A 58,626-nucleotide genomic window follows, 5' to 3' on the forward strand; every position below is an offset into this window, starting at 1 on the left:
GAATCACCAAATTGTACACGTGGAACTAATATTGCACTGTATGTTAATGAAAGGGAATTTAAATTAAAACTTTAAAAAGAAAGTACACTTATCCTAATGAGTACTAAGAAATGTATAGAATGGTTGAATCATTATATTGTACCACTGAAACTAATAAAACACTGTATGTTAATTACACTTTGGTTAAAAAATTTTTTAGGGAAAAGAGATTTTTTAAAAAGACAAAAAGATAGAAAAGTTAACTGATTGTCCAGGTGGGACTAAGGTAACCATAACGGTCCTCCAAATGTTGTGGAGGGAGACAAAAAGTTGGTGTCACAGAGACTTTGAAAATGCTACCCTGCTGGCTTTGAAGGTGGAGGAAGAGGTGGCCAGCAACGGAGACTGCAATAGATTCTCCTCTGAACCTCCAGAAGGATCTCAACACTGCAGACATCTTGCTTTTAGCCCGATGAGACTCCCTCCAAGCCCTGACTCCAAAACTGTAAGAGTGTGTATGTGTTCGTCTTAAGCAGCTAGCGTGGGGATGGTTTACAGCAGCAGTAGAAATCTCATAGGGACATAGTCAATAAAATTCTTTGCAGGAACTGAGTTTAAGACTCAATTCTCTCATCAGAGTCCGTTGGATAAGGGCAATTGATATCAAAAACACAGTAGGTAGAAAGGAAAAATTAAATCGAGTTGGAGATATTCTGTCCCATTAGCTGGTAGAGTGAATTCCTCAGGGCATAAATGTGAGTGTGGTCTATGAGGCCTTTGAGCCAGTGAGACAGGAAGGAAGTCATGATCAAACTTAAAGTCATTCTTTGTCATTTCAATCTTTGTCTGTATTTCTGCATCCTTTCATTTCATGTTGATGCAACCATTTCATGTGGATTCTTTTCAGTGCCATCTTCCCCAGTTCTCTCTCAGGTTTCCTTCCAACATAAAAGATGAAATCATAAATGCATCTGTGTGTGTGCATATGCGACGACTGAACTTACTTGCAAGAAAAATGTATGCAACCACATACATACCCAAGACACAACCATTACCCTAAAATGTTATCTTTGAGGTCAAAAAAGAAGTTCCACATATTTTATCATTCCCAGCAATGTCCATATGCAGGTATGTTTCAAATCCCACATTACCATCAAAAATAGGGAATATGATGCCCGGGATGCTTAAATTTTTAGTAATTACCTAACAAAGCAGTTAAAGCCTATGTAACAGTCTTAAGTTATACACAAATAGAAACTTGCACTGAATACTCTTCATTTTTGTGTAGTTCCTTTAATTCACCAAAGTGTACACTTTACATATGCAGGTTACTGTGTACAATTATACTCCAAAGATTTAATTCAGTGGGAAAAAATCTAATGGTGCATAGCTAAGGGTAGAATCTGGAGACCAGGTAGCTGATTCTCACTTAAGAGGGGTGGGAGATAGCGCTTCTAATGAGGAAGAAAGCCAAGTGTTAATATGAGTCTATGAACTATGGAATTACATTAAGTAATTCCCACAATAAACAATTTTTTTCTGTAAGTAGAAGATTAACCTCCATGTACAAATGTAGTCACAAGAGCCCGTAAATTGACTGAAGACAGAAGAGCACTACAGCCAAACACAATACCACACATGAGCCTTAGAAACACAATGTAGAGATTCGCACTTGACCCCAGACCCACGAGGAGCCCAGGAGAGATCAGAAACGCTCCCCAGCATATGATTCCATTTGATTGTAAAGGTATAATGATATCTCATTTGACAAGGACCGCCTGTTATACAGCAGTAGCTGATTGACACAATAACCCAAGCGAACAGACCTGAGGCAATTAGAAGATGTGATGCTTTTTTTAAGTTTATTTATTTATTTTGAGAGACGGAGAGTGGGGGAGAGTGATGGAGTCACAGAGAGAGAGGGAAAGAGAATCCCAAGCAAGCTCCATGCTGTCAGCAGCGGAGCCCAATGCAGGGCTCAATCTCATCAACTGTGAGATCATGACCTGAGCTGAAACCAAGTGTCGGGTGCTTAACCAACTAAGCCACCCAGTGGCCCCAGAAAATGCTGCTTTTTATTTGTGGCACATGATCTGACAATTGAGGAGCGCAGTCATGATCATTCTGTTATTCTGGTTTATTTCCAATGACTTTATGAACAAGCAGTGATGGTGGCATTCTAGACACCTAGGTGAATGCTTCTACTCACCAGAGAACTACTCAGAACACACCCAGTCTGAAGCACCTCTTCAGAAAGCCGTGGGTAACCTACATACTGACACATGAGTGACCCTGATTTTCCCTTTCTGTGACAGAATTTCTGTTTTAAATTTGTCAACAAAGAGGGATCCTGCGAACCCCTAGACACTCTGACCAGAGACCCCAATAAAGGCAGGGCCTGCCATTGTGGCCTTTCTCTCTCTCCTTCTGAATTTCTGTACAGTCCCTCCAGACCTTTCTGCCTAGTCCTTGCAGAGACTATAAGTAAGAAACCTTGTTTTTTTAGAGTTCTCTGATAGGTGTTGTGGAGGTGTGCCTTGCAATCACAGTAAGTACCCCAAGGGCCAGTGCAGTCACAGCATAGGCTCTGGTCAGGGAAATGTCTGTGGGAATGTTCATGGGCATAAGTGAGTGTCTGGGCTTTCCTAACTTAGACATCGATGTCAATAGCCTGACATTTAGCCTGTTCATTTTAAGGAACACTGTTAGAGTCCACATTCTCAGGAAGAGTAGTTAAGGTAATGATATAAAAAGATTGACAGACTCAAGGTGAACACTGTGGTTTTGTATTCTCCTGGACAATAGAATTATGTAAAGAGCTTAGTGGCCAAGTGTAGTTTTCTTCCATGTGAGGAATGATTATTTTTTTGGGAAATCTTGGGGAAATCTACTTGGCATGATAGAAGTCATTTGAAATGAAAATATTTTTAAGAAATCCAACTTCTGGGGCGCCTGGGTGGCGTAGTCAGTTAAGCGTCCGACTTCAGCCAGGTCACGATCTCACGGTCCGGGAGTTCAAGCCCCGCGTCAGCATCTGGGCTGATGGCTCAGAGCCTGGAGCCTGTTTCCGATTCTGTGTCTCCCTCTCTCTCTGCCCCTCCCCCGTTCATGCTCTGTCTCTCTCTGTCCCAAAAATAAATAAAAACGTTGAAAAAAAAATTTTAAAAGAAATCCAACTTCTGAAAAATAAAATAGAAACGAGAGGGAGGCAAACCATAAGAGACTCTTAATGATAGGGAAGAAAGTGAGGGTTGCTGGAGGGTGGTGAGTGGGGGGATGGGTTAAATGTGTGATGGGCATGAAGGAGGGCACTTGTAATGAGTGGTAGGTGTTGCATGTAAATGATGAATCACTAAGTTCTACTCCTGAAACCAATACTACACTATATGTTAACTAACATGAATTTAAATAAAATCTTGAAAAGAAAAAGAAAAAGAAAAACAAATCCAACTTTCCCATTGTAAGATACAGAAATTTCTAGGCCTTTGTGACCCAAGGATGGGGAAAACATTGGGAACATATGAAAATGGACAAAGGATAAACTGTACATCAGACAGAGCAGAAGCTTAATAAAATGATTTACTTAAATGTATAGAGAAGTTGAAATCAAACAAATGGAAATTCCAGGAAAGAAAAAGAAAGATCAGATTCTACTTCCACAGTCTGATAAAGGGATAGCAGTTCCTGTCTCTGAGGCTCTGAGCCCTGCAATCATGGGCGCATCTTCAGCCCCAGGACAATTGGCCCTTACGTCCCTGGAACCCCAACGATTCTTTTCAGAGCCCTCTTTATGTCTCTGTTCCTCAGGCTGTAGATGAAGGGGTTCAGCATGGGCGTGACCACTGTGTACATCACCGAGGCTGTGGCACTTGACCGTGAGCTCTGGGTAGCAGCAGAGCCGAGGTACACTCCTAGGACTGTACAGTAAAATAAGGAGACAACTGACAGGTGAGATGCACAGGTGGAAAATGCTTTATACTTGCCCTGAGCTGATGAGATCCCACGTATGGAGGAAACTATCTTAGAATAAGAGTAAAGGATCCCTGCTAGGGAAGCACCACCCAACAATCCAGCTGCAAAATGCATCACCATGTCATTAAGAAAGATGTCAGAACAGGCAAGTTGGGCCACTTGATTGATTTCACAAAAAAAGTGGGGGATTTCTACTTGTGTACAGAAGGACAGCCACAACATCATTAAGGTTTGTAATAATGAATTCAGGGTGCTCACCGTCCAGGACACCAGAACAAGCAGTCCACAGAAGATGGGTTTCATGATGATCGTGTAGTGCAAAGGGTGACAGATGGCCACAAATCGGTCATAAGCCATCACAGACAGTAGAAAGTTGTCCAATCCAGCAAAGAGTAGGAAAAAGTACATCTGTGTGATGCAGCCTGCATAGGTTATGACCTTGCTCTGGGTCTGGATGTTCAGAAGCATCTTTGGGACAGTGGTGGACGTGAAGCAGATGTCTACAAAGGACAGGTTGGCCAGGAAGAAGTACATGGGTGTGTGGAGGTGGGAGTCAGAGCTGACGGCCAGGATGATGAGCAGGTTCCCAAACACAGTGATCAGGTACATGGAGAGGAAAAGCCCAAATATGAGGGGCTGCAGTTCTAGACCCTCTGAAAATCCCAGAAGAAAAAATTCTGAAATATGTGTATCATTTCCTGGTTTCATGTGCTGGAGGTGACTACCAGGGAATAAAAAAATAACATGACTAATTTTCTCAATAATGAACATTGCAAATATCATTGAAATGCTACAATTCTTATTTTGCATCAAAAGTGAATATCCATCATTTTTGTACGGAACTTATCCCCTCTCAGCATCTCCATGCCAGCTCTGAATAGGTATTCACTTCCCACACTTAACATTTTCCCCAAGTGCTCATGTTTTCTTTACTTTTAATGAGAAATTCTGTCATGTGTTTGAGGAATAACCTTGAGCACTGACTAACCTTCACGCAAAGTGTATAAGTGTCTAGAAACAAAAGCCTGGAGGGTTCAGTGATGGAGAAAGGGGATAAGCAAATGAGACCAGATAAAATATCAGGAGGTGACAGGTGCCGTGAAGAAAAACAAAGCCTGTGTAAAGGGAAGCGTGGATGGAGGGATGGCTCTTCCTGGTTGTTCGGGCACACCGGCACACATGTAAACAGAGCCCTCGAAGAGACAGGAGACACAAGGTCCTCTGGGGAAGAGCGTGCCCATCGGAGGGAACTATGAGTGCGACGGCTCTGAGGAAAGACGTGGGTTTTTCTAAATTAATTTTTTAAAGCATGATGGTGGTCGACACACCAGGTTACGTTAGTTCGGGGGGCATCACACAGTGATTCAACAAGTGTCAACGTCACGCCCTGCTCACCAGGCATGGAGTTGCCATCTGTCACTACACAGCCTGTGACAGCATCACTGACAGTATTCCCTCCGCTGGGCCTTTACCTCCTCTGAGTCTCCCCTTCCTGAACATGGAAGGAATTCCTCAACCGGAAGCCAGTGTCTCCCACTCCCCTTCACCATCCTGCCTTTTGTTGTTTGCATATTGTGTTAAAGACCCAGGCTCAAAAGAAAGCCAGTGTGTCCGGGGGAAGGAGCGAGAGGAAGACTGATGAGAGGTGGTGGCAGGGAATGTTGAGGAATGAGGTGGCCTCTCTGACACTGATGACACTTCCTGGCACAAGGAACCCCTCCTTCACATGGTGTTCCTTGCACTTTATTAATTTCGTTTCCAAGGAATCTTTGAATAGAAATAGGCACCCTTCTTATATTCATTGTCAGTAGTAATCTGGCACCTGTATTTTAAGGGTCACGTATTAGAGCTATGGGTTTCAGGACTTCTCCTTGAGAACCACTATGTCGCATGTGAACACACACACACACACACACTCACACACATACACACACATACACACACACGCTATAGCCTCCTATAGCTATTCTCACCTATGGCCACAATATTATACAAACAATGATACAAGGCAGGCTGTCAACATCCGATTGTCTTTCCTCTAAAGATGTAAAAATGTGTCCAAATTCCATGAGCATGTAAACATGGGTCTCCATTTTAATAAGATCATTTCATGTCCAGTGTTTAAAGAAAACTAAAAAATCAAATTCAAAAACTGAAAGCAAGAAAAGTGGGGAGAAAGATCTGATGAGCTCAGGTGGCCCCTAGCGATGGTGATGAGAAAGGTGTCCCTGGTTCTGGTGACACCCCAACCCAGGCACATCTCCTTGATGCCTAGAATAATAAAACAGCAAAAACAATTTATCCAAAAGAAAAATTATGAATGTCTTCATGTTATCAAGACATCCCACCAGAATAACGAGCAAGGAAAGACACCAACAATTCACAAAAGGAAATGCACAGAGTACAAAAAAATGGGAGATTTTCAAGGATTATTTGCTTAAAAAAACTTTTTCTAAAAAATATATAATTCCAAACTTGTATAATCAGAAACTTGGGTTTCAAATTTGGAATCTACACATATTTGCTCTTTGAACTTGGAATAGCAACAAATCTTTTCTCATATGGCCCAGGAACAAATGAAGCTGGCCCTTTCCTCACATTCCTTTGTAATTCCTGGGCTTTGGGTTTTAATCTCTTTTTTGGCAAAGTCATCGGGCAACTCTCCTCCTGTTTCTGATTTTTGTCCAACGTGTGTAGGCATCCCTACAGTCTACCCTATAAAATCCTGTACGTGCCTCAAAAACCTATTTCCTTTCTTCATCTGTATATCCCTGAGTACATTATGTCACACACACATTTATGTCACCCACTCTACTTTCTTCATTTAATGTAAGATCCAAATGAGCAGGACCTCACCACCTTTGTTCATTTTTGCCATTTGATAAAGGTGTGCATTGAGATAGAAACACACTCCTAGAAAATGGAATTTATTTTTTGAGGAATCTCCACACTGTTTTCCAGAGTGGCTGCACCAGTTTGCGTTCCCACCAACAGTGCAAAAGTGTTCCCATTTTGCCACATCCTCGAACCAGCAATAGCACTACTAGGAATTTATCCAAGGGATACAGGAGTCCTGGCTCATACAGGCACATGTACCCCAATGTTTACACTATCGACAGCACTATCGACAGCAGCCAAATTATGGAAAGAGCCCAAATGTCCATCAACTGATGAATGGATAAAGAAGATACATACAATGGAATCCTACTTGGCAATGAGAAAGAATGAAATCCTGCCATTTGCAGCAACGTGAATGGAACTGGAGGGTATTATGCTAAGTGAAATAAGTCAGTCAGAGAAAGACAGGTATCATATGTTTTCACTCGTATGTGGAACTTGAGAAACTTAACAGAAGACCTTGGGGGAAGGGAAGGGGAAAAATAGTTACAAACTGAGAGGGAGGGAAGCCAAACCATAAGAGACTCTTAAATACAGAGAACAAACTGAGGTTGATGGGGAGGTAGGAGGGCAGGGTAGAGGGGAAAATGGGTGATGGGCATTGAGGAAGGCACTTGTTGGGAGGAGCACTAGGTGTTGTACGTAAGCGATGAATCATGGGAATCTACCCCCAAAATCAAGAGCACATTGTACACACTGTATGTTAACCAACTTGACAATTAAATTAAATTAATTTAATTTAATTTAATTTAAAAAAAAGAAAGTGGAGTTTATAAAATAAAAAGAACAGCAGGAACAAGAAAACCAGGATAAACATAGTGGATTCAAAACAACCTTGTTAATTGAAATTGAATTTTAAAAGACTGTCTTCTGCAAGAAAAGATTAAAAATAACAATAATTTCATCGCATTAACACAGGTCTCTATATCAAAATAGAATGGGCAACAACCAAAGCAGATACGAAAATATAATTTATAACCATCATTCATTTAAAAGTAGTGCAGGGAGCATTATCTAAAATTATAATTTCATCCTATATAAACATAAGTGGAGTCACACATTCTTGTGAGAAAGATATAAGTTGAATGCAAGAGGAATTCATGTTTCCACAGGATGGTAGAAGGATGATTGCTAGCTCTGAGAACGGATCTAATCACAAGAAACAAAAGATAGTGAGGAATCACAGCTGTGAGGGAAGGTGGCGATACATACAAAAGGCAGTTTATTACTACAAGGCACATAAAAAGCAATGGGTGGGAGACAAAATATGACTGATAGACTTGACCACTCAAAGTTTATAAACTCTCACACCACCCAGAAAATATATCTGTACATACATACAAGAATTAAACAGCAAATAGCAAACTTGGCTTAAAATTTTGCAATTATTTCTTTTGTTTGCTTCATGTTTTTATTTACATTCTAGTTGGTTAGCATATAGTTTAATATCGGTTGTAGGAGGAGAATTATTCATTGAAAGAATGCAATCAAAGAGCAAAAGGAAAATGATTCAGCAAGAACAACAAACAAACAAACAAAAGCAGGAATAAGAATGGTCAGACCCCAGGATACAAGGCAAAGAACTTTCCCAAATAAGTTACGACAGAGAAAGTAAATGGCTAACGAACCCAAAAATATTTTCCGGCTCCAGGTAATGAAATAAGTGGAAAATAAAGCCCTCTAGCATATGCCTGTTTGTCTTTGAAATAAAAATTTTAAATGAATACCTAATGTGAGAGAAGATTCTGTGAAATGTATGTCTTCAGAACTGCAGATGCAAGATCGTGGCTCCCTCCGTTGGTCTGGATCTTTCTAATGGATACAGAATATGCTCCAATATACCCCATCTTAAAAATATTTTTTAAATTCCCTCACTGCACTTCAATGCTCTCCATACCTAATAGTGTTTTTTCATATTCCCTTTAACTGCAAAACTCCTTGGAAGTGTTCACATTTTCCTGGGAGTCAGTATCCCCATTCCTTCTTTAGTCTCGTCCAACTGGACTTTTATTCCCACCACCTAATTGTGGACAATAGTCCTTGCATCTCCAAGTTCACCAGACATTTCTTTTTTAAACATATTAAATAAATTGATTATAAATGAATGGATTCACCACACCAGTTTGTCTCCAGACTAGGCTGGTTAGGCTCTCAGGTGACCTCAGGTAAAAGCTTTCAGCTTCCATTCTCTCTGAACCTTTCCTGAAGTACCTGCTGAGATCTGAGACCCACCTGGATGGGGTCTCTGAGAGGAAGGTTTCCATGTGGAAGTCCAAATTCCTCCCCATTGGTTGATGATGGAAACCAAAGCTCTGTTCCCAGACCGCAGGAAGGAGTGAAGCATTGGTCCCCAAGCCAGACTTAGGAATCCAAATGCAAAAACCATGTGTCCTCCAGCTTAAGGTTGGAGCAGGAGGTCAGGGGCTGCAACTGAGGAGATATTTACAGCTCCTTATGTTTGCTGTATCTGCTCCCTATACCTGCTCATTAGACACATTTCCCATTATTACTCCAACCCCTGAGCACATCTCCCTAGGGGAATTTATATGGACAGAATGGAATTTTTTCCTGTAGATTCTCTGTTCCCAAGAGATCAGATTAGAATCACGCATATCCAATTTTTATTACCCTTCCTTGAACTTTCCTGGCTTCCAGAGCTCTAACATTGAAAGTTTTCACAGCCCTAAGTGAAAGGTTTTTTTCCAAATCTAAAACTCAGGAACTTGTCTTGACTATGTCCCTTGGTTCTCCAAAACAATGACTTGTGGTGGGAACACAGCTCCTGATAGCTCTAGAAAAATCCCTATTCCTTCTTCAACAAGCAAAGGTGTGTTCCTTTCCTATACAGTCATGGATACAACAATCCTTGGCTTCATAATTATTTTGACAAATCAGTTAAGAGTTTGTATCTTTAATACAGGTTAAAAGTTGACATTTATGAAACACTTGGTAATTCAAGCGATATTTTAAAGCATAGTCATCAGGATAGTAATGTACTGGCACAAAAACAGACACATAGATTAATGGAACAGAATAGAAATCCCAGAAATGGACCCACAACTATATGATTAACTAATCTTCGACAGAGTAGGAAAGAATATCCAATAGAAAAAAGACAGTCTCTTCAACAATGGTGTTGAAAAATTGGACAGCAACATGCAGAATGAAACTGGACCACTTTCTTACACCAAACACAAAAATAAATTCCAAATGTGTGAAAGACCTCAATGTGAGACCATCAAAATCCTAGTGGAGAACACAGGCAGCAATCTCTCTGCCCTCAGCTGCAGCAACTTCTTTTTTTTTTTAATGTTTATTTATTTTTGAGAGAGAGAGAGAGAGCACAAGCAGAGGAGGGGCAGAGAGAGAGGGAGACACAGAATCTGAAGCAGACTCCAGGCTCTGAGCTGTCAGCACAGAGCCCAATGAGGGGCTCGAACTCACAAGCTGTGAGATCATGACCTGAGCCGAGGTCAGATGCTTAACTGACTGAGCCACCCAGCCTCCCCTGCAGCAACTTCTTATTAGACATGATGCCTGGAGGCAAGGGAAACAACAGCAAATATGAACTATTGGGACCTCTTCAAGATAAAAAGCTTCTGCACAGCAAAGGAAACAATCAACAAAACTAAAAGGCTGCCTACAGAATGGGAGAAGATATTTACAAATGACATATCTGATATAAGGTTAGTGTCCAAAATCTATAAAGAACTTCTCAAACTCCACACTGAAAAATTAATAATCCAGTGAAGATTTGGGCAGAAGACATGAACAGACACTTTTCCAAAGACATGCAGATGGCTGACAGACACACGAAAAGATGCTCAATGTCACTCATCGTTAGGGAAATACAAATCAAAACCACAGTGAGATATCACCTCACACCTGTCAGGATGGCTAAATTTAACAATGCAGGAAAAAACAGGTGTTGGCCAGCATGTGCATAAAGGGGAACCCTCTTACACTGTAAGTGGGAATGCAAACTGGTGCAGCCACTCTGGAAAACAGTATGGGAGTTCCTCAAAAAATTAAAAATAGGACTATCCTACAATCCAGCAAATGTACTACTAGATATTTACCCAAAGGATAGAAAAGTAATGATTCAAAAGGGCACATGCACTACAATGTTTATAGCAGCATTATCTACAAGAGCCAAATAATGGAGAGAGCCCAAATGCCAATTGAGTGATGAATGGATAAAGAAGATGTGGTTTACGTATACAACGGACTATTACTCAGGCATAAAAAAGACTGAAATCTTTCCATTTGCAATGAGTGCATTGTGCTAAGCAAAATAAGCCAGAGAAAGACAAATACCATATGATTTCATTCACACGTGGAATTTAAGAAATGAAACAGATGAACATAGGGGAAGGAAGAAAAGAGAGAGAGGGAGGTAAACCATAAGAGACTCTTAGCTATAGAGAACAAACTAGGGGTTGCTGGGGAGGAGGTGGGCAGGGGAGGGGTTAAATGGGTGATGGGGATTAAGGAGCACACTTGTTGTGATGAGCACTGGGTGTTGTAGGTAAGTGATGAGTCATTAAATTCTACTCCTAAAACAAATATTACACTGCATGTTAACTAACAAGAATTTAAATAAAAACTTGAGGGGTGCCTGGGTGGCTCAGTCAGTTGAGCATTTGACTTCAGCTCGGGTCATGAGCTCACCGTTTCTGAGTTCAAGCCCCATGTTGGGCTCTGTGCTGACAGCTCAGAGCCTGGAGCCTGCTTCAGATTCTGGGTCTTCCTCTCTTCCCCTTCCCTACTTGTGCTCTGTCTCTCTCTCTCTCTCTCTCTCAAAAATAAATAAACATTTTTTTAAAAAAAGCTTGAAACATTTAAAAAAAGATCTTTTCAGGCATCATGGGCTGAGCTTGAAATTGTATATGTATTGTCTCATTTATTTTTTTCAAAAGCCATTCTATGAGGGCCATAATGTTAGGAGCCTCATTCCACATTTGCAGAGATGTGACTTGGAAGGGTTGAGTGGTTACCCCAGAATTATGGACTGGACCATTATGAACTGATGTGCTTCTATTGGAATGCTGAGTTCTCTTGCTCTAGACCAGTGGATCTCAGCCAGGGATGATTTTGCCTCCAAAGGACCCTTGAAAATACCTGGAGAAGGTTTTGTTTGTCATAGCTTAGGAAGTGCTCCTGCTAATTTGACATGCCCAGGGTGGCCCAGAAATTCTGCCTTGTAACTAGCTCCCTGTTGTTACTTTGACGATCTTGGTCTGTAGACAACCTTTGCATATTAAGACTGTGGTCCAGTGGTAGAATCAAGTGTGAGTATTTTGGGGTTTTCTTCTATAAGAACCCCCCTACCTACCTCAGGTCTGACCTTAGGCAGTCAAATGTGGGACTCAGTGGTTCAGCTTCTTTATACACAAGTTTGCAGGTGTCTCTTTTTCCTCATGACAGGAAATGAACCTTCCAAGCCTTTGTTCCTTTATCTGTAAACTAGAGAAATTCCATCTAAGCATTTGGTGTGAGAATCCTTTTGGTTAGTAATATCTTTTTTAAAAAGTTAATGTTTATTTTTGAGAGAGAGAGAGAGCATGAGTAGAGGAGGGCAGAGGGAGACACAGAATCCAAAGCAGGCTCTAGGCTCTGAGCTGTCACCACAGAGCTTGATGCAGGGCTTTAACCCACAAACCATGAGATCATAACCTGAGCCAAAGTCGGACACTTAACCAACTGAGCCATGCAGGCACCCTGAGAAGTTAGTAATTTTTTAGATCTCACAGGGAATTACCTGGCACAGAGAAGGTGCTCAGTCCACAGGGGCTACTGTGACCTTCTATGTTCCACATTGACTAAGTTGATGATGACATGCCCCTCCATAAAAGTCTCTTGGGACAGGAAGTGAGTCCAGGATTATTCTGCTTCAGGGGCAGTTTTTTGGGTGGGTTGGGAATGCAGTGGGTGTAGATGGCAGCATCCGACACAACTGGGGGCCCAGGCACTCACTGGCACACTCTTACATTCATCCCTGGGTGAAGTCCCTGGCTGAGGTCTCCTGGGGCACTAAGCGTGCTGCCTTGGGATACAGCTTATGTGGGTAAAGTATAATTGTTCCTCTTACTCTCCTCAATGCGTTCAATATTGAGTGTTTTTTTGCTCCAACTTTGGGCTTGAGTTTCTTCATCAGGCCCCTGGACTTCCATGAAGATACTCTCAGCAATGAGTTACTGTCTTTTCTTAGGGAAAAGATGTGAGAAAACTCCAATTTCACCGTTTTGACGATCTGTTTTTTTAATTGGGAAAATACATGTTTTCTAGAAGCTCCACTAACAGATTTCAGCTCACATATGTTTGGGCACACTTGTGTCACATGGTATGGTCAGCAGATAGATGGCTTTCCAAAAATGTCTGCTTCCCAATCCTCAGAAGCTGTGAAAATGTTAGGTTACAAGGGAAAAGGGATTAAAGTTATAGAAGGAATTAAGTTTGCTCATCACTTGATCTTAAGATAGAGGTTATCTGGGGCTAACTGGATGAAGCCCTTGTAACCCCAAGGGTCCATGAAGAGAAAAAGGAGGCAGCTTAAGGGTCCAGGAAATGAGAGAAGGGAAAGACTCAGTCAGCCACTGCTGGCATTGAAGACACAGGATGGAGCCATAGGACAAGGGAGGAGGATGTTCCCTAGAAGCTAGAGAAGGCAAGAAAGGGGGTTATCCTCCTGGAATCTCTAGAAAGGAATGCAGCTGTGAAGACATCTTGATTTCTATCCCAGGGAGACCCATTTTGGACTTCTGATCTCCAGAACTGTAAGCTAATACCTTTGTGTTCTTTTTAAGCCACCAAGTCTGCCATCGCTGGTTACAACAGCAACAGTAAGCCAAAGCACATGATGACCCCTTTATTAATGTTTTGAGTATATTGCCACCCCCATCAATATCCTGCTACTAGGAAAAAGGGGAGAATCAATATTGGAAAGGCAACATAGCCTCTGTTCTTGATTAGAACCTGTAATAAACTTCCATTTCACCAAACCGTGAAATTGACGGGAGAATAAGAAAACACAAATCCTCTAAAATAAAATATGTCATATTATAATTTTTTAATGTTTATTTATTTTTGAGAGAGAGACAGAGTGTGAGCTGGGGAAGGGGAAGAGAGGGGGGAGACACAGAATCTGAAGGAGGCTCCAGGCTCTGAGCTGTCAGCACAGAGCCCAACGTGGGGCTCGAACCCATGAACCGCAAGATCATGACCTGAGCCAAAGCCGGATGCTTAGCCTACTGAGCCACCCAGGCGACCCATAAAATCTGGCATATTATAAAAGTGGAATAAAAAAAAACAATGAGGGAAGCAAGGCTTTTGAAATAAGAGGTGTTTGGACAATTTGTTATTAGTTAGAAGCAAAATAACATTAAATTTCTATCTTAATGACAACCGTTTGTTGGCATAAAGAGAGTGAACATGTAGAAAAGCAAAATGAATAAAGTGAACTTGTAGAAAAAACATAGCAGTGGACATCTAGAAGAAAGATTAGGTTAATCCTCTGAGCATAAACCAGATGGAAGAAAAAGCAAAGAACTGAGAACATAATCAATGGATTCCAGTGCCTTGAAATCTGTAGGTCCAACAATAAAGAAAATTTACAAACAAGTGTAAAACTAGGGAAAATATTTAGAACATGTTGGATATTACAAAGCATAAAGTGTAGACATATAAAAAATTATTTTAACCCAATTAGAATAAAAATACCTGAGAAATGGTCTAAAGATGCAAACCAAAAATATAGGAAGAAAACATGCAAATAAATATACAAACTTGAAAATGTGCTAAACTTTGTAACAATCAAATGAAGTGAAATTATAATATTAAGGAAAACTTAATAAACCTCAGTGTAGGGTTTGGATTTAAAACTCCGTCATTAGAGCTATACCAGGCACTGTAAAGATAGGTAAGAGACAGTTCTGAAACTCAAGAAATCTGTAAAGTGGACAAGTTGAGAAATTTAATAACGTTGATGGGACCGGAAGGAAAGTAGATCAGGAAAAAAACGTGGAGGGGATCAAATTTTGGGTTCATTTTATTCATGTGACCTGAGAAAACATCTCTGTAAATGAGTTTTCAGGACATTTCCAAAATAGGCACACATCCCATCCCTCTGAGGATAGATATTAAATACATGAGATTTGATTCATTTTTTTTAAAGAAATCCAAACCATTACCAAATATAACTGAGAAAATATCAGGTTCTGTTCACACCAAGTTAAAATGACTGGTTATAAAGTGAAAAAGAGAACTCAAGATATAGCCTGAAGAAAAATCGAGAGGGCAGGGAAGACCCCAGGAAAGTACTGCTTTAAAACAGGTACAACTGGGGAAAAAATAAAGATATTTGATGAAACAAGCCAGATTTCTGGGCCTCCATATTGTGCACCCAGTTACCATAAGACTCCTCCGGAGACCCCACTGCTGAGAGGCACCACCCTGCTGAGGAATCTCCTTAGAGCCCCCTTCATGTCCCTATTCCTCAGACTGTAGATGAAGGGGTTCAGCATGGGCGTGACAATCGTGTACATCACTGAGGCCACCAGACTTGTCCTAGAGGATGAAGTCGCTGCAGAACTGAGGTAGACCCCAAGACCTGTTCCATAGAACAAGGAGACCACTGAGAGGTGAGACCCACACGTGGAAAAGGCTTTGTACTTGCCAGTAGCTGAGGAAATGTTGAGTATGGAGGAAACAATTTGATAGTAGGACAAAAGTATTCCGTTGAAAGGAATCACGGCCAGAATGCCAGTTGCAGAATACACCACCACGGTATTGACGAAGGTGTCAGAACAGGCAAGCTTCAGGACTTCGGGAAGATCACAAAAGAAGTGTGGGATTTCCACGTTCGTGCAGAAGGACAGCCTCAAAAGGGTCAAGGTCTCGAGCAGGGAGCCCATGATACTGAGGCACCAGGATCCCAATGCCAACAGCCCACAGAACTGGCCGTTCATGATGATTGAGTAGTGCAGGGGGTGACAGATGGCCACAAAACGGTCATAGGCCATCGCGGTCAGGAGTAAGTTGTCCAGGCATCCAAACACAATGAAAAAAATATCTGGCTGAGGCAGCCTTCATATGTTATGATTGTGCTCTGAGTCTGGATGTTCCAGAGCATCTTCGGGACAGTAGTGGAGGTAAAACAGATGTCAGCCAAGGACAGGTTGGAAAGGAAGAAGTACATGGGGGTGTGGAGAAGGGAGTCAGAGCAGATGGCCAGGATGATGAGCAGGTTCCCAGTGACCGTGACCAAGTACATGGACAAGAACAGCCCAAAGAGCACAAATTGAATATCTGACTTTGCTGAAAATCCCAAGAGGAGAAATTCCGAAGCACGTGTTTGATTTCCTGATTCCATGTGGATGAAACCACTACCAGGAAAGAGAGGGGAAAAAAAAATCAACGTTCAATTACCATCACTTTGATGGCACAGAAATGTGGTTGCCTTCGATTTCAGGTGAATGGATTAATAAAGTACTGCCCCTTATATCATTGCCTCAGTTGGGGAGTTTTAAATGCTTTCATCCTTCCTTTGTACCGCTACTCGCTGGAAATGTAATCCTCATTCCAAAGCAGCTGTCCCCCTTCGTCGCCTGGCTACTCAAAGTGTGGCCCATGGATCAGCAGGATCAACATTGCCCAAGAGCGTATGTGAATGCCGAGTCCCAGGCCACATTCACTCTTACCGAATCAGAAGCTACACTGCAACAAGGTCGCAGAGTCTCACCTGTTCATTCATGACTGCGTAGTGTTGGTCTAGAACCTCTGTGGCATCAGGTCCTTCAACTTTTATCTCCCCACTTTTATTTTCTTCTACATCTTGGGTCAAGCCTCCTTACTTAATATGTAGGCAAAAACTGGAGCCCAATTAATAGAGCTTTTTCCTGCCATCCGTGTGGAGTCCATAGTTTCATTCATTGGCCTTAACTATTCCAAACACTGCTTATGAAGCCTGAATTTAGTTTTTCAATGCAAATATCTATAAAAGGTATACAAGCACCGCATATTAGGCTGATGTTACATTTAGGTATTTTTTGTTTTTAAGGTTAAGATTCAGAGCGTTTATACACATACATATGTTTGTTGTAGACTGTGGGTCTAAAGTTCTTGTCTTGCAAGAAAGCGGGATGCAGGATTAAAATGGGAGAGATGGCTAATGTCCGGGAGGAGACAAGAGCCCTGATTAAGGGTCCTTGCTCTGTTTTTACTAGGATCAGAAGGCTTACAGACATGGTGATGGACGTGCACAAAGAGACAACGAAACTGTGAACATTAACTCATGGACAGGAGGGAAAGGGGGTTTTGAAGATATGTGGGGTTAGGGGCTTGGGTTAATACAAAACAAAACCCTGGCCCCGGGAGGCTGGGTGGAAGGTTGTTTACAACAGACATGAGGCACCACCTCTGTTTACCAAACTTGGCCTAGAGGACAAGAAAGACAGAACAAGCTACCTCAGGGTCAACAAGGCACCTTTCTTTTGTTAATTAGCTCTGCTCTGGGCAACTTCACCCTGCAGAGGTCTATAGACCTACTTACCTGTTTACCTAATTTGGTCCTTCCTTCCTGGGAAAGCAGCTTTCTGCTATTGTACTAAGTTGGGGGGAGGGGCGGCGCTTCCTCCCTGAATACCTAATCTTGTTTACCTCATATACCTTTGTTCTGTACTGGGGACTTTGTCCCGCCCTCTCTATACTGGGGTCTCTGCCCAGCCCTCTCTATACCTATGTACCTAATCTTGTTTACCCAAACTTGGTTGTGAGCATCCTGTGGCTTTCTAATTCTTGATGCCTTGTTAACCCATCCGTGCAAGCCCAGGGAATTCCTAAGCTTATTCCCCGCATACATATATACACATGCACTTTAAGGAGAACCTACAAAATTCTCTCTCCAGATAAATAAGCAAACAAATTAATTAATTAAAATATTTGAAACAATGGGGTGCTTGGGTGGCTCAGTCAGTTAAGCATCTGACTCTTTTTTAAATTTTTTTAATGTTTATTTTTGAGACAGAGAGCGTGAACAGGGGAGGGGCAGAGAGAGAGGGAGACGCAGAATCTGAAACAGGCTCCAGGCTCTGAGCTGTCAGCACAGAGCCCGATGTGGGGCCCGAGCCCACGGAGCTCGAGATCATGACCTATGCCGAAGTCGGACGCTCAACCGACTGAGCCACCCAGGTGCCCCTCTTTTTAAAATTGTTTTAATGTTTATTTATTCTTGAGAGAGAGAGAGAGAGAGAGAGAGACAGAACATGAACACATAAACAGGGGAGGGGCAGAGAGAGAAAGGGAGACACAGAATCCGAGGCAGGCTCCAGGCTCCGAGCTGTCAGCACAGAGCCCAACGTGGGGCTCGAACCCACAAGCCATGAGATAATGACCTGAGCTGAAGTCGGATGCTTAACTGACTGAGCCACCCAGGAGCCCCAAGCATCTAACTCTCTTGATTCCGGCTTAGGTATGATCTCACAGTTCCTGATTTCGAGCCCCATATTGGGTTCTACCCTGGGTGCTGAGCCTGCTTAGGATTCTGTCTCTCTCCCCCTGCCCCTTCCCCAATCACAGTCTCTCTAAATAAATAAATACATGCATACATACATAAATAGATAAATAAATAAAATCTTTAAAAAGAGCTTACAAAATAATTGATGTCAGAGAAAATGATGGAGCAGAGAACTCCATAGGCCCAACACTTCATAAAAGCACTGAAAATACTGAGGAATATTGTCAGCATCAACTTTACCAGGAATTTTAAAAAGTAGTTGATGGTTTAGTTGGTTACTCATTAAATTCCCTCACTACTTAGGTGAATCCATAAGCACAGGGGTTCTTTATCTTAGAAGGAGCACTTCTTTCCTCAGCTTTGGCCTCCACTCTGAAAGATGGCCAAAGAAATCATCCCAGAGTCCCTGAGTTGGAGATTCTCCACACTCAGAAGGAATGAGATATCTATTGTTTTGAGGCCCATTGAAATTCTGCTACCTTCCTTCAGCGATATGGGGATATCCCCCTGACTGTGCCCTACATCACCTAAGACAACCCCAAGAGCATCGCCATGTCTCTTCTGTTGATCCACTGAGGGAGGACCCAAAAACTGGAAATCATTTCAAGTGTGAGGGACGAAATACTTGAGCCATGATAACAATGTTCCTGCCTCACCTATCCTACAGTGTGGCTATTACCATGTGTGATGCTTCTAGCCTATATTCAGAAACATTTCAAGAACCTGAATTGGCTGGAGACATTGCTCTTTCCATCACACAGTGTGACTTTCATGAGAATTGGGGAGATCACTGTCTTTTTACCTTAGTATCAAGAAGGGTCAGGTTCTATCAACAATTTTATTTTAATGTTATGGATAATATGAATCTTGTAATTAATCATTGTGCCAGAGATTGCCTATGTAACACATCTATTCTCTTCTTTCCTGTTGTTGGAACCTGACTCTATTTGGAGGCAGTCATACGCTCAGCTAAGATGCTATATTTCCCACCTTCTCATTCAATCATGGATAGTTGGTGGAAAGTATGAGAAGTTATTGAGTGGGAATATTGGAGTGCTCTTTAGAAGACTTTCTCTTTTCTATCTCTTCCTTGCCTAGAATTCACACATGACCCCACAGCTGACATATCTTGGAAAACCACACACCACAGATGTGGAAGCAGAGATGGAATGAACCCTTGTTCCTCATGTTAGCATAAAGTCGTCGTGCCACTTCTTGAAGAGGGGAGGCAAATACCCCTAATTGAATATGAACACTTTTTCTTCTTAGTCTTTCCATTTATACAGCCAAATTTAATCCTAACAGCACAAAAAGAGTCGTTTGTCTTCAGTGGAATTCTCAGTCATATCAGGGGCCAAATTTTGGCACCCATGGTAACATTTCATGGTAGATATTTCACTTACTCATGTAATTATTCCTCTGGGTTTGGGTCTCCTTTCCTTCAGCCACGTTATTTCTCTTGTCATATACACTTAAGGCATTTTGTCCTAAGTATTGTGTAATTTCCCCAAAATTCTTTTGGAATGTGTCATGCGAATGAGTAAGTGAATAAAGAAATGGTGTTTTTCAGATGGCACCATGTCCTGGACACTTGATCCATCATTATCAGTCCTCCCATAAGCATACTGTGACACCTCCTTCTACTCTCTCTTGTGCTGATGAAAAAAGATACACAGAATAGAAGAAACATTTCCAAGGTCTATCAGGCACTGGATGGAAAGGGGAAATTCCAACTCACATCTGCCTGACTCCAACTCAAGGCCCTTCTCACTCTGCGGGGCTGCCTCACGCATTCAGTGCTTCACAAACAAGAGGAAAGGCTAACTTGGGAATAAAGCAGAACCCGAGACAGGTGAACAGACATAAGGGAGGGACAGTTCCTGCTGCAGAAAGAGAGAGGCCCTGGAATGATGCTCGGAGAAGAGAAGTGAGAAGAATGGATCTGAGAAGGTATGAAGAGTCTTCTTCAGACTGAAATGAGAAGGATTTGGAATCAGTGGTTAAGAAAGGCATGGTTAAGAAAAGCCTTCCTGCCTTCCACACCACTTTTCTGGAGTACTTACTGGACTACTCTGGCTTTCCCAGATGCATCACTCAATGGATTTGGCTCTACTGGTCCTTCCTTCCAGGGACAATTGATGTAGAAAGGGCAAGAAATGGATGGTCAGGAGCTGCTTCTTTGGATTAGTTGGACATCTAGGAGGGTCATGGTGAGGATGCTTTCAGCCTATGGCTGTTGAGCGGCAGGTGAGCTCTGCAGAGGCTGAATTCTCAGAGCCCCATATTGCCTGTATTCCCTTAGTGGGGCTCAATTCTCTAAGCAATTTAGCTTATCAGAAGCCAAGGGACCATAAATAAAGGAAATTTTTCTGCCATTTCAGTCCCCATGTGTCCACCTTGGGAGTCAGGTGCATATTCCCTTTCCACCAATGGATCCATCTCCCCTGGAGTGGACATCTCTCCCATGCATGTAACCTCTTATGTGGGCACATCAAATACACCATCCCGTGAGCCTCTGAGCTGCTGTGAGTGACTGGATCTCCCTTGTCCAATTCAGAGATATGGCTATGTTGCCTGACCACATCCATCCCAAATAAGATCCTCCCTGAAACTTCATCCTAACTTCTATTTTTTTATTATTATTAGTTAAATTCAAGTTAGTTAGCATACAGTATAGTCTTGGCTTCAGGAGTAGAACTCAGTGATTCATTGCTTACATGACACCCAGTGCTCATCCCAAAAAGCACCTTCCTTAATGCTCATCATCCACTTAACTCATTCTCCCACCCACCTCCCCTTAAGCAACCCTCAGCTTCTTCTCTGCATTTAAGAATCTCTTCTGGTTTGCCTCCCTCTCTGTTTTTATCTTATTTTTCTTTCCTTCCCCTATGTTCATCTGTTGTGTTTCTCAAATTCCACACAGCAGTGAAATCATATGATACCTGTCTTTCTCTGGCTGACTTATTTCACTTAGCATAATACCCTCTAGTTCCATCCACATCGCTGAAAATGGCAAGATTTCATTCTTTATCATCACTGAGTAATATTCCATTCTGTATGTATACCACATCTTTAACTATTAATCAGTTGACGAACATTTGGGCTTTTTCCATAATTTGGCTATTGTTGATAGTGCTGCTATAAATATTGGAGTGCATGTGCTCCTTTGAATCGGCATTTTTGTATCATTTGGATAAATACATAGTAATGCAATTGCTGTGTCATAAGGTAGTTCTATTTTTTGAGGAAACTCCATCCTGTTTTCCAGAATGGCTGCACAAGTTCATATTCCCACCAACAGTGCCTAAGGGTGCCTTTTCTCCACATTCTCACCAAATGTTGTTTCTTGTGTTTTTTTTATTTTAGCCATTCCGACAGGTGTGAGGTGATATCTCATTGTGGTTTTGATTTGTGTTTCCCTGATGATGAGTGATGCTGAGCATCTTTTCATGTGTCTGTTGGCTATCTGAATGTCTTCTTTAGAGAAATGTCTATTCATATCCTCTGCCCATTTTTTAATTGGAGTGTTTGGGTTTTTTGGTGTTGAGTTGTAGGAGTTCTTTATGTATTTTAGATATTAACCCCTTATCACTCCCATTCACTAGGTTGCCTTTTTTTGTTTTATTGTTTCCTTTGCTATGTAAAAGCTTCTAATTTTGATTTAGTCCTAACAGTTTATTTTTACTTTTGTTTCCCTAGTCTTAGGAGACTTACCTGGAAAATGTTGCTATAGCTGATGTCAGAGAAATTAATGCCTGTGTTCTTTTCTAGGATTTTTATAGTTTCAGGTCTCACATTTAGGCCTTTAATCCATTTTTAGCTTCTTTTTGTGTATGGTGTAAGAAAGTGGTCCCATTTCATTGTTTTACACATAGCTGTCCAGTTTTCCCAGCACCATTTATTGAAAAACCTTGTCTTTTCCCCATATTCTCACCTCTTTTGTCATAGATTAATTGACCATATAATCGTGGGTTTATTTCTGGAGTCTCTATTCTGTTCCATTGACCTATGTGTCTATTTTTGCACCAATACCATACTGCATTGATAACTATAGCTTTGGAGTATATCTTGAAATCTACTATTGTGATACCTCCAGCTCTGTTCTTCATTCTCAGGATTACTTTGGATACTCAGGGCCTTCCATAATTCCATACAAATTTAAGATCATTTGTTCTAGTTTTGTGAAAACTACTGTTGTATTTTGATAGAGATTGCACTGAGTCTGTAGGTTGCTTTGGGTAATATGGACATTTTCACAATATTAATTCTTTCAACCATGAGCATGGAGTATCTTACCATTTCTTTATGCTATCTTCAATTTCTTTTATCAGTGTTTTATAGTTTTTGGAGTATAGGTCTTTCACTTCTTTGGTTAAGTTTATTCCTAAGTATTTTATTCTTTTTGGTGCAATTGTGTTTTATATTTTTTTTCTTTCATTCTTAGTGTATAGAAATGTTACTGATTACTGGGTATTGGTTTTGTATCTTGCACTATAATGAACTCATTTATTCTAGTAATTATTTGGTAGAGTTTTTTGAATTTTCTATTCTTTAATGTTTATTTTTGAGAGAGACAGACAGAGTGTGAGCAGGGAATGGACAGAGAGAGAGAGGCAGACATAGAATCCAAAGCAGGCTTCAGACTCTGAGCTGTCATCACAGAGCTCCATGCCAGGCTCGGACTCATGAATCATGAGATCATGACCTAAGTGGAAGTCAGACACTCAACCAACTGAGCCACCCAGGTGCTCCTGGATTTTCTGTGTATAGAATTATGTTGTCTGCAAATAGTGACAGTTTAACTTCTTTACCAATGTGGATGCCTTTTATTTCTTTTCTTGTCTGATTGCTAAGGCTAGGACTTCCAGTACTATGTTGAATACCATACTATGTGAGAGTGGACATCTTTGTCTTGTTCCTGACACTAGGGAGAAACCTCTCAGCTTTCACCATTAAGTATGATGTTTGTTAGCTGTGGATTTTTCATATATGTCCTTTATTATGTTGAGGTACATTCCCACTAACCCCACTTCATTGAGAGTTTTTATCATGAACAAATATTGAATTTTGTCAAATGCTTTTTCTGCATCTATCGAGATGATCATATGATTTTTATCCTTCATTTTGTTGATGTGGTGTATGACATTGATTGATTTGCAAATATTGAAACATCCTTGTATCCCTGAAATAAATCACATGTGATCATGGTGAATGATCTTTTTAATATATTGTTGTAGGTAGTTTGCTGATATTTTCTTGAGGATTTTTGCATCTATCTTCATCAAGGATATTGGCCTATAGTTTTCTTTTTTTGTGGTGTCTTTGTCTGGTTCTGGTATCAGGATAATGCGGGCCTCACAGAATGTATTTAGCTTTCCTTCCTCTTCTATTCTTTGGAAGAGTTTGAGGAGAATAGATATTAACTCTTCTTTAAATGTCTGGTAGAATTCACCTGTGAATCCATCTGGTCCTGAACTTCTAGTTTTTGGTAGCTTTTTTATTACCATTTCGATTTTCTCACTGTTAATTGGTCTGTTCAGATTTTCTATGTCTTCCCTGTTCCCTTTTGGAAAATTGTAGTTTTTTAGGACTTCATTCATTTCTGCTAAGTTGTCCACTTTGTTGGCATATAATTTTTCATAGTTTTCTTACAATTCTCTGTATTTCTCTGGTGTCAGTTGTTACTTCTCCTCTCTCATTTCTGATTTTATTTATTTGGGTCCTTTCTCTTTTTTCTTGATTAATTTGCCTAGAGTTTGTCAATTTTGTTTATTTTTTTCAAAGAACCAGCTCTTGTTTCACTGACTTTGTTCCACTGATTTTTTTTTAGTCTCTGTGTCATTTATTTCTGCTGTGATCTTTATTATTTCCTTTATTCTACTCATGTTGGGCTTTTTTTTCTTTAGGAATGAGTACATTGAATATAAAATCAGTACCTGATAGTGACTTAGAGCAGGCATATCAAATGTGAATTGCCTTAACTTAATTTCACTGGTCCTGTATCCATATAGACACTTTGCCTTCTTTTTAGTTAGAAGAGAGATCTTCCCCCCCCTCCCCGTTTGACATGAATCAGCTACCAATACTCTAGATCCTACCCTCCGCCATGCTCTACTAGAATTTTTTCCTTTTAACTATATCATTGGAATATACTTATATACATTAAACTGTGCCTATTAAATGTAGATAGTACATATGCACTTATATATAAATAAACATTTTTGTGGTTGTGAAAAATTACCATGCTGCTGGCTTAAAACAATTAAATTTATGTTTTAATAGTTCTGGAAGTCAGAAGTCTGAAATAAGTCTTCCTGCACTAAAAAGCACTCTGTCTGCAGAGAAGGAGGTCTGGGAGACCTAAAGCCACCTGTATTCCCTGGTTCACAGTCCCTCCCTTTATCTTCAAAGCCAGCAACATAGCATCTCAAAATCTCTCTGATTCCAACTCTTCTGCCTCCCTTTTCCACATTTGGAGGCCCCTTTTGATCTATTGAGCCCACCTGGATAATCAGAACAAGTTTATCTTAAGGCCAGCTGACTGGAAATATTGGTACCATTTTCAAACATAATTCTCGCTTGTGATGATACAAGACATAGCCCAAGAGTCTTTAATTAAAATGTGGAAATATTTGGGGGGATGTTATTCTGCCTACTAAAAGTCTTTTTCGGGGTTATATTTGAGGCCAACTCAGGGGTTTCTCGGATTAAGGAATCAAACACAGACTTTATTTCAGACTTTAGAGTGAGTCCTTAGACTTTTTCTTCAAAACCATACATGAAGAGGATCATGTGGCTTGTTTATTAAAATTACTTCAAAGCTATAAATGATAAAGTAAATCCTCAATTCAATGAATTCAAAATCAGCTCAAGGTGAAGGTAAAGTGTAAGCTGGTTAGATCTCTGGAAGGCAGGCAAGTTCATGAGAGTGAGTAATACAAAACTGGATTCACCTGACTTCTAATCTGATCTCCCAAGAACAGAGTATCAACAGGAAACTTTTCCTTTCTGTCCACTCCAGTGGCCCATGGGGAAATGATGTGCTCCCAGGTGATAGTAACAATGGCAACAGTGTCTAATGAGCAGACATAGGGAGCTATAAATATCTCCTCCACTGCAGAACCTCAGCATGTGAAACCTTGGATTGGCCAGAACATGGTTGTTGGTTTGGGGCTCCCAAGTCTAGGGGAGAAGGGACTAATGCTTCACTCCTTCCTGCTGTCCTGTCTGGGAACAGAGCTTTGGTCTCCATGATCAACCATCCATGGAGGAATCTGGACCTCCACATGGAGACTTTCATCTTATAGACTCCCTCCAGGTGAGTCCGAGAGCTCAGCAAGTATTTCCAGAAAGGTTCTAGAAAATGGAACCTGAGCTCTTTTACCTGAGGTCCCCTGAGACCAGGCAAACTCATTAATAATTAATTTATGTAATATGTCCAAAAGAGAAGCATCCATTGGACTCAGCAATACAGGGATCATTGTTGACAATGAGTGATGGGAACAGAAGTCCAGTTGGATGAAACTGAGGAAGGAATGGGGGGAGGGGTATAAAGTGGTTCCGGTGAAATTAGAACATACCCAAGGAGTTTTGCAGCTAAGGGGAGTAGGAAAACAGAGTATTAGGCTTAGAGGCATGTGCCATGAGCTTTTTAAGACGTGGTGCTTTTGAGCACGTTCTGTATTTATAGAAAGACCCAGAGCTATGGAGGTAGCTGTTTCCTTGCAACAACACTTCTTGAGACACGCATTTCTCAGCATCATCTTTTACATCAAATATTTGCATATTAAATTATATTTAATATGCAAAAGGGGGTATGCTAATAAGCTTTACTTTGTGATTCTTCATTACCGAGAGATGTGGAAACCAGGAAGACATTTGTTCAAGGTAGAAGAAAAAACTCAGCCAATCTCTTCACCAGTGGCGATCATTCATTTACTAACGAGAAGAAACTATTGTAAGTTTTTTACATACACTGACTAACGCTGTCTACCACCTTAGGAGGATGGACAGTGCTATCCCCACTATTTGAGTAAGGATATTCACATCTGGAATGGATTCATTGTCTTTCCCAAGTTCAAACAGCTTATATGTGGTAGGTCTAACATTCAAAACCTGGTTTTCTGATTCCAAAAGTTTTGCACTTAAGATCATTGGGAAAACTCTTTTGTTATTGCATTTTGAAAAATCCCCTTTGGTTGTTATACATTGTATAATTTCTTTTGTCATACTCAGGTTTATTCCCTTTGCACATTTTTCTAGAGGAATATTCAATCATAAAAATAGTAAAAAAAAAAAAAAATTCCACCCATTTCTTGTTAAGACACACTGGTTTTTTTTTTTTTTTTTTTCCAGCTTTGTTAATTATTCTTGGCATCAAGGGTATGTAACTGGGGCTGGAATGCTGCCAGAATCAGGGAAGCTTTCTCCTCATCACAGTCTCTCAGGGACAATTGGAGCTTATTAGACCTTTTTTTCCCCTGTGTCCATTTCTTTCCTGTCTGTGTTTTTGGAACTGCTTTTTTATGTTTATTTAAATACAGGACACATGATGATTAAATTAAAATGAAGCCTGATGTTTACATGTCCATGGGAAGCTTACTAACTAGAATTTAGGTATTATTTACGCATTCTTTAGGGTAAAGATAATCTTATGTTGAGTTTGCCTTGTATCATTTCTTTTAGAATTATGATGGCTGGGGGTGACAAAAGCGTGATAGTAATGCAGTGCCCGAAGGCCATAGTGCACTCTGTATTTTTGTGTGCTCGTGTGTGTGCAGTGTGTGTTGTGGGGTACAAGCAGTCCTCAGGGCAATGAGTTCATATACTCCATTATGTGACCCTTAAATGCCAGGATGTTAAGCATAGACGGAAATAAGGAAGGGATCTATCTCAATTCACAGAATACCTTAGAACAAAATTAATAAAATGCCAAGCACACCATGGAAGGAAGGACTCCCTGTGTCTTGAAGTTTCAACAGTGGTGGGAGAGCCACCTTGCCCCTCAGCATTCTCTGCCAACACCTCTCATCCCTATTCATTCCCTCCCCATGCTGACTTCATTGTGAGATTTGAATATCTGGACTAAACGCCTTCTCCAGCGTCTTGGCTCTGTTTTCCCTGCAGGGCACACGCTTCCCCCAATATCGTCCTGCCTCCTGCTAAATCTTTCTGGAAGCCTCTGTTAAAGTGTCACCTTCTTTGCAGTCTTCCTAAACACCTATTTAAAAAAAGAGCCCTCCCCATCCACTCCTTTTTATGCCCACTTTTTTTCCTTCACAGCACCTGTCACCATCTGACATGGGGCTGTATGGACTTGGATTGTATGGATTTTTCTTTTTTTTTCTCCAAGTTCTTATTCAAATTCCAGCTAGTTAACATACAGTGTAATACTAGTTTGAGGTGTAGAATTTAGTGATTCAACATTTACATACAACACTTACATACCTGCTCATCACAGGTGCCCTCCTTAGTCCTCATCCCCTATTTAACCCATCCCCCCACCCCTCCAGCAACACTCAGTTTGTTCTCTAGAGTTAAGAGTCTGTTTCTTGGTTTGCCTCTTCCCCCGCCATGTTCATTTAGTTTATTTCATAAATTCCACATATCAGTGAAATCATATGATATTTGTCTTTCTCTGACTTATTTTGTTCAGCATAATACTCTCTAGCTCCATCCACATCATTGCAAATGGCAAGATTTCACTTTTCCTTCTTTTTTATGGCTGAGTAATAGTGTGTGTGTGTGTGTGTGTGTGTGCGCTCGCGCGCGTGTGTACCACATCTTCCTTATCCATTCATCAGTCAATGGATATTTGGCCAAAAAACAAATAATCTAGTTTAAAAATGGGCAGAAGACATGAATAGACATTTTTGCAAAGAAGACATCCAGATGGCTAACAGACACAAGAAAAGATGCTCAACATCACTCATCATCAGGAAAATGCAAATCAAAACACTTTACCCCTGTCAGAATGGCTAAACTTAACACAGGAAACAGCAGATGTTGGTGGGGATGTAGAGAAAGGGGAACCCTTTCACACTATTGGTGGGAAGGCAAACTGGTGCAGTCCTATGGAAAACAGTATGAAGATTCCTCAGAAAGTTAAAAAAAAGAACTACCCTATGGCCCAGCAGTCACACTACTAGGTATTTACCTAAAGAATACAAAAATAAAAATTCAAAGGGATACATGTACCCAGATGTTTATAGCAGCATTATTTACAAATTATGGAAATAGCCCAAGTATCCATTGGCTGATGAACAGAGAAAGAAGCTGTGGTATATATATACAATGGAATACAGCCATCAGGAAGAATGAAAACTTGCCCATTTGCAATGACATGGATGGAACTAGGACGTATTATGCTAAGTGAGATGTCAGAGAAAAACAAATACCATATGATTTCACTTGTATGTGGAATTTAAGAAACAAAACAAATGAGCAAAGGTGAAAATGGGAGAGAGAGACAAATCAAGAAACACACTCTCTTATAGAGAACAAACTTACCAGAGGGGAGGTAGGGGTGTGTGGGTAAAATAGTTGATGGGGGTAATTAAGGAGCACCCTCTTGATGTATAGAGCACTAGGTGATGTATAGAAGTGTTGAATCACTGTATTGTACACCTGAAACTAATATTACACTGTATGTTAACTAACTGGAATTTATTTTTGTTTTTGTTTTTTTACTTTTTTATTTTTATTTTCTTTTTTTTAATCTGAAATTTATTGTCAAGTTGGTTTCCATACAACACCCAGTGCTCATCCCAACAGGTGCCCTCCTCAATGCCCATCACCCACTGGAATTTAAATAAAAACTTTAAAAAATAAAAAAGAAATAAAGGGCAATAAGTTAACAAAACCTATTTGCTTGAAAATTAATCACGTTACTTTTTTTCTTCCATAGTAGTCAACTCCACCACATGGAACTAGGCAATGATACACAAATTTCAGAGTTTCTTCTTCTGGGATTTTCAGAGGAACCAGAACTGCAGCCCCTCATATTTGGGCTTTTCCTCTCCATGTACCTGATCACTGTGTTTGGAAACCTGCTCATCATCCTGGCCGTAAACTCTGACTCCCACCTCCACATGCCCATGTACTTCTTCCTGGCCAACCTGTCCTTTGTAGACATCTGCTTCACCTCCACCACCATCCCGAAGATGCTTCTGAACATCCAGACCCACAGCAAGGTCATAACCTATGCAGGCTGCATCAGCCAGATGTATTTTTTCATACTTTGTGCAGAGTTGGATGACCTTATCCTGTCTGCAATGGCCTATGACCGATTTGTGGCCATCTGTCACCCCCTGCAATACACCATCATCATGAGCCCCCAGCTCTGTGGATTGCTTGTTCTGGTATCCTGGATCATCAGTGTTCTGAACTCACTGTTACAAACCTTAATGGTGCTGCCACTGTCCTTCTGCACAGGCATGGAAATCCCCCATTTTTTTTGTGAACTCAATCAGGTCCTCAGGCTTTCCTGTTCTGAGACCTTTCTTAATGACACGGTAATGTATTTTGCAACTGTGCTCCTCGGTGGTGCTCCCTTGGCTGGGATCCTTTACTCTTACTCTAAGATAGTCTCCTCCATACGTGGGATCTCATCAGCTCAGGGCAAGTATAAGGCATTTTCCACCTGTGCATCTCACCTCTCGGTTGTCTCCTTATTTTGTTGTACAGGCCTCGGAGTGTACCTTAGCTCTGTTGCTACCCAGAGTTCCCACTCAAGTACAACAGCCTCGGTGATGTACACGGTGGTCACGCCCATGCTGAACCCCTTCATCTACAGCCTGAGGAACAGAGACATAAAGAGGGCTCTGAAAAGAATCGTTGGGATTCCAGCAATGTAAGGACCAATCTTCCTGGGGCTAAAGATGTGCCCATGATTGCAGGGCTCAAAGCCTCAGAGCCAGGAATTGTTATCCCTTGATAAGATTGTGGAAGTAGAATGTGCTCCTCCTGTTTATTTCCTGGCATTTCCATTTATTTGAATTCAGCTTCTCCATACAATTTAAATAACCCATTTTATTAAGCTTCTGCTCTGTCTGACATACAGTCTCCTCTTTGTCCAATCCCTACTTTTTCAAAGTTTTTTCTAGCCTTGATCAAAAATATTTGTAAATTCCCATTTATGTCATGGGGTAACATGGATTTCTGAAGAATAATTTCTACTCAAACAACATATACCATCCCAAGTAATTTTTCTCCTGTTTTACTACAAGGATAGTCATGAGTTATATTATTCATAGAGAAAAAAACTACTTTTGATAACCAAGGCTATTTGTATAATTTTATAATACAGGAAAGTATGAGACTGCAGTTTTTCACTTGTGCACATCAATATTTTGTACATCACTGTCTTGACTTGTCATTCTGACAACGTAGACTAACTTATAGTTCATCTTATGGTAAGCCATTGGGTTCCATTCTCCTTATTATAATCATGTGGTCCTATGCAGGTATATGCTACCACAGTGATTGACAAATATTACCAAATACACGTCTCCCTGTGGCATCTACACAGAAACATATATTTCAATAAATAAACTTCATATGGTCTTTGATCCAGGGAAGATCTTACATATAATGAAGAAAAATTGAAATTATACTTTGTATTACTGAGCAAAATATTTCATTTCACACAGCCCGTCTACCTATTGAAGTATGGAGTTTGGTGTCCTTGTACAAGACTTGGGTTTTTTCCACTGGAGTGAAGAATTGGTTGGCATATTTATGGTGTTTTTACTGAATCACCTTCCTCTTTCTGCTACATACAAATAGGACTCTTTCCACTGCTCTGAATGAAATATCTCCTCTTTTCTAAATTTTGCCATAACCATGAAATGGGCTTCTGGTTGAACGATATCGATATCATCCATTATACATCAGACATATATATCCTCATGATCAAAAGATGACTCATTAAAGAGATTGAATTCCTGTCCAGCCATATGATTCAGGTCACAACTTTGGTGCAAAGAGGTATGCCCTTCCAACCTCTCTTGGTTACCTGGATGGAACCCTAATAAAGTCTCTTTTTAATCAGGTCATTGAAAGAAATTTTAATAGCAGAGTGCTAATGAATTCTGTCCCCAAATATCAGCACAAATGCCTAGAATGGGAAGATGTAGATTATTATAATTTCTCTCAGTTCTGGTGGCTTTTATAATTATATACCTGTTTGCTAGGATACAAGCAATTGTATCAAGCCATTGTGAAACAAGCCATTCTTGAAAACACGTGTTTTACTATAATGCCTTTATAATTGGCAATAATATGGGATTGTCTTGTGGGGAGTTGTTCTGATCTCTTCTGAACTGCTTAACAGTTTCTACATTGCATTTCTTTCTCTTTTTTTTATAAAAAGAAATTTCTTTTTATTTTAGAGAGAGAGAAACCATGCAAGCAGGGGAGAGGGGCAGAGGGAGAGAGAGAGAGAATTCCAAGCAAACTCCATGATTAGCATGAAGCCCAATGTGGGGCTTGATCCCGTGACCCTGGGATCACGACCTAAACAGAAATCAAGCACCAGATGCTCAACCAACTGAGCCACCCAGGAGCCCCTTTTGTATTTCTAAAGATCATCCACAAAGGTGTGTGGAGCTGTAGTTCACTTCCTTCTTCAACTAATACATGATATTTACTCCATTTGTATATGTAGGTTAATCTTATCGTTTATGGAAGAAATAGTTTATCAAATGTAAATTGCCTTAATTTAATTTTGCTACTTCTATATCCATATATGACACTCTGCCTTCTTCCCAGTTATAAGACATTTGTCCCACCTGTCAGGTGGGACTCAGCTACATGTACTCTTGATCCAATGTGTGTCACATACCATTAGAATTTTAAATCCTAACTAATTTATTGGAATATAATTACATACCATAAACTACACATATTTTAATTTTTTAATGTTTATTGTTTTAAAAGGAAAGAGAATGCAAGCAGGGAGCAAAGGGCGGAGGGGACAGAGAGAGAGAGAGAGAGGGAGAGAGACAGAGAGAATTTTAAGCAGGCTCCACACTCAGCATAAAGCCCAGCATGGGGCTTGATCCCACAATCCTGGGATCATGACCCAAGCAGAAATCAAGAGTCAGAGGCCCAACCAACTGAGCCACCCAGGTGCCCCTAAACTACACATATTTTAAATGTACAATTTGCTAAGTTAAAGGAGCCATACTTGAATTAAGAGTGCATACTGCATGGGTCAATTTGTAAGAACTTGAGGAGATGCACAGTAAGCTTCATCTGCATTTTTATGTTATTATTAAAAATGCAATTCATCTGAAGGTCAATTTCTGAAAGTAACATGGAACTTGAAATGAATGTTGTGGGACTAAATAAAGTGTTGGATACATCGAGTCAACTCCAAAGAAAACATTTAAGAGTGAAGAGGTTGTGTATGTACATGAGTGTGTGCACACGCATGCATCTTTCAAATAAACACACTCACCCACATATGTGCACATATACACAGACTCATTTATAAGCCCACCTAGTATGTTGAAAGGAAACTTGAGAGAAAGTTGCAGAATATTGAAATGAAAAGGAATGTTTATATCAATGTGAAATTGAAAGAATGTAGTATTTTGTACACAAAAAAATTATTTAGTTATGTTTAAAGTTTATTTAGAGAGAGAGAGGGAGGGGCAGAGAAAAAGGGAGAGAGAGAATCCCAAGCAGACCCTCTGCTGTCAGTGTGGAGCCCAACATGGGGCTCGGTCCCACAAACCGTGAGATCATGAGCTGAGCCAAAATCAAGAGTCGGACGCTTAACTCACTGAGCCACCCAGGACCCCCTGGACACAAAGTTTTAAAGTAGCATGAGTGACTTAATTTAAAAAAAAACTTAGGGTGATTTTTTTTTTAATTTTTTTAACATTTACTTATTATTGAGAGATAGAGACAGAGCATGAGCATGGGAGGGGCAGAGAGAGAAGGAGACACAGAATCCAAGGCAGGCTCCAGGCTCTGAGCTGTCAGCACAGAGCCTGACTCAGGGCTTGAACTCACAAACCGTGAGATCATGACCTCAGCTGAAGTCCAACGCTTAACCGACTAAGCCACCCAGGCACCCCTTGGGTAATTATTTTTAAATAATGAATCACTCTTCCTATCTTAATGCCACAAAGACCTCAAAATCAGAACCATATTTACATTTATGCAGTGGACCAAATACTTCCAAATGAACTCTATGTCTCTACTCAATGTGGGATTTCAACACTTGATACCTTGGCCCAAGGAAAGTTAAGTGAATGATTTGAGAAGTTCAAACGCAGTTCCTGTGAACAATATCTTATTGGATAAATATCTGGATTAGATTCCTTTTGCTGTTGTCATACTAATGTCTCAAGACAAATAATTCTCTGAAAGTTCTAGAGATCAGAAGCATGAAAGGGATCTCACTGGGCTACAATAATGATGTCCATGGGTGGCGATCTTCATGGATGCTCCAGAGGAGAACAGCCTCTTTCCCTGCTCCACAGTCTACAGGGCCCACAATTCTTACCTCACAGCCTTTCCTCCATCTTGGAAACCAACAGAACAGTACTTTCCAATGTCTCTCTGACTCCATGTTTCTTCCTTTTCTTCCACATTTAGAGGACCGTTGTGATTACACCAGACCAGTGTGGATAATCCAAGCTTATCTTCTTCCTTTTTTTTTAAGCTTCTTTATTTTTAAGTTTATTTCTTTATTTTGAAAGAGAGGGAGAGACAGAGAGCGCAGTGTGGAGGGTGGGGGCAGAAAGAGAGGGAAAGGGAGAATCCCAAGCAGGCTGCACAATGTCAGCAAGAAGTCTGATGCAGGGCTCAACCTCACAGTTCATGAGATTGTGACCTGAGCCAAAACCAAGAGTCAGACACTTAACCAGCCTAGCCACCCAGGCGCCCCCAACCAGGCTGATATTCTTATCCTCAGATAATGATTCAGAGCTTTACGCCATCTGCTATCTTAATTACCCTGCCACGTAAGCTAACATTTTCAAACGTTCTTCAAGATGAATCTTTTGGAGGCCCTTATTCCGCCTACCACAAAATCTTCCTTTTCATATATTATTTAATATCCCTCAAGAGCCCTTCTATTTAAAAACTCAAGTGTAGAATCTTTCACCGCCCGAAGAGTGAGTGAAATACTACTCTTTCAAAAATACGTGCAAGGAAGATAGATTCCTGGTGGATAAGACCTAGAAGCACCTACACGTGGATCTCACACAGGACATCAGCTTCGCTCCCTAACTGTGACCCATAGACCAGGATCCCCAGCGTCAATACCACCCACCCAGGAGCTTGTTAGAAATGCGGAGTCCCTGGGCCCACTAGAGGCCTGATGAATCAGAATTGGCATCTTTTCTTTTTTAATTTTTTTAATGTTTATTTTTATTTTTTTTTTTAATTTTTTTTTTCAACGTTTATTTATTTTTGGGACAGAGAGAGACAGAGCATGAACGGGGGAGGGGCAGAGAGAGAGGGAGACACAGAATCGGAAACAGGCTCCAGGCTCTGAGCCATCAGCCCAGAGCCTGACGCGGGGCTCGAACTCCCAGACCGCGAGATCGTGACCTGGCTGAAGTCGGACGCTTAACTGACTGCGCCACCCAGGCGCCCCTTAATGTTTATTTTTGAGAGAGAGAGAGAGAGAAACAGAGGGCCAGCAGGGGAAGGGTAGAGAGAGAGGGAGACACAGAACCCGAAGGAGGCTCCAGGTTCTGAGATGTCAGCGCAGAGCCCGACTCAGGGCTCGAACTCAGGAACTGTGAGATCGTGACCTGAGCCGAAGTAGGACGCTCAACCGTCTGAACCACCCAGGCACCCCTGGAATTTGTTTTTTAATTTTTTTTTTTTTCAGAGACAGAGAGTGCATGGGGAGGGGGGGTGGGGCAGAGATAGGAAGAGAGAGAATCCCAAGCAAGATCCATGCTGTCAGCACAGAGCCCGTCACAGGGCTCCATACCACGAACCATGAGACCATGACCTGAGCTGAAATCAGGAGTCAGACACTTAACCGACCGAGCCCTCAGGCACCCCCAAAATTTGCATTTTTGACAGCTGGATAAATTACTTTTGTTGGGTGCTGTGCTGTGGGTTGAGGAGTTTGAGAGCATCCCTTCAGACATGGCCAAATATCCCAGGGCGAAGTCATCTCTGGTTGAGAACCACTGGGCCAGAATTTCAGAACTGAAAGCACCCTAACATAATTCTCATCAAAACCCCATTCCCTACTTGCTTTATACATTAAAGCAGCACATTAAATCTCTCTGAGCCTGATTTCTACAACCGAGAATGGCGTCCCTAAAAGTATAGCTTCACAGAAAGCACGTTTAAAAAAAAATTGACACTCCCTATAATGTGCTAAGTAAGCTAGGTTATGGTGCAGGAAATGTAAATGTGTCTCTAATAATTAATAAACACTTTAGAGTGAGGGACTAAATGGCAGTTCTTAACCTGTGATCTATGAAATTCCTAATTGTTTTGGCTAAACTATCATGAAGCCAAGGAGTGTAGTACCCAAGGTTATACACTAAAGGAACAAATTTCTCCCCCTTCTTGAAGAAGGAAATAGTAGTTTTCTAAAGATATCAGGGGTGTGCCTCCACCACAGATCAATGTAAGGGAAGTAGTCTGATGAATTCCTCTGTGTTAGATTTTCGAGAAAACTTGAAGCCAGGGTTGTAATGAGGTGCTGGGAGGTTTAGACCTCCAGAAACAGGAAAACTAATGGAGACAATGTAATAAAAACTGAATTCACCTGGCATGCAATGTAGTCTCCTAGGAACAGAGAATCTGCCAGAAATATTTCCATTGTGTCCAGACCAGTATCCCTAGGAGACATCATGCACTTAAAGGCTGGAGCACCAAGAGATAAAAATGCCTCATGAGCACATGCGGGGAGCTGTAAATATCTCTTCTGCTGCAGAACCTCAGCATGTGCGTTTTCACTGGACAGAACATGGTTGTTGCTCTTGGAGTCCTAAATCTGGCCAGGAGACCAATGCTCAATGCCTCCCTGGTGCCTTGTCTGGGGACTGAGTTTGATGTCCATCGTCAACTATCCAGGGAGGAATTTTGACTTCCAAAGGGAGAACTTGCCTTGTGAGTTCACGTGCAGGTGAGTTCAAGAGCCCAACAGACACTGCAGGAAAGGATCAAAGCAAATGGAAGGCAAGAACTCGTACTGGAGGTCACTGAGAAAAATCCAGCATAGCCCAGATGCCAGAGATTACTGTCATTGTTGGCTGGCTTTACCAAAAAAATTATTTTGTTTATTTATGATGCTTTAAAAAGTGGATATTGCAATCAGAAATGCAAGGATCCATGTTGGTAATTAAAATGATATTAATGGAAGCCCAATTTGAAGGAAAGAAGAAGGCACAAAGTGCTTCCAGGAAAAGTAGAACATAAGTACAAGGATCTTATTAATTAATGGGAGTACACAAACAGGGTATTGGCTGTGGAGAGACATGCAGTGAAGCAAGGGCATTTCTTTTTATTTTAATGGGACATCTTAGACTATGCTTCCATATAGATGAAAAGATCCAGACCAAGGAACAATTGCAAATACATCCTTGCAATAGTGGTGCACGAAACATACACACATTATCTTCTCTCATTCTGGGTATTGGAAAAAAATTGTGATTAATACATGGAAATAGGTTTGCTAATGAGCTTTATTTTGCATTATTTTATAACCTGTGAGGCTGAATGTACTTGTGGGTTTGTTAGTCATTTGACAGCTTCTCTGTTAAAAATTGTCTGTGCAAATCCTTTCCCTTTGGATGGTGTTCTACAAGTGTTTAGATTTCGTTTTAATCCTCGGGGCACCTGGCCGGCTCAGTCGATGGAGTGTGTGGCTCTTGATCTTGGAGCTGTGAGGTTGAGCCCCACGTTAGATATAGAGATTGCTTGAAAATAAGAGCTTGAAAAAAACAAAAATAAAAATTTGACACCTCGTAACAAAGAATTGGAGTTTTTATACAAACTGTCGGCCATTTAGTTCTTTTATGTATGTATAAATGTATTTGTGAGGAATGTATGAAAGTTTATGAATTTTGTGTGGTCAAATCTATCAGTCAGTCATATCGGGCTCTCTCAATTGCTTAAAAATTTTTCTTGAGGTATAACTGACATACAACATCCTATTAGTTTCAGGCATACAACATAATGATCCCATACTTGTATATATCACAAAATGATCACCACATCTGTCACTGTGCATAGTCACAAAATATTTTTCTGTGATGAGGACTTTCAAGATCTACTCTCGGGGCGCCTGGGTGCTCAGTCTGTTAAGCATCCGACTTCGGCTCAGGTCATGATCTCATGGTCCGTGAGTTCGAGCCCCACATCGGGCTCTGTGCTGACAGCTCAGAGCCTGGAGCCTGCTTCACATTCTGTGTCTCCCTCTCTCTCTGCCCCTCCCCTGTTCATGCTCTGTCTCTCTCTGTCTCAAAAATAAATAAAACATTTAAAAAAATTAAAAAAAAATAAGATCTACTCTCTTAGGGACTTTCCAACACGTGATACACTACTATTAACTGTATCATCAGTCTGTCCATTACATCTCAGATATTGCTTTTTTGTTTTTCTTTTTTTTTTTTAATGTTTATTTACTTATTTTGAGAGCAAGCACGAGCAGTGGTAGAGGCAGAGAAAGAGGAGAGAGAGAATCTCAAGTAGGCCCTGTGCTGTCAGTGCAAAGCCAGACATGGGGCTCGGTCTCAAGAACCATGAGATCATGACCTGAGCTGAAGTCAAGCGTAGGATGTTTAATCAACTGAGCCACCCAGGAGCCCCTCTTTTTCATTTCCTTATGAACAAAGTAGGGCAGGCTGGTCAGTATTCTTCATGTGTCAGTACTTGCTATACACGAGAAAGAAAGTGCTTCATTGTTAGCGGTAATAAATTACCCTTTATGCATGTTTCTGACTTGTTTTCACATCTCTGTTGCTAAAAGAGATGTGAAATCTTTTCACTCTCTTTTTGGCCTTTGGGGATTAGATCTATTTCTGAAGGTTGCATCACCTTTGGCCATCATCTGGAAGGTATTTTTCTTTACCAATTGACTAAAGATCGCCTTTCCATTCTATAAGCCTATGTGAATCCGTGTATCTTTATGTAAGATGAAATCACAACTTACCGCTTCCTCCCACAAGGTAAATGCCCTTCTGATATACCTTTTTATTTCCAAGTCTTTGGCAATTTAATCTTGAATTAGTGACCCATGGTGGGGTCATTACGTTGTTGCTTTTGTACGTCTTTATGTAACTTAGTAGTAGATTTTCATTCCATTTTGTTGTTTTCATTCAATACAGTTGTTTAGAAACAATAGACTTGGGGTGCCTGGGTGACTCAGTGGGTTAAGCGTCCAATTTCGGCTCAGGTCATGATCTCACGGTTCGTGGGTTTGAGCCCCACATCGGGCTCCATGCTGACAGCCCAGAGCCTGGACCCTGCTTCGGATTCTGTGTCTCCCTCTCTTTCTGTCCCTCCCCCACTCGTGCTCTCTCTCTGTCTCTCAAAAATGAATACGTGTTTAAAAAAAAAAAAAGAAAAAGAAAAAGAAACAATAGACTTAACAGAATGTCATTCTCACTGATAATCTTTGTTCCAGAAGTTCTTAGTTTCTTTTAAAATTTCTTTTCCACTTTATGCATGTATACATATTCACACACTTGCATACAAATGCTTCAATAAGATGCTATGCACATCTTTATGTTCTAGTGCGGCCTTTTCTTCTACCCTGTGTCCCTTTTTCCTTCTTTCTTTTTTTTTATTTTTTAAATTTTTTTAACGTTTTTATTTATTATTGAGAGACAGAGAGATACAGAGCATGAGCAGGGGAGGGGCGGAGAGATGGAGAGACACAGAATCCGAAGCAGGCTCCAGGCTCCTAGCTGTCAGCATAGAGCCCCACGCGGGGCTCGAACTCCCAAACCGTGAGATCATGACCTGAGCCGAAGTTGGACGCTTAACTGACTGAGCCACCCAGGCACCCCCCCCCCTTTTTCCTCCTTTCTTAATAATTCTTCGTGGACTTGCCTCCCATCCACTAATATAATGCTGGCTCCTTATTTCAATATCTGTGTCACCTTCAAGACGTTGCTGTGCAACTCACACATGCAACGGTCATTCATATTTTTTCTTAATATACCACTGCTATGAAAATATTTGGGGACTATTAAGTTAAGACCATGCTTCTCAACCTGGGGCAATCTTGTCCCCCAGGGAACGCTGAAGTGATATGCAGATATTTGTCACTGTGAGGCTGGGAGGGGCAGGCGGCCATCAAGGATGCTGCTAAACAACGTAGAATTCCCAGGTAGACACCACCACAGAGGAGGATGTGGCCCAGAATGTCAAGCAGAGCACAGATTGAGAAACCCTAAGCTGAAGAAAATCTGTATTTTGAATATTTATAGCTGCCTTCAGATTCCTTCCCCATCTTTCCACACTTCCCATTTCTGCCAGCATGATTAGAGAGTGCCCCTTTCACTGCCAGTTAAGAAGTTCCGTCCCCAATCAACATGGCAGCCCATCTCAGGCTTTCCTGGGAGATGGGTGGGAAAGGTAAATCCTTCTTGTTATTTTCTCAAACGCTCTACAGTGTCTTGTCAAAAAAGATAAAAACCCAAAGAACGGGAATAACAAAGAAAAGGTGCCACATAAGAAGAGTGAGAAAGAAACTTGCTTCATCCAAAACCAGGCCGTATAAATCAATCGGTCAAATACATGCAGACCAGCCAGAAGGAAAGCAAGCCTTCAGCTCCTTGATTTCAAAATAGCCCAACTTCTGAATTAGTTAACATACAGTGTAGTATTGGTTTCAGAAGTAGATACTACGGGTTCGTCACTTACATATAACACCCAGCACTCATCCCAACAAGCGCCCTCAATACCCCTCACCCATTTAGCCCATCCCGTCACCCACCTCCCCTCCAGCAACCCTCAGTTTGTCCTCTGTATTTAAGAGTCTTTTGTGGTTTCCTCCTCATGCCCATTTCACTTCTCTCTTTTCTCTGTGTTTACTGAACAGATTGCCCATGTTTTCTTTGAATTTATGTGAAATAGAAAATGAGCATACTGATGGGGAGCCCCAAGTTTATTTGCCTGTAGGAATTTCTGGGTACCATTTCCGCATTCTGTAGGGGACAGATAACAAGATCTGGCCAGCTTGAGGTGTATCTATCGCTGGCCTAACTAGTGTAGCTGGGTGTGATAAAGGCATGACAGTCAGTAGCCCACGAGGCCATAGTGGGTCATGGTGTGTGTGTGTGTGTGTGTGTTGTGAACTGAGGTTAATCCTCAGAGCAGGGATGCCAGGGCTCGCATATTCCAAGGTAATTCTTATTGACAGGGGCCAGAACTCAGTCAACAGAAGTTATTAATGGGGATGTCCATTTCAACTCACAAGACACTTTTATAACAAAATTAATAAAGTCCTTCAAAAAACTCATAAGTGAGGGATTTGCTGTGTCTTTAAGTGTCAGCTGTTGTGGGCTAGCCTCTCCATTCCTCAACACACACTGCCACCACCTCTCACCCCACTCCTTCTGGCTCTTTCCCCTTGACACCTGGCTTTCTTTTGACACATGATTTTCTGAAACAAGCCCCTTCCTCAGGCCCTTTGCACAGACCTTTGCCCCTGCTGGGCACACACTTTCTGAGATCACCTCAACTTCCTTCCTATCTCCCTCGAGGTCCTGTTCAAATGTCATCCTTTTCTTCACAGCCCCTGTCACCATCTGATGTGTTATTTGATTATTTTTATTTGCTTATCATTCTTTCCCCATTCTAGGATGATAAGGAATTTTGTTTTTCAGCACCCTATATTCATTGCATATACAGTGCCTTGAATGTGATCAATAAACAGTATGTACTCTTTAAAGGGGTAAAAAATATTCTCCATAAAACAAGACCATACATTATGCTCAAGGAGCCGATTGAGAGTAGAAATGGAATTTTTAATAAGAAATGGTGCTAGAGATGCCCTAATGGGGTTGAGACCATATACCTATATTGTTTTCACTCATATGTGGATCTTGAGAAACTTAACAGAAGACCATGGGATAGGGGAAGGCGGGGGGGGGGGGGTAGTTACAAACAGAAAGGGAGGGAGGCAAACCATAAGAGACTCTTAAATACAGAGAACAAACTCAGGGTTGATAGGGGTGGGAGAGAGGGGAAAGTGGGTGATGGGCATTGAGGAGGGCGCCTATTGGGATGAGCACTGGGTGCTGTATGGAAACCAATTTGAGGATAAAATATATTTAAAATTTTTTTAAAAGAAACGTATTTCCTGACTCTAAAGTATAAATGGTAGTTCTCACGCTAGGTTACTAGCTTGTGTGGAAATTAGTGATTTATTTCTCTGTATCCTGGTAGTAATCTCCAACACATGGAGCCAAGGAACCTTACAGCCATTTCAGAATTTCTTCTTCTGGGATTTTCAGAGGAACCAGCATTCCAGCCCCTCATATTTGGGCTTTTCCTCTCCATGTACCTGATCACTGTGTTTGGCAACCTGCTCATCATCCTGGCCGTCAGCTCTGACTCCCACCTCCACACCCCCATGTACTTCTTCCTGGCCAACCTGTCCTTTGTAGACATTTGCTTCACCTCCACCACCATCCCGAAGATGCTCTGGAACATCCAGACCCAGAGCAAAGTCATAACCTATGAGGACTGCATCACCCAGATGTATTTTTTCCTACTCTTTGCGGGATTGGACAACTACATCCTGACCGTGATGGCCTATGACCGATTTTTGGCCATCTGTCACCCCCTGCACTACATGGTCAGCATGAACCCCCGGCTCTGTGGGCTGCTGGTTTTGGTGTCTTGGATCATGAGTGTCCTGCATTCCTTGTTACAAACCTCAGTGGTGCTGCGACTGTCCTTCTGTACAGACTTGGAAATCCCTCACTTCTTCTGTGAAATTAAACAGGTGGTCCAACTTGCCTGTTCTGACACCTTTCTTAATGACATGGTGATGTATTTTGGAGCTGGGTTGCTGGGTGGGGGCCCCCTTGCTGGGATCCTTTACTCTTATTCTAAGATAGTTTCTTCCATATGTGGGATCTCATCAACTCAGGGCAAGTATAAAGCATTTTCCACCTGTGCATCCCACCTTTCTGTGGTCTTCTTATTTTACTGTACAAGCCTAGGTGTGTACCTTAGCTCCACTGCTACCCAGAGCTCCTACTCGGGTGCCACGGCCTCGGTGATGTACACGGTGGTCACGCCCATGCTGAACCCCTTCATCTACAGCCTGAGGAACAGAGACATAAAGAGGGCTCTGAAAAAATCCTTTGGAAAGGAAACTATGAAAGGACCAATTGCCCTGGGGCAATTGCACCTGATGGCAGAACTCAAAGCTTGAGAGCCAGAAATGGCAATTCTTTGATCAGATTGTGGAAGTAGAAGTTGCTACTTCTATTGATTTCCTGGAACATCTCTTTCTTCAACATCAACTTCTCTGTACACTTTAGGTAACATACTGTATTACCCTTTCTGCACTCTGGTGTTTAATAGTATTTCCCTTAGTTGTTTTCCTACTCTTCTGAATTCATTCCCAATTTTGGACGATATTGGAAATTCCCATTTATTCTGTGAGATTCTATAGATTTGTTAAGAATACCCTCTTCTTAGGGGCGCCTGGGTGGCACAGTCGGTTAAGCGTCCGACTTCAGCCAGGTCACGATCTCGCGGTCCGTGAGTTCGAGCCCCGCGTGGGGCTCTGGGCTGATGGCTCAGAGCCTGGAGCCTGTTTCCGATTCTGTGTCTCCCTCTCTCTCTGCCCCTCCCCCGTTCATGCTCTGTCTCTCTCTGTCCCAAAAATAAAAATTAAAAACGTTGAAAAAAAAAAAAAAAGAATACCCTCTTCTTAAATGAAATATATCATCCTGAGCAATTTTTCTTTTGTTTTACTAAAAAATAATCATGAGTTGTACTACACGATGGAAAAAAACACATTTGGACCAAATCATAAAATTCCATAAGAGACGAAAGTCTGAAAGCACAACTCACCACTTCTGTGTCCATCATTCCTTTAGATATCTGTTCTTCCTGAAAATGTAGACTTTAACCTATGGTGTGTTTTATAACAAGTCATTGGGCTTTATTCTCCTCCTTAGGATACTGTTTTTTTATTCAGTTTTCACGTAATCACTAGCAAAAGTGATAATCAGATACATGTCTCCAGGTGTAGTCTACATGGAAACACAAATTCCAAGAAATAATTTGGCATAATATGGCCACAGAGTCAGAGATGAAGCAAAATTTCAGTCATGCATCTGTTACTATGCGAACGAATGTTTTCCTGCTACACATTTGCTTATTGACGATGTGAGACTGGCATCCGTGTGTCAGGGGGTCTATCACTGGGGCCAAATATCATTTGCATACTTATGTTTCCTATTTCCTTGTGTTCCTGTTTCTTCCTGAAAATGTCCATGTCTCCCCTAAAACTATGATTCACTGGAGTACAATTGAATATGATAAGCTGCATATACTTAATGTATACAATTTCCTGAATTACAGGAGGCATACAAAAATTAAGTTTATAGGGAAACATGGGACTGTCTCTGCAGGGTAAGGGGTGAGACTCCTGCAGCAAAGGACACAGAAAGGGGACACCCTGGCCTCTGTGCCACTGCTCACACTTTGTCCTTGTTGCAGATGCCCTCCTGAGGGGCATCCCACAACCCACTTGATGAGTGCCAAGTAGGACCAGGAGATGGAACAGAAGAGCGACATACTATTTATGAAGGAGATGAAAGTTTCATGGAATTGAGTCCAGTTGCATTTCAATATAGGAGAGGTGACAATGGTGATCCCAAACCTTCTCTTTTTTTAATATCTATTTATTTGGGGGACAGCGCAAGCAGGGGAGGGGCAGAGAGAGAGAAAGAGACACAGAATCCGAAGCAGGCTCCAGGCTCTGAGCTGTCAGCACAGAGCCCGATGTGGGGCTCGAACTCACAAACCATCAGATCATGACCTAAGCTAGAGTTGGACGCTCAACTGATTGAGCCACCCAGGTGTCTCCCAAAGCCTTCTTGAAAGAGATTTCCTGGAAAGGGGCATGCTTTTGCACTGCTAGTGAGAATGCAAACTGGTGCAGCCACTCTGGAAAATAAGATGAAGATTCCTCAAAAATAAGAACTGGAGCTACCCTACAACCCAGCAATGGCACTACGAGGTATTTATCCAGAGGACACAAAAATGCTAATTAAAAGGGGCACATGCATCCCAATGTTCATAGCAGCACTACCAACCATAGCCAAATTATGGAAAGAGCCCAAATGTCCACCAACTGTTTAATGAATAAAGATGATGTGTCGTATGTGTGTGTGTGTGTGTATATATATATATACATATATATACACATATATATGTTTATATGTATATATATATATATGCTTATATATATACATATATGTGTGTATATATGTGTGTGTGTGTATATATATATATATATATATATATATATATATATATATATATAATTGAATATTACTCAGCGATCAAAAGGAATGAAATATTGCCAGTTGCAACACATGGACAGAACCAGAAAGTACCATGCTAAGCAAAATAATTCAGAAGAAAACAAATATCCTATGGTTCCGCATATGTAGAATTTAAGAAACAAAACAGATGAACATAAGGGAAATGAAGGAAAAAGAAGATAAAAAGAGAGAAGGAGGCAAACCATAAGAGATTCTTAAATACAGAGAACAAACTGAGGGTTGCTGGAGGGGAGGTGGGTGGGGGGGTGGACTAAATGAATGATGGGCATAAAGGAGGGCACATGTTCAGATGAGCACTGGGTGTTATATATAAGTGATGAATCACTAAATTCCACTCCTGAAATCATTATCACCCTATATGTTAACTAACTTGGATTCAAATAAAATTTAAACTTTTATAAAACACCTTTTTTTTGTAAAAACGTTTTAAGCTGAAAGTTCATGAAGAGATCTGGTTGTATGAAATTATTTGCACACACTTGCCTTAATAAAAGGTGAAATGTTAAAAAAAAGATTATATACTACATGACTCCCTTTGGGTATAATTCAAAAAGATGCACAGTAAGTTTTAACTGCTTTGTCATGTTATTGTTAACATTTCATCACCCTGAGCCTCAATTTCCCTATTTCTGAAGGGAATGTGGGGCAATGAACCCTAACTTCAGGCAGGTGGTGTCAGAAATAAATGAAACATGTAGAAGCACTTTGTCGAGTCCAAAGAAAATGTTCAAGGTTAGGAGTCTGAGTATGTATATGTGTGTGTACATTTGTATACATGTTTCTGTCAAATAAATGTATCCACACACATACGAGTAGACATAAGAGAGTTATCGAAATCCCATCTGTTATGTTGAAAGAAAACCTGAAAGTTGGAGGGGATAAAAATGAAAAGAATAAACATTCGAATCAACATAAAATAGAAAGAATGTAGAATTTTGACACAAAAGTTTAAAGTAGAGTGAAAGGCCTTAATTTTAATAGGGAAATGTTTTCAATCTCAAATTTTCAAAGGCCTCCGAGTCAAAACCACGTTTACATTTATGCAGTGGGATATCACTGTCCAGCGAATGAGGCAATATATCTCCAAACTAAAACTAGTTTTCTCTTTCCATTTAATGTGGGATGTCCATACCAAATGCCTTGACCCTAGGGAAAGTTCACTGAATGAGCTGAAATGCTCAAACTCTGTTCCTACAAGCAATATTTTTCCAAACAAATGTCTGTAATCAATTCCTGTTGTTGCAGAAACAAATGATCACACTCGTGGCTTAACACAAAGATTTATCCGAAGTTTGTGGAAGGTCAGAAGCCTGAAATGGGTCTCATTGGGCTAATATCAAGAGCTCTGCAGGGCTGTGATCCTTCTGGACACTCTAGAGAAGAATTCACTCCATTTCTTTTTTCCCTTTTTAGTGGCTACCTGCATTTCTTGTCTTATGGCCCTTCTTCCAACGTCAAAGCCAACAGCGTAGAGTCTGAAAATGTCTCTCTGATTCCAAATCTTTGTCCTCCCCCTCCCACATTTAGAGGACACCTGTGATTACACTAGTTCCATCCAGATAATCCAGGCCAATCTTTTTTATATAAAGATCAGTGATTAGCAGCTTTATGCCATCTACTGGCCACATTCCCCTTGCTCTGTAAACAAGTATTTTCAAAAGTTCTTTGGATTGGGACACCTTTGGAAGCCTACAAAGTGTTTTTTTCAAATATAAAATAATTGATGTCACTCATTGACCATAGAATTCATCAACCCCTATAGAATTGTGTGAAAAACATTTCTTTCAGGGGCACCTGGATGGCTCAGTCAGTTAACTGTCCAACTCTTGACCTTGGCTCAGGTCATGATCTCATGGTTAGTGAAATCAAGCCCCAACAGCTGTCTCTATGATGACAGCCTAGAATCTCTCTCTCTCTCTCTCTCTCTCTCTCTCTCTCTCTCCTTCTCTCTCAAAATAAAGATAAATATTAAAAGAAAACAATTTTTCTTTCAAAATGACAAACACAGAAGATTCTTGGTGGAGAAGACCTAAAACTACCTACATGTGACTCTAACACAGGAGCACAGACTTGCTCTCTACCTGTGATCCATAGATCAGAACATGCAATATCATCACCACCTGGTTGTTTGTAGAAGGACAAACTCCCTGGAATCCCGGAGACCTGATGAATCAGGTCAGGGCATTTTAACTACAAACTTTGATGGTTTGTACACACAATGAAGATAGAGCCGTATTTTTCACCTACTCACTGTTGACATTTGGAGCTGGGTAAATATTTGTGCTGGGTGCTGTCCTTTGGGTTATAGAGGTTTGACAGCATCCCTTAAGACACGGCCAAATATCCACAGAGGCAAAATCATGCCTGATTGAAAACCATGGTGCTGAGGTTTGAGAACTGGAAGTATCATGAGAGAAATCCAATTAAGGATTCATCCAGTATTACATTTATAACTGTGGTCTTAGGATTTGTAATAAAAATATATATTTGGGGAGAGGAGTTAAGATGGCAGAGCAGCATGGAGACCCTGAGCTTGTCTCATCCCTGAAACGCAGCTAAATCAGCACAAAACCATTTTGAACACCTAGGAAATGGATCCGATGATTAACACAACAGTCTGCATGACTTGAGCCACAGAACTCAGCAGGTGCGTGGGGCAGAGAGGTGAACCGGGGAAGAAAAAAAGCTGCAGAGGGTAGGGAGCCATTTGCAGGGAGAAGACAGAGAGAAAAAGGGAAAGGGGAAGAGAACAGCATATCAGGATGGTGCAAGAAAAGCAGCTGGAAAGAAAGAGAGAGAGAGAGTGAAAACACTTTCAGGGGAATGGACAATCGAACTATTGACACAAAGAAAAGAGAGGGTTTGGGTACCATCAGGATTCTGTATACAGTGGAGTGCAGAGTCTGAAGTTTTGGAGCTCAGTGTCTGAGGGTGCTCTGGTGAGGAAGCAAGATGAATCCCCAGGATCAGGAGTGGGCCTGAGGGGTGTCACACACAGGAAGAAGTCATCCCCCTGCTTGGAGTGCATTTGGTAGAGGCCATACGGCCTCCCCATAGGCAAAGGTCCCAGCAGAACCTGGAGAGCAGCCACATTTGCTGGTACTGGGACAAAGACGCCAGAGTGCAGTGACATCTGGCACCGGCTGTGTGTTGTGATTTGCCAAAATCTTTGAAACTCTATCACTGCACAGTCACATGAACATTTTGTGAGACAAACCAGCACGCAGTCATTGTTCAGTGAGATCCTCCCCCAGAGAGTCAGAGTGGGTCAAAGGCACAAGGGTCTCTAAAGTATGAAGTTTTGAAACACAACCCCAACTGAGACAAAACTCTGGAGGGAGATGCTGCCTGACAGGCAGGCAGCTTGGACAGGGACAGGGTAGAGAGGAGGAGTGGGCAGAGGCCTGAGAAAGGAGAGGTTCTTGATCGCAGGTGGATGAGAGCACGAAGTTCCTGCCACAGAAACTAGGGAAGCGGGTGGAAACAATTTCCATCTCTCACACCTGGATCCACCACAATAAGCCAAGCATCACAACCTAATGGAGAACAAAGCCATTACAAAAAGCTCTGCCAACTGCACCCTCCAAGCCCATCCCCCAGTCACTCCACCTGCTTAGTGTACAAACTATAGAGTACTTCCTAGTTTCAGTTCTAGGGGAAACTAGGTGAAACCCCATTTGGGTTTCATTCTGTTTGCTGGTTCATTTATTTGTTCATTTTCTTTGTTTCTGTTTTTGTTTAAATTGTTTTTTTTATTCTTTCTTTTCTAACTATAATTTGGATAAAGAAAGGAAATTATTTTTTACTTTATTTTTTATTTTTTAAATTTTTATTCTATTTCCGTTTCTTTATTCTATTCTATTACATAAATGTTTTTAATTTTTTCATTTTTCTTACCTTTTTTTCCACTTCCTTTTCCACTTATCTCTATTCTATCAAGCTTATTTCAATAAGCAAACCAAAACACACTAGGATCTAACTTTCTTTATTTGATTTTTTGTTTTGTTTTTAATTTTTTCATTTTAATCTTTTAATTTTTTTCTACCTCCAAAATGAAAAAATGAAGGAATTCATCGCAAAACAAAAAACAGGAAGAAATGATAGCCAGGGACTTAATCAATACAGATATAAGAAAGATGTCTGAACTACAATCTAGAACCACAATAAGAATACTAGTTGGTGTTGAAAAAAGCATAGAAGACACCAGAGAATCCTTTTCTGTGGAGATAAAAGAAACAAAATCTAGACAGGCTAAAATTTTAAAAGCTATAATGAGAAGTAATCTCAAAAGGATGCCACGATGGCAAGGATGGATGAAGCAGAAGTGGGAATCAGCTATTTAGAAGATAAAATTATGGAGAATAATGAAGCAGAAAAAAAGAGAGAAACAAAGGCAAAAGATCACAATACAAGACTCAGTGACTTATTACAAGAGAATAACATCCGAATCACAGGAATCCCAAAAGATGAAGAGAGAGAAAAATGACAGAAGGTTTATGTGACCAAATTATAATGGAAAACTTACCTAACCTGGGGAAAGACACAGACATCAAAATCCAAGAGGCTTAGAGAATTCCCATTAGATTCAACAAAAACCGACCATCAACAAGGCATACCATAGTCTAATTTGCAGAATACACAGAAAAGAAAAGCAGCAAGGGGAAAAAGTCCTTAACCTATAAGGGAAGACCGATCAGGTTCACATCAGGCCTATGCACAGAAATTTGGCAGTCCATAAAGGAATGGCAGGATATATTTGATGTGCTGAATTGGAAAACTATGCAGCCAAGAATTCTTTATTCAGCAAGGCTGTCATTGAAAATAGGAGAGATGAAGAGTTTCCCAGAAAAACAGAAACCAAAGGAGTTTATGACCACTAAATCAGCCCTGAAAGAAACTTTAAGGGGGACTCCTTGACTGGAGAAAGACAAAACAAAACAAAAAAAGACCAAAAACAACACAGACTAGAAAGGACCAGAGAACATCACCAGAAACACCAACTCTACAGGCAACACATGGTACTAAATTCATATCTTTCAGTACTCACTCTAAATGTCAATGGACTAAATGCTCCATTCAAAAGACATAGGGTATCAGAATGGATAAGAAAGCAAGGTCCCTCTTTATGATGCTCACAAATGACCCATTTTAGACCTAAAGACACCTGCAGATTGAAAGTAAGGGGATGGAGAACAATCTATGATGCCAATGACTGTCAAAAGAAAGCTGAAGCAGCAATACTTCCATGAGACAAACTAGATTTTAAAATAAAGACTGTAACAAGAGTTGAAAAAAAGGCATTATACCATAATGAAGGGGTCTGTCCACCTAGAAGATCTAACGATTGTAACTATTTATGCCCCCATCGTGGACACCCAAATGTATAAACCAGTTCATCACAAACATACAGAAACTCATTGATAAGAATACCATAATAGTAGGGGACTTCAACACCCCAATAACAACAATGGACAGGTCATGTAAGCAGAAAATCAACAAGGAAACAATAGCTTTGAATGACACACTGGACCTGATGGGCTTAACAGATATATTCAGAACATTTCATTCTAGAGCAGCAGAATACACATTTTCTCAAGTACACACCTATTCTCCTGAATAGGTCACATACTAGGACACAAATCAGCCCTCAACAAGTACAAAAAGATCCAGATACTACATCGCATATTTTCATGCCACAATGCTATGAAACTCGAAATCAACCACAAGAAAAAAATTTGGGAAGACCGTGAATACTTGGAGATGAAAGAACATCCTACTAAAGAATGAATGGATTAACCAAGAAATTAAAGAGGAAATTAAAAAGTACATGAAAGTCAATGAAAATGAAAACACCACAGACCAAAATCTCTGGGATGAAGCAAAGGCAGTCATAAGAGAGAAGTATATAGCAATCCAGGCCTTCCTAAAGAAGGAAGAAAGGTCTCAAATACACAACCTAACCTTATACCTAAAAGAGCTGGGAAGAAAAAAACAGCAAATAAAGCCCAAAACCAGAAGAAGAAGGGAAATAATAAAGATTAGAGCAGAAATCAATGACATAGAAATCAAAATACCAGTAGAACAGATTAATGAAACTAGGAGCTGGTTCTTTGAAAGAATTAACAAAATGGATAAACCCCTAACCAGACTGATCAAAAAGAAAAAGGGAAGGACCCAAATAAATAAAATCATGAATTAAAGAGGAGAGATCACAACCAATACTGCTGAAATACAAACAATAATAAGAGAATATTAGGAGAAATTATATGCCAACAAATTGGGAAATCTGGAAGAAATGGATAAATTCCTAGAAATATATAAACTACCAAATCTGAAACAGGAAAAAATAGAAAATTTGAACACACCCATAACCAGTAGAGAAACTGAATCAGTAATCACAAATATACTAACAAACAAGAGTCCGTGGCCAGATGGCTATCCAGGGGAATTCTATGAAACATTTAAAGAAGAGTTACCACCTATTCCTTTGAAGTTGCTCCAAGAAATAGAAATGGAAGGAAAACTTCCAAACTCTTTCTATGAAGCCAGCATTACCTTAATTCCAAAATCAGACAAAGACCCCACTAAAAAGGAGAACTAGAGATCAATTTCCATGATGAACATCAATGAAAAAATTATCAACAAGATACTACCAAACCGGATCCAACTATGCATTAAAAGAATTATTCACCACGGGGCGCCTGGGTGGCGCAGTCGGTTGAGCGTCCGACTTCAGCCAGGTCATGATCTCGCGGTCCGGGAGTTCGAGCCCCGCATCAGGCTCGGGGCTGATGGCTCAGAGCCTGGAGCCTGTTTCCGATTCTGTGTCTCCCTCTCTCTCTGCCCCTCCCCCGTTCATGCTCTGTCTCTCTCTGTCTCAAAAATAAATAAAAACGTTGAAAAAAAATTTAAAAAAAAAATTAAAAAAAAAAAAAAAAAAAAAAAAAAAGAATTATTCACCACGATCAAGTAGGATTTATTCCTGGGATGCGGGGCTGCTTCAATATCCACAAATCAATCAATGTGTTACATCACATTAATAAAAGAAAGGATAAAAAACATAATCCTATCAATAGATGCAGAAAAAAAGATTTGACAAACTACAGCATTTTTCTTGTTAAAAACCCTCAAGAAAGTAGGGATAGAAGGATCATGCCTCAATATCATAAAGGCCATACAGGAAAGACCCCCTGCTAATAACATCCTCAATGGGTAAAAACTTAGAGCTTTCCCCCTCAACCAGGAACATGACAGAGATGTCCACTCTCATCATTGTTATTCAAAATAGTGTTGGAAGTCCTAGCCTCAGCAATCAGACAACACAAAGAAATAAAAGGCATCCAGATGGGCATGGAGGAAGTCAAACTTTCACTCTTCCCAGATGACATGATACTCCATGTGAAAAATCCAAATACTGCTAGAACTGATACATGAATTCGGCCAAGTCGCAGGATGTAAAATCAATGTACAGAAATCAGTTGCATTTCTATACACCAATAATAAAGCCAAAGAAAGAGAAATCAAGAATTGATCCCATTTACAATTTCACCAAAAACCATAAAATACCTAGGAATAAACCTAACCAAAGAAGTAAAAAATCTATACACTGAAAACTATAGAAAGCTTATGAAAGAAATTGAATAAGGCACAAAAAAAAACCCTGAAAAAATTGCATGCCTCTGAATTGGAAGAACAAATATTGTTAAAATATCAATTCTACCCAAAGCAATCTATAAATTCAATGCAATCCAAATCAAAATAGCACCAGCATTCTTCATAGAGTTAAACAAACAATCCTTTTTTAATGTTTATTTATTTTTGAAAGAGAGACAGTGTGTGTGTGTGTGTGTGTGTGTGTGAGAGAGAGAGAGAGAGAGAGAGAGAAACAGAATCTGAAGCAGGCTCCAGGCTCTGAGCTGTCAGCAGAGCCTAATGTGGGGCTCAAACCCATGAACTGCAAGATCATGACCTGAGTTGAGGTCAGATACTTAACCAACTAAGCCGCCCAGGTGGCCCTAGAACAAACCATTCTAAAATTTGTATGGAACCAGAAAAGACCCCAAATATCCAAAGCAATCCTGAAAAAGGAAATCAAAGCTGGAGGCATCACAATTTCAGACTTCAAGCTGTATTACAAAGCTATAATCATCAAGACAGTATGGTCCTGGCACAAACACAGACACATAGATCAATGGAACAGAACAGAGAACCCAGAAATGGCCCCAAAAATGTATGGCCAACTAATCTTTGACAAAGCAGGAAAGAATATCCATTGGAAAAAAGAGAGACTCTTCAGCAAATGGGGTTGGGAAAACTCTACAGTGACATGCAGAAGAATGAACCTGTATCACTTTCTTACACCATACACATTAATAAATTCAAAATGGATGAAAGACCTAAACACAAGACAGGAAGCCATCAAAGTCATAGAGGAGAAAACAAGCAACAATCTCTTTGACCTCAGCCGCAGCGACTTCTTACTTGACATGTCTCTGGAGGCAAGGGAAACAAAAGAAAAAATGAACTATTGGGACCCCATCAAGATAAAAAAACTTCTGCACAGTGAAGGAAACAACAAAACTAAAAGGCAACCGATGGAATGGGAGAAGATATTTGCAAACGACGTATGAGATAAAGGGCTAGTATCCAAAATCTATAAAGAACTTATCAAACTCGACACCCAAAAAACAAATAATCCAGTGAAGAGATGGGCAAAAGACATGAATAGACGCTCCTCCAAAGAAGACATCCAGATGGCTAACAGACACATGAAAAAAATTCTCAACATCACTCATCATCAGGGAAATACAAATAAAAACCACAATGAGATACCACCTTACACCTGTCAGAATGGCTAACATTAACAACTCAGACAACAACAGTTGTTGGCCACGATGTGGAGAAAGAGGAATACTTTTGCACTGCTGGTGGGAATGCAAACTGGTGCAACCCCTCTGGAAAACAGGATGGAGATTCCTCAAAAAATTAAAAATAGAACTACCCTATGACCCAGCAATTGCACAACTAGGCATTTATCCAAAGGGTTCAAAAGTGCCAGGGGCACACGCTCCCCAATGTTTATAGCAACACTATCGACAATAGCCAAAGTATGGAAAGAGCCCAAATGCCCACTGACTGATGAATGGATAAAAAAAGATGTGGTGTATATATACAATGGAATATTACTCGTCAATCAAAAAGAACGAAATCTTGCCAGTTACAACAACGTGGATGGAACTAGAGGGTATTATCCTAAGCAAAATAAGTCAGTCAGAGAAAGACAAATATATAACTTCACTCATGTGGAATGAGTGAACATAGGGTAAAGGAAGCAAAAATGAGATAAAAACAGAGAGCAAGACAAAACTAAAGACCGTCTTAAATACAGAGAACAAACAGGATTGCTGGTGGGGTGATGAGTGATGCAATGGGCTCAATGGGTGGTGAGCATTAAGGAGGGCAATGCTGGGATGAGCCCTGGGGTTCTATATAAGTAATGAATCATTAAATTCTATTTCTGATCATTTTTATACTATATGTCGACTAACTCGGATTTAAATTAAAAAAAAAATATATGTATATATATATATATATATATATATATATATATATATATATACATATATATATACATATACATATATATATACATATATATATATATATGGTCTACATCCCCATTTCTGATCCATAGCTCCTAAAATTCTTCCAATATCATGTGATGAGAGTTATAAAGTCGTCTTCCATCAGAGGGGCACCTGGGTGGCTCAGTCAGTGAAGCATCAACTCATAATTTTGACTCAGGTCAAGATCTCACCATTCAAGAGTTGGAACCTCACATCGGGTTCTGCTCTGACAGTGTGGAGCTTGCTTGGCATTCTCCCTTGCCCTCTCCCTTTCTGCCCCTGCCCCTCTAACATGAGGATGTTTTCTCTCTCTCTTTCTCTCTCTCTCTCTCTCTCTCCATCAAAATAAATAAATAAACTTTAAAAGAAAGATGTCTTCTGTCAGGATAATGGAGTGGCTTTGGGAAAACATCTAAGGAGAGGGGCTGCTTGCCAGGAGGACTAATCATATGATTAGAAGATGAACTTCACATGCCACCCCCTGACCTCTAGGGATGGGAGAGTCTCTGGAGACTGAATCTAAGCAGCAATAGCCAATGATATAATCAGTTGTGTCTACATCATGAAGCTTCCATAAAACCCAAAAGGAGGGTTCAGAGAGCTTTCAGGTTGGTGAACACATGGAGACAGGTAGAGTGGCATGCCTGGAGAAGGAATGGAAGCTCTACACCCTCTCCCCATACCTTGCCCTGTGTATCTCTTCTATCTGGTGTCATCCCTCCCCAAAGGCAGCACAGCTCATGAGGGAAATACTCAAGAGACACATATAAACTTGAGCATGCACAGGCTCACCTACTGAGTCCATCATTGGACCACCTAACCTCAGACCTGAGGTAGAGCTCCAGTTCTTGGTAGGAAAGGTCTAAAAATACCTACCCCTGACTCAAACACTGAACCACAGCCTTACTACTCAAAGATGGGTCCACAGACCAGATGGGTGGCATCAGTACCTACTGAGAAATGGTTACAATTACAGGATCTCTGAGCCCCACCCATGTCCCACCAAATCAGAGTCCAGATTTGAACAGGATCCCCAAGTGATTCATAAATACATTAATGTTGGAGAAGTTCTGGTCTAGAGTGGTGTTTCTCAACTTCTCCACTGTTGACACTGTGCTAGATAATTCTCTGTGGTGGGGGCCGTCCTGTGCATTGTATGACATGGGGCAGCATCCCTGGCCTGAACCCACTAGACGCCAGTGGGATCTCCCTAGTTATGACAACCAAAAATTTCTCCCTTATCTTGTCAAGTGTTGTCTGAAAGCAAAATCGCCCTTGGTTGAGGGCCACTGACCTAGTGCTTGAGAACTGGAAATATCTTGGTGGATTTCCAGTCAAAGATCTTTCTGCCCTAGTTCATAACTCTGGGTAGCTCATTCCACACTTCTGGGCCCCACTTTTACAACTGTACTTTAATAAGAGTGGACTTTTCTTTAATCCCACATGAGTGAAATGATACAGTATTTGTCTTTCTCTGATTGGCTTATTTTGCTCAGCATAATGCATTCTAGCTCCACCCACATTTGGGTTGGGGAGAGAAGAGAGGGAAACAAACCAGAAGAGAATCTTAACTATAGAGAACAAATGAGGGATGAAGGAGGGAAGAAAGTGGGGGATGGGCTAGATGGGTGACAGGGATAAAGCAGGACGCTTTGAGATGAGCAGTGGGTGTTTTACGTAAGTGAAGAATCACCAAATTCTATTCCTGAAACCAGTATTACACTGTATGTGAACTAAAAAAAATCTAATTTTTTTTTAAGAAGAGTGGATTTTGTAAAAATGAAATAAGGAATCCCCATAGGTTCCTGAGCTCAGTGTATGGTGCATAAAAAGATCTAAATATATCATATAATTAACAAACTTTTTACATGGAGCACCAAATGGCAGCTCTCAATTTGTGTCACCAGCATGAATCACTTCATTGGTTAGTCAAAAACATCATGAACACAAGAGCACAGTACCCATTTGCTTATTGCACATTAACATACCTCTCTCTCTTATTGAGAGGAGAATAGCAATTTTCTAGAGAAACCGGGAAGTCGTCTCTGCCATAAGACAATACTTTGGAGGTCCATGAGACCTGGTTAGGCAGGTCCCTCAGTCTTAGATTTGGAGAAAAACGTTAACTCAAAATTGGGGTAAGGTGTAAGGAGGTTAGATCTCTGGAAGGCCGGCAAGAGCATGGAGAAGAAATAACAAAAGCCAGATTCACCTGACTTCTAATCTGGTCTCCTGGGAGCAGAGAATTAGTAGGAAAAAAAATTCTTTTCTGTCCAGACCAGTGGCCCAGAGGGAAACAAGGTGCTCCAGCGTGGGACTAACAATGGAAACAGCGCTTAATGAGCAGATACAGGGAGCTGTAAATATCTCCTCTGCTGTCCTAACCATGGTGCTCCTTGTGCAGGACAGGACATGGTTGTTGCTCTCGGATTCCTAAGTCTGGCTGGGGGACCCATGCTTCACTCCTTCCTGCTGTCCTGTCTGGGAACAGAGCCTTGGTTTCCATCATCGACCATCCAGGGAAAATTCCAGACCTCCAATCAGAGATGCTCTTCTTATAGACTCTTGAGTCCAAGAGCTCAGCAGGTATTTCAGGAAAGCGTCAGAGAGAATGGAACCTGAGACCTTTCCCTGAGGTCACCTGAGAGCCTAACCAGCATGTCCCAGAGCCGAGAGATTTTTCTTTACTAGGTTGACTACGAAATTTGAAAATAATTTACTTAATTTATTTTTAAAAATTTTTAAATTTATTTATATATTTTGAGATAAATACAGAGTGAGCCAGGGAGGGGCAGAGAGAGAGAGAGAGAAAATTCCCACCAGGCTCCACACTTGTCAGTGTGGAGCCAACACAGGACTTGACTCACAAACTGTGAGTTGATGATCTGAGCTGAAACCAAGAGTTGGGCACTCAACCAACTGAGCCACCCGGTAAGCCCCCTTTTTTAATTTTTGTTGTATTTTTACTTTTTATGTTTTATACTTAAAATATTTTTAAAAATAAGTGTTCATTGGACTCAGCAATACAGGGATCGTTGTTGACAATGAGTGGTGAGAGCGGAAGTCCAGTTGGATGAGACTGAGGAAGGAATGGGGGGAGGGGTATAAAGTGGTTCCAGTGAAATGAAAACATATCCAAGGAGTTTTGTAGCTACGAAGGTAGCAAAACGGAGTATAGGCTTGGAGATACGAGCATGGAGTGGGAGCATTTTACAATTTTTTTCATTTGGGGTGCATTTGGCTTGTTCTGAATTTGTCAGAAGGATATGTGCTCCTGAAGGTAAATACTCCCTTGTGACAGCAGGTTGTGAGACATATAATCACAGTATCAACTCTCCCATTGATATTCAACAGAAAAAAAAATATAGACTTACTACGCATGAAGGGCTATGCCAAGGAACATTTTAGCCATTATTTTATTACCAAGGAGGCTGAATAGATTTTAGACTTTGTTAGCTACTTACTTCCTATATGCAAATTTTGGGGCAAGTATGTTGCTTTTCTGTACCGGGATCTGAGTGTTTTTATTGTTGTTTTATTGTTGTTATCCCGAGATAACAAAAGAAAGAATACCACCAAGGAAAGTGAGGAAAGGGCCAGCCACATCCACTGTTGGGACACATAAAAACAAGCGTGGTCAAATAGACAGGGAATAGGTACATTAATAACAATCAGGTCAGGGGCCTGAGGTGGATACCATGACGAGGCAAGTGGAGTCATCAGCCCGGGCTCCCTGGAGTCTGACTTAACATCAGCACCCACACTCACTACATTTTCTCTCGACAACCTGGCTCCTATAATGGGCTCTCCATTCACACTGCTTTTTTCCCACATGAGCAGACAATAGCCTTCTACTAAAACTATTTTTCCCATTATAGCAGTGGATTCCAATTTTTTTTAGTGTCCACAATAGACATGCCTTTGAATTATGATCAAACATGTGTGCACATGCAAACATGCAAATCCACGTGGATGCACACACACACACACACGCATGCATACACACACAACTGAACAAAGAGAATAACCATTCATATGCTAACAGGAAAGATCTATGCTGAACTTTTTATTTATAGTCACTCAATCTGTCAACCACGTTAAGAGG

General features: G+C 40.8%; 4 protein-coding genes across 4 annotated transcripts; 2 read left to right on the forward strand and 2 right to left on the reverse strand.

Annotated features, from left to right (window-relative positions):
* Nucleotides 1–3,726: 3,726 nt before the first annotated feature.
* LOC124524798 (olfactory receptor 7A17-like) lies at nt 3,727–4,734 on the reverse strand. Its single transcript, XM_047097200.1, has one exon. The coding sequence runs from the start codon at nt 4,732–4,734 to the stop codon at nt 3,727–3,729; it is 1,008 nt and encodes a 335-aa protein (XP_046953156.1).
* Nucleotides 4,735–15,254: 10,520 nt separating this feature from the next.
* Nucleotides 15,255–16,219, reverse strand: LOC124524608 (olfactory receptor 7C1-like). Its single transcript, XM_047096944.1, is given in 2 exon segments — nt 15,255–15,916; nt 15,919–16,219. Coding segments are annotated over 2 exon segments (963 nt in total).
* A 13,052-nt stretch (nt 16,220–29,271) lies between these two features.
* On the forward strand, nt 29,272–30,216 carry LOC124524874 (olfactory receptor 7A17-like). Its single transcript, XM_047097296.1, has one exon. It carries the CDS (start codon nt 29,284–29,286, stop codon nt 30,214–30,216), a length of 933 nt encoding a protein of 310 aa, XP_046953252.1. The 5' UTR covers nt 29,272–29,283.
* Nucleotides 30,217–40,382: 10,166 nt separating this feature from the next.
* Nucleotides 40,383–42,746, forward strand: LOC124522900 (olfactory receptor-like protein OLF4). Its single transcript, XM_047094584.1, has 2 exons — nt 40,383–40,419; nt 41,728–42,746. The coding sequence occupies exon 2, from the start codon at nt 41,763–41,765 to the stop codon at nt 42,744–42,746; it is 984 nt and encodes a 327-aa protein (XP_046950540.1). The 5' UTR covers nt 40,383–40,419; nt 41,728–41,762.
* The last annotated feature ends 15,880 nt before the right edge of the window (nt 42,747–58,626 follow it).

The sequence above is a fragment of the Lynx rufus genome, unplaced genomic scaffold (assembly GCF_022079265.1).
Source record: "Lynx rufus isolate CCGP_SWC_20201006 ecotype Redwood Valley unplaced genomic scaffold, mLynRuf1.p SCAF_4, whole genome shotgun sequence".
Taxonomy (NCBI): domain Eukaryota; kingdom Metazoa; phylum Chordata; class Mammalia; order Carnivora; family Felidae; genus Lynx; species Lynx rufus.

Excerpts from the sequence above, each read along its gene's own strand:
- LOC124524798 (XM_047097200.1), bottom strand. The coding sequence starts at position 4,734 with ATGATATTTGCAATGTTCATTATTGAGAAAATTAGTCATGTTATTTTT.
- LOC124524874 (XM_047097296.1), top strand. The coding sequence starts at position 29,284 with ATGGAACTAGGCAATGATACACAAATTTCAGAGTTTCTTCTTCTGGGA.
- LOC124522900 (XM_047094584.1), top strand. The coding sequence starts at position 41,763 with ATGGAGCCAAGGAACCTTACAGCCATTTCAGAATTTCTTCTTCTGGGA.